This window comes from Impatiens glandulifera, chromosome 1, assembly GCF_907164915.1.
Source record: "Impatiens glandulifera chromosome 1, dImpGla2.1, whole genome shotgun sequence".
In the NCBI taxonomy this organism is placed as follows: domain Eukaryota; kingdom Viridiplantae; phylum Streptophyta; class Magnoliopsida; order Ericales; family Balsaminaceae; genus Impatiens; species Impatiens glandulifera.
The window spans coordinates 84454972-84527060 of record NC_061862.1 but is presented as its reverse complement, the minus strand read 5'-3'; the positions used below and the strand labels follow the sequence as shown (position 1 = coordinate 84527060).

General features: G+C 29.0%; 4 protein-coding genes across 4 annotated transcripts; 1 reads left to right on the top strand and 3 right to left on the bottom strand.

Annotated features, from left to right (window-relative positions):
• Positions 1-33242: 33242 nt before the first annotated feature.
• Positions 33243-34024, top strand: LOC124934750 (peroxygenase-like). The gene is made up of 3 exons (XM_047475262.1): positions 33243-33351; positions 33433-33620; positions 33860-34024. Exons 1-3 carry the CDS (start codon positions 33243-33245, stop codon positions 34022-34024), a joined length of 462 nt encoding a protein of 153 aa, XP_047331218.1.
• Positions 34025-35096: 1072 nt separating this feature from the next.
• LOC124934740 (probable ADP-ribosylation factor GTPase-activating protein AGD13) lies at positions 35097-35689 on the bottom strand. Its single transcript, XM_047475254.1, has 3 exons — positions 35636-35689; positions 35447-35542; positions 35097-35378 (listed from the first exon to the last, which is right to left on the bottom strand). The coding sequence occupies exons 1-3, from the start codon at positions 35687-35689 to the stop codon at positions 35097-35099; spliced, it is 432 nt and encodes a 143-aa protein (XP_047331210.1).
• Positions 35690-48278: 12589 nt separating this feature from the next.
• On the bottom strand, positions 48279-49550 carry LOC124934732 (sesquiterpene synthase 2-like). The gene is made up of 4 exons (XM_047475246.1): positions 49483-49550; positions 49029-49167; positions 48656-48910; positions 48279-48575 (listed from the first exon to the last, which is right to left on the bottom strand). Exons 1-4 carry the CDS (start codon positions 49548-49550, stop codon positions 48279-48281), a joined length of 759 nt encoding a protein of 252 aa, XP_047331202.1.
• Positions 49551-49657: 107 nt separating this feature from the next.
• LOC124934721 (valencene synthase-like) lies at positions 49658-50739 on the bottom strand. Its single transcript, XM_047475236.1, has 4 exons — positions 50656-50739; positions 50280-50562; positions 49819-50172; positions 49658-49701 (listed from the first exon to the last, which is right to left on the bottom strand). Exons 1-4 carry the CDS (start codon positions 50737-50739, stop codon positions 49658-49660), a joined length of 765 nt encoding a protein of 254 aa, XP_047331192.1.
• Positions 50740-72089: the final 21350 nt, after the last annotated feature.

Genomic DNA, 72089 nt, shown 5'->3' with positions numbered 1-72089 from the left:
ATCTAAATATATTGATACAACTAATCTAGTAACTCAAAAAAAGAATAATGTTATTAATATCAATAATTAAGATTTATTGACGTGAATATTTGTTATTTAGCAACAAAATACATTTTCTTTATAAATAAGGATGTGAAGGTTGCAAAATAAAGTATGAAATAAATGTGTTGATTTTGATTATTAAATTTGTGATATATATTCCATTAACACTAATAAATAATCTCTTTTCAACTAATTTTGCAATTCTATTATAAATTATTATTTTAAATTAAATTGCAATAATATTTAATAGTTTTTAAAATATTATTTGAAAATATTCGTAATCTATTAGCAATAAGTTTTGCATTAACAATACTATATAATCTCTTCCCAACTTGTTCGGTAATTTTGAGTATCATATTATTGTAAACTACATGGCATTAATATTTAATAGTTTTAAAATATCGTTCGAAATTATAGTAATTTATTAACAATACATTATTTGCATTAACAATATTAGATAATATCATCGCAACAAGTTCTACAATTTTATGATACTGTTATTCCAAACTACATTACAATAATATTTAATCATTTTGAAAATAACGTTCAAAATTTTAGTAATCTATTGATTATACGTTTTGCATTAACAATAATAGATAATCTATTCATAACTAGTTATGCAATTCTATGATATCATATTATTGTAAACTACATTACAATATTATTTAATAGTTTTGAAAATATTATTTAAAATTTTAATAATTTGTTAACAATATGTTGTGCATTAAACTATATCAATTTGTACTTAATTATATTTTTCTTAAAATATTAATAAATTTTTAATGCAAAATTAGTTACAGTCACATCGATTCATGTTTCAACGTCATTTCCATCAACCAAAGCATTTATTTATTTATTTTTCCATTATTTCCATCTGATCTTCAATCTCTCTTTTCTTATCAAATATTTTCCTAATAGTTTCTACTCATTCTAGATTAAATCGTTTTCCTTCTTTAAGCACTCCTAGCATGTCCATGCCTAGGTTGATACTGAGCAACGAAGAGGACATATCATCCAAAAATAATCAAACACCAATGGAACTGAAAATTGTCAAGGTGTAGCTTATTGCAGCTAGATCCAAAATAAAAACTTTATAAACTCAGATGGAGGCGGTAAATTCTAATACTCCTGTCGTGCATCCTCCTACAACCACCAGAAATCTCAATTCCTATCATGAAATGAATATTCTATGAGAGGATATGTGAATAATCAATCATATAACTATCTGCGTCGTTCAAAAGATGAAAACGAAGGTATTCTATATTTGTAAAACTTTTATTCTTTATACATATTATGAATTATTATATATATATATATATATATATATATTTATCCTGTTTGAGTTTTGATAAATATTTTGTGGTTGTTGTTTACTGATATATGATGTGCTTTTACTTAAGTATAAGTTTATAGAATTTGTGGTGGATGTCTTGACAACGAAAACGAATAAAATTGAGTATGGATAAACCGGAATACTCAGATATAGAAGTAAGAAAAGTAATAACACTAACTAAACATTTTTGGGCTTCTTTAAGTTTTTGAATATTAATGTCTTTAATTATGGTTATTGTAATGTCATTTTCGTACATGTTTTAGTTATAGTTTTATAATATTTATGACTCATGGTTTTGGTTCAAAAGATTTTGCTCTAATATTTATTTAAAGTTATGGTTTTATAAAATTTAATTATGTCTTATATGTGCTTTTTAATAATGTTGAGTGTGTAACAATTATTGCACTAAAACATAGTCATTGTAACAATTATTGCACTAAAACATAGTCATTTTTTCTATGTCAGTTATTGCGAATAATGTTGTTGGTCAGATATATTTTTTGGTAAATAAACTTTAACTCTCAGATAGAAATTTATTGTATAAGAGCGCATTAATTTTTGCAATAATTCTTCTTCAGTGTCATATTGTAGTAATGTTTGTAATTGGTCAAATGTCTATTGTTGCGAGATCTATTGCAAATCGAATGACATGTTTGGTAATAATTTTTAACTCTTGAATAGAAATCTATTGTATGAGTGTGCAATATATTTTACATTATTTCATGTTAATTGACAAATTATTTGTAATTTTGATAATATGTATGATTGCGAAACCCTAAACCTATAATTTTATTTAAGTTTTTTTTTGGTAAAAATAAAACTAATTAGAGTTGGTTTGATATTAGTTTTAAATTTCATTTGAAAAAGAAAAATAGATTGTCTAAAATTATTATAGAATGAATTATTAAATTTTTTTTATATATAATAGAATAATTCTTTTAATTAATGAAGGTATGATTTAATAACTAAAACAATAGGAATACAATAGAATAATTATTTTTTATAAATTTTAAAACAAGTCTTACAACACATGGGCCTAGTTCTTATTTAGGTTTTTAAATAACTCAACAAAATCAATTATCACATTATTCTCTCTCTTACTCATCAAATTAATCAATTTATTAACAAAAATATTAAAATACCTTATATTTTAAATTATTATTATTTATTTTATTTATATATATGAATATCCTTTAAGTCTTTTTACCAAAAAAATATTATTATTTTTTCAAAATCATCAACCATAATCATTAATTTCTTCCTATAAGTTATTTAAATAACCTGAAACAGAGTAATAATTAATTGAGTTAGAGTAATAATTAATTGAGTTAAATGACGGATATATTAATGAAAAGTGATACTTGTTCAATTATTTATGCCTAATTGATTGAATATATATATGTGCATTATAAATACTCCCTATGGCTGCCCGTGACAAATTGAAAGATATCAATAATGAAATGTGACACTGACACTAATAGTACCTCTAAGTACTTTCTTGCAGCTAAATGACTAGATACATGCATTATTGCATGTTTGATATCCTCTAAGTACTTTCTTGCAGCTAAATGACTAGATACATGCATTATTGCATGTTTGATATTTTGTTTTGTCCTATATAAACTTTATTTGAAAAAAAAAATTATTGTAAATTTAATACATATAAAATATATGTATTTTAAGTGAAATTTGAGTGATTTGATAATTAAAAGAATAATAATTTAATAAATAAATAATATTTTAAAAAGTGAATAGAATTTCAAAATATTAAAATATTAAAAATAATCAAATCAAAACAAAAGATCACTATAATTTTTTTTGTATTTAAAATTAATACTATAATGTATAGGTATATTATACTTTGGGATGGAAAACTCTTCATTAGTGATCTTACACCTAATTTATTTATTTTGAGAAGTTAGTTAAAATATTTAATAAAATTTTAAAATCTAAATATGCATGGTCAAATTTTTAAAAGTTAGTTAAAATATTTAATAAAATTTTAAAATCTAAATATACATGGTCAAATTTGTACTAATTGTAAATGTACTATAATTATGATTTTACAGGTTAATAAATAATTTCCATTTATAATTTTATATAATTTTAAAGAACAAAAAGAAAAATGAATTTATGTTAGAAAAATATTTATTATTTATTCATTTAAATTAGTTATGTAAATGAATTTATAATTATAACTTTTTTAGTATTAATTTATTAATTATTATTTTTAAATTAATTTATATTTAATTATACATATATATAGACAGAATAATAATATATAATTATTAATAGTTTTTAAGTAAATTTATATTGACTAGCAATTTTAAATAAACTCTCTATTTTTTACTATCTTTATCTAATAATAAATGTATTCCCTACAAGTAAAAAAATAAAATTATAATTATAATTTTATTAAATAGTAAGTACAAAAACTGGAATAAAAATATATTTGAATATATATGTATATGTTTATAGGTTGATAATTGGAGCTGCCAGCCTGCCATGAAACTCAATTGGTAGTTTCTTTGTCGCTACATGATTTATGCCCGGTGTGTGTTAAATTATTTATAAATTTAATTAGAACTACGTTGTATGTATTTGATTGTGGTGCGCTAATTAGAACGTGGAGACGGGTTCTTAAAGGCGAGCGGGAATGAGTCCTTTGTCACGAATAGAAAGTCAATTATGATAAAGTCACATATTTTAAATGTTTTAAAGCTAGTTAGTTCTTTATGTTTTGTTTGTAAGTTCATGTATGTTGCTTTATTAGAATTGTTTAAACTTTCTAGGTTTATCAGAAAGTTAGAGGAAATTATGTCCGTTTTCTTTCCCGTTTTGGAATTTTAATAAAATGATATTAAGTTGTTTTCCAAAAAAAAATATTTATAAAATTGAGTTTACAACTTACAAGGATATATATTTATAATTATTTAATAATTTAGAATAAAGCTTCTACAATTTGAAAAGCACAATGCTATGCAAAAACATTGATATCAAATAATTTAGACATTAAGACTTAAGAGCTATTTTCATTTGGATTATTTAAAAAATATATTGAGTTTTTATTACAACTTTTTCTGATAGAAAAATAAATTATTTAAGTTTTACTTAGTTAAATAATTATAATATTTTTCTAATTAACTTTATGTAAAGTTTTAGATTTTTTTAATGTGTTTGATTATGTTATAGGTTTATAATTGTCATTTTAAATAATTTTATTTGAATATTTGTATTTCATATTAAATCTAATAATATTAAAAAAATTATATAACTAGTTTTTTTTAATATATATGATAGCCTCCACATTATATTAATGAATTCTACTCTAACTTAAAACCGTCCTTTGTTTTATTAGACATCATTTTTACCTTTTCAGATATCTAACGAATTAAAATATATAATTGTTGATTTATTAAACAATAATATTGTAAATTAAAATAAAAAATCTCAATAAAAAATTTAAAATATCAAAATATCACTTTTAATTTTTTTTAATTACATAAAAAACAATATTCTCAAATATTATGGTCTTGTTCGGATTGAGATTTTTTTAAAACCTAGAGTGAGAAAAAAATAATGATTGGTGATTATTTTGAGAAAGTGATGATTATTTTTGATAAAAAGACTTAAAAAGTATTAATATATATAAATAAAATAAAAAATAATAATTTAAGATAGATGATATTTTAGTATTTTAGTTAATAAAATAAGTGATTTGATTGTTGAGAAGTGATTGATTGGAAAATTAATTTTGATAGAGTTTTTTTTAAAACTAAAGATAACAAGGCCTACATTAAAAACCAGAATTAGAGTAACAACAATATACTTTAAAAAAAAAACTCAAAATATAATCACATGCATCAAAACCCTAACATTCTCTAAAGTTAGGCCTTGTTTGGATTGGGGTTATTCTAATAACCTAGAGAAGGAAAATAAATAATGATTGGTGATGATTTTGAGGTGGTGAGAATATTTTTGGTAAAATTACTTAAAGTGTATTAAAATATTATAATAAAATAATAAATAGTAATTAAAAATATAGGGTATTTTAATATTTGAGGTAATGAATTAAGTGACGTGATTGATAAAAGGGGGAGTGAAAAGATGTTTGAGTGAGTTATGTTATTTAAATAACCTTAATTAGAGAACTAAATTTCATGTACCACCTATAGTTTCATGTACAATTTTGATATGATTCCGTCTATTTTAATAGTTTATTTTTAGCTTAAATCAATATCATTTTCATCCTAATATTGAGTTTATTTTCAATATAAAATAAAGGGTTTTGAGGGTCATTTTTAGATCAATTATCCTTCTAACACCAAGAAGAACTCCTTTATATGAGTTATTTTATTATTTTAAATCAAAATTCATATTTTTATTTATTTATTTAACTATCAAATTAATTATTTAATTCATTAACTCAAATACTCAAACACTTTTACTTTAATTTTATAAATTTTAAATACAAACAAACATTAAAATATTTTAACTAATTAAAAACTCAAATAACTTAATTATTTTTTCATAATATAAAATTCACTTAAGTAAATTTTAAATAACCAACATCAAACCATCTTATATTAACACTAAACATATATTGGTAAAGTCATGCACAGTGAGCATATTCAATTATATATTTAACTAGCTAAAACATCATTCCTTGCATTACTGCCATATTTATAAAGGAGATATAAATTATATATATACATTCAAAATAATTTTGATAAAATATTTCCAAACAATCATTTTACTCGAACATCAATTAAGTTTTACAAAAGTATTTGTGATTTAAAAATAAAATGTGCTCAAATTCATACAGTTCTAACAATAATATGATATATAGTAAAGTCAATATAGACTAATATAAATATGGTTTAAGAGAAATTTTAGTATGAATTTATTTTACATTTTCGTCTAACATATTTTGAATGGTTGAACACTGTTTTCAGACTTGGTAAAAAAAACTTAACAAGATAAAGATATTGTTTAACAAATTTATCAAACATATATATATATATATATATATATATATATATATATATATATATATATATATATATATATATATATATATATAATAAATAATTATTCAAAATTATCTTATTTCATAACCATATATGTTTGATGTTGATGCATTTTCATAATAACTTTTGTTTTTTTATATTGTTTAACAAATTAACCAGACATTATATAAATAATATATATATATATATACATATATATATATATATATATATATATATATATATATATATACATATATATATATATATATATATATATATATTAAACAAATAATTATTCAAAATGATCTATTTCATAACCATGCTTTATGTTGATGTATTTTCATAATCACTTTTGTTTTTGTTTTATTGAAATGAACCGTCTATATGGAAATTAAAGACCAATTCCAAAGGAATTAAGGCTTTATTCTGCTTGGTGTTGTTTTAATAATATATAGGGAGAAAATAAATAATAATTTGTGATGGTTTTGAGAATGTGATAATATTTTTTTGATAAAATGACTTAAAATATATTGATATATAATAATAAAATAATAATTTAAAGTAGAGAATATTTTAATATTTTGGATAATACATTAAATAATGTAATTGATGAGAAAATCAATGAAATGATATGTTGGAATAGTTTGATGAAGATAATTTAAATAACTCAAACAGAACTAGACTTAAATATATATAATATTGGTATATTAGAAATAAAAAAAAGTACTTTATCAAGTAGGCCTTGTTCGGTTGAGGTTATTGAAATAACTTAGAGAGGAAAAAATGATCATTAATGATAATTTTGAGAATTTAAGAATATTTATTTTTAGTAAAAATGCTTAAAAGGTTATTGATATATATAAATAAAATAAAAAATAATAATTTAAAATAAGAGATATTTTAATATTTTGGTTAATGAATGGATTAATTTAATAAATAAGAAGTTAATTTTTCTAATAATATATTTTGTTTGATTATAATAATATTTTATCATAAATATTAATTTAAATTTACCAATGTAAATTTTATATTTATAAAAAAAGAAAATTAAAATGAAATAAAACATGACCGTGTAAAATAAATTAATAAAACAAAAATATATATAAAAATAATAATTGCCTAATTGTTAAAAAAAAATTTAATAATAATAATAATAATATATTATTATTAAATAAGTAAAACAATATTAAAAAAATATTTTATTTGACTAATTTTAATTCAAACCATATTTAATTAAATTTAAATTCAATTCAATTCGACCCATTTGAATCTAAAATAAACAATCTAAAATACTAATTAGTATTTTAGATTCATATTCAATTTTAAATTAATCGGGTACATTGTTCTACTTTTTACCAAGATAAATTATAAACGAATTTAGAAGATTTGAAATATGGTTAATTGTAATTAGAAAGTTCCGAATATTAATTTTGGAATGATTTTATTATTTGAAAATTTGTATTAAACATTCAAATATTTCTCAAATTAATTTTAATTTAAAATAGTTGAAATAAAAATTTGTACCTGCAATGCATGTGTCATCAAGAATCTAATTAATTTTTTATGAATTGTATCTAATTAAAGACATGGAGAGTCTAGGTCAGAGCTTTTATGTCAACAACATAAGCTTCTATTGGGAAGGGTTCAATTTCTTAATAGCCTCAGATCATAATTGCCTTTTTGCTCGGGAAATTATAAGTCCATTAAACACCTCCTTGGGAACTGTCATTTTGCCTTTTTGCTTTGGCACTGAATCTCCGCATCAATGAGCTCCTCAGCTTCCCAAACGAGAGGATCGACATCAAGGACCTCGCCATCATCAAGACCAAGAGTAGCGACTTCAGCTCCAATATCTTCAAGTGTTTTTTCGCCAACATTGTTTATCACATTTGGATACAGTCTGGAACAATACGGATACAGTCTGGAACAATATTATCACTGACGCCAACTCCCTAATCCGAACATGGAGACGTATTCCCACAGACGAGAAGAATTGGTTAATATGTAAAAACTGGAACATCGCTTACGAGAAAGTCACCATGACCACTTATTTAATTGCACTTTAATTCTCAATTCTCATTTGTCATCTTTTATATCTCTATTTTTTACCTCATTCAGTTTGTTTTTACTCTGATTTCCTTTAAACTCATATAACTCCTTTGCTTATTTATGACTTTTATTATATTAACGCTATATCGTCTTTCAAAAAAAAATTGTTTTAGAAAATTTGGAGCTATAAAGACAAAATTATAGTAATCTCTAGTTACTTTTATTATTTTTCAAGATTCAACTCATTATTAACTCTTTTTATTTATTTATTGTGAAATAAGTTGGATAGGATTCTATATCAAAACTTTTTTGATTTTCACACCACCACCAAATTAAAAGCTCATATTGTGTGTTGTTTTTAGACATTGCTTTAGCGAATTTAGAAGTATTGAAATATAGTTGATTTTAATTAAATAATTTTAAATATTAATTTTGGAATAATTTTATAAATAATTTTATTATTTGAAAATTTGTATTTAACATTGAAATATATTTCAAAAATTAATTTTAATTTAAAATAGCTGAAATAAAAATTGTTACAAATTTATTTTAAAATTTAGATTTATATATGACCAAGAGTTACTACATTGCATGTGTCATCAAGAACAAAACAATAACATAATTATGTACCAAGCTATAGTAATATATTATAGTTATTATTATTATTATTACATTTCAAGATTGGACTCATTATTAATAATATACTCACCCTATCACTTTAATTGTAACAACTAGGGATGACAACGGGTACCCTATTCGCCGAGTAGTGAAGTACTCATTCACAAACCAGAATTTTATTTTATTATCCATCCCCAACCCCGAACCCGACGGATATATCTATTTGTATCACCATCCCTGATTCGTCGGGTACCCAATACCCGATTGGCACCCCATTACCCGATTAAAACATGAATTTTTATTTATTATTTTCTAAATATATAAAATACTAAATATTAAAAACACATATGAAAATATTATTTACTTGTATAGTTATATTGTAGAAGTTGAACAATATACATACATGAACTTTAATAAGAATGAGAGAGAAGTTCAACAAAAATTAGAGAAAATGTTGAAACAAAATAAAGATAAAAAATGTTAATCTTGAAAATAATAAATGAATAGAGAGAGAAACTATTTTGTTATTAAATAAATAAAAGATTAAGAGTCACGGAGAATATAAATTAAATTAATGATGGCATAGTGGGGTGGGTGTTGATATAACTAATTAATTAATATATTTAATGTAAAATTGTAATGATGGTATTGATTGAAATTTGAAAAGTCATTTTAATTTTTAATATATATATATATATATATATATATATATTTAATATTAATATCACAGGTATTGGGTATCGAGTTTAGGTTTTGCATCCTTCCCATTCCCGACTCCGAACCCGATCGGGTAATCATTTTCACTCCCTATCCCAGATCCCGATCCCGACCCCGACCCCCACCCCGAACCCACCCCGATCCTTAAAGAGTTGGATCAGACATTGAAGAAGAATACGTATGAGGTTCATATCTCAAATTCAAATTTTTCCAAATTTGAAAAACAACTTTTCAATCGACAATCTAAGATGATGAACATTGAAAGACAAATCAATGTTGACCTTCGACGAGAAGTGATGGAGGGACTTGGTTTGGTGCAAAATCAAATGGTAGAAATTCAAGGCTGCATGAAAAGAAATGATGCTGAAAGATTGGAGTTTGCTGAGACTCTCGCAAGGAAGTTTCAAGCTAAAGAAAATGCTAAGGCGGCCGCTGAGCAAGAACAAAATCGTATTACTCAAGGTGAGCCTAGTAGAGAAAGAAGAGGTGATGGTATTGCAACCGGCACCAGATCCAAATAAAGGTCAATCGACGATGTCAACCCAAGGCCAGTCAAAAGGGGAGGAGGTCGCAGTGTTAGTAATCGAGGAGGCCGAAGCAGTGGTGGTGATCGTGGAGGCCGAAGTGATGGAGCCGCTCGTGGTGGTCGCCCTCTTCCTCCTTATCGCAATCTGCTAACTGGTCTAGATATGACAAGTGAAGGGATGAGCCATGAAGGAACTCGTTTCCCGATCGATCCTCGAGTGAAAAGAGAAGAACAATAATCCCCTTTCTCCTACTATATTAACTCTTGAACTCTGTTTCTTTAACTATGTTTTTGAATACTGGTTTTGAAAAGTGGTTGTGTAAGATGGATGGACATGTTTTACTCTGCATTTTATATGATGAATGTTTAATTTGTTATCTATGCAAATGTTTTAACATCATCAAAAAGGGGGAAATTGTTGGGTTAAATTATTTTGACCAAGTGTCAAAGTAGTTTGACTATTGGAATTTTGATGATGAATGTATATCAAACTCTATTTATGCGTTTAATTGCTTTTGGTGCAGGTGTATCAAAAACAGGTTATATTAGACTTGGTCTTAATGAGGTTCATTAGAACTATTTGGTATTAGATGTAAAGTTAGACGTGCAGTCTAACTGGAGAAAGTTAGACGTGCAGTCTAACTAGCGAAGTTAGACATGTAGTCTAACTAAGCGGTGTTAGACGTGCAGTCTAACTAGTTGTGTTAGACGTGTAGTCTATCTAGTGGAGTTAGACGTGCAGTCTAACACACGAAGTTAGACGTGCAGTCTAACTAGATGAATTAGACGTGGAGTCTAATGGAAAGAGAAAGTTAAACGTGCAGTCTAACTCCTTCAGATTAGTCTGAAGTGAACTGTAATTAGACGTGAAGTCTAATCCCATTAGACTAGGTGGTCTAATGGATCCTGTTATTAGACGGGGACGTCTGATTTCATTAGACGAGGTCGTCTAATTTAAATACGTCTAATACCATGCTTAAGCAGTTGCTTGAAGCTAGCACCCGCCTACCCACGTGCTCTAGCTGTACGCTACTCCTGCTCCACTTTCCAGTGAAGATTAGTACGACAGCCAGCTGCAACCAATCAACCAATGCAACGTAAGCGAATATCATTCACACTGCTTGTTTTGCAGGTACATCTCTGAAGAATATCCGGCGCACTACCAATGGGTACGACCACGATCCTTGTGCTCATAGTCTGCTGTGTACTATGAAGGCGTTCCAATGGAAGCTCGCCACGTGTCATTATGAAGATTCGACCGTTAGTACCTGTTCCTTATTTAAAGAATCTCAAGGACAACGAACGAACTGCTAGAACTTTGAGTGAACAAACCAGACAATTAATAGATCATTCTTTCGAAACTATTAGCTGCTTTCTTGATTTACTGTGTGTTAATCAAGAGAGAGTTAGAATCAAAGCATCGTTTTAGCTGAGTGATATTCTTCATCATATTGTATGTTGAATAGAGTCTGTTCTGTTCAACAGTGAGCTATTCGTGCAAACTGTATTTGATTCAAAGCATATTATAGTAAATCCTTCCGGTGGTTGGAAGAAGGGGTGACGTAGGAGAGTTTGCTCTGAACATCCATAAACAAACTGCTGTGTTGTTTCTTTCTGTCATCTTCTCATTCTTGATCCTAAGCTTCAAACCTAAGTAAACATTTCTACACTTGATTCTGTTTCAAGTGTTTGCAAGGGTTTGTGCAGAATAGAAAGTGATTTAAATCCTTAACGAGATTTCTATCAAACCGTTTTTCCTAAGCCTTCATCAATAGCATTACCCCGCCTCTATTGATTAAGCCGATCCTATCAATGTCCTAAGCACATACACTACGCGTCAGACGGAGGTAAGACTTTCTTCCTCTATTCACTTAATCCTTTTTTATTTAATCAGGGCAGATATCCATTGATTTTTATTTGTCATGCATAATTGATCTGGAAGAGTTATAGGTGGGAATTTGGGGGGGGGGGGGGGAGAATTGAGAAAGAGAATGACGTGTCACTATATCATTTGTTGGAAAAAAGATAGAAAGTGATGAGAGAGAGAAAATAGAGAAATTTTATTATTTTTTCGATTTACGCCATGTCATTCTCTCACATTCTCTCTTCCAAATTCTCCATCTCAATCATGTCTCAATTAATCTACATTTTATTTGAGCAATAGGTAAATATTTTTTTATATAGTCGGTTAGAATATAATATTAATAAGAATTATTATTTAATTTATCCCAAATTTCAATTATTTTGGAATTAACGAATACAAAGTTATTTTTAAAATAATTACTTATTTTGTTTTTATCCAAGATTTTAATTTGGGATTATATAATAAATTTGAGATTAATTAATACAATAAATATCCTAAATAATTATTTATTGTGGCTCTTATTTTATTTTAAATTTATGATTACAATATTTATTCAAAAATAGTTATTTAAAATTTATAAATTGGAGTGTTAGAGTTTTAGTACTTACAGAATGCCTTTCGAACGGAGTGTGAAGAATAATAAACTAGTTTTTTGAAAATGTGGGTTCGAGTTTTGACATATGGACACTATATTTTCTTACCCAATTTATGGTTCTGTTATGAGGGTGATAGAAAGATAGAACTTGGAGGCAGTGGATGTCGGCGTTGACTTCGCATTGTTGTGTGTAACATTTGTTGAGTTTTCCGAGCATTCATCAATCTTTCTTTTATTTTTAGTTATCCTAACAAGGATTAATTCCTGATCAAAGGTTTCTTGGTTTCGATTCCGTTTACGGATCTTAATAAAGTACCCGTATAGGTTAGAGCATGGGATGATGGTATAAGAATGACCATAAATATTGTCGGGAATCAACTTCTATATTGATTTGACGTAAGTATTAACATATTATTTTATGTCAAATAGTATTTTTTAGAACTATCGATCGATAGTATTTGGTTAATGATTGATTTTTATTTTTTTTATTATTTATAGAACGATTATATAAAAATTGTCGTAGTTGATGTCAATATACAATATTTTGTTTAACGTGAATGTCGACAAACTATTCACGTGGATTACTAACAAGTAATGTTAATGGGTGATCATATCTAAACGATTAAAGTACTATCAACAAATATGTTTAAATTTGACATGAATGTTAATAAATTACTCACGAGAGTTACTAACAAGCACCGATTAGGACAATCATGTATAAATTATTCACGCGAGTTACTAACAAATAACATTTAGGGAGATCATTTACAAATGATCGTAGTACTATCAACAAATGTGTTTGATTTGACGTGAATATTGACAAACTATTCACGGGACTTACTAACAAATAATGTTAAGAGCGATCATGAATAAATCGAACTGACTTGTAATAAATTGTTTCAGGTTGTAACTCTCTGTAAATCAAATTTACGACATGTTTTACATAATAGGATGGGATGATATCGTTGTTGGAGTTGAAGGTCGATGATGAATACTCGAAGATGGCATCATACAACCAAATGTTAGAGGTTATCTTATTTTAATTGAACATGTTCATTCACAGTGTTTCTATACAAATGTAGGAATTGATCGATCGATTGGATCTTTGCATGTGTTAATGATATATAATTTGTTTGATTAGGGATTAACATAGCTGGTGGTTACTGTAGATCCAAGCATTCAATCATGCAGACCAATGATTATAAATTAAATACTAATCATTGTTTTTAGAAAAGATTCTTCCACATGTACTAATATCTACCATTGGTAAAAAAGTGTCAAAACCGAGAGTAAAAACTCTTGGTAATGACCCTATATCTATCGTTATATACCTAATACCGAAAGTTTCAGATACTCTCGCTATTCGTCGGTATTGTAATTTTCGGTAAATTTAATTGGGTGTTACCGAAAGATATTGTAAATTTTTCAGTTTAAATACTAGAGAGAAAAACTGAGAGTTAATTGGAAATCTTTCAGTTTTTTTTAAGGGGAAAAACTAAGAGTTTTCCAATTAACTCTCGGTTTTTTTTTTCAAAAAAACCCGAGAGGTATATGGAATACTCTCGATTTTTCCCTTTCAAGAAAAACCAAAAGTTTTCCATATACCTCTCGGTTTTTCATTTTTCAAAAAAATCCGAGAGGTATATGGAAAAATCTCGGTTTTTCCCTTCAAGAAAAATCGAAAACTTTCCAATTAACTCTCGGTCTTTCTTGAAAGTGAAAACTGAGAGTTTTCATTTAACTATTGGTATTACCCATATAAAATGTACAAAATAGGCCGATTGTTTTGTGCGCAACCAAAACCTGTTCAGCCAAACCAATATATATAAAAATAACATTCATAAACCAAATGACCATTATCATTCCAAAATTCTAAACTAAACCAATCATCCAAAAAACCTGTTATCATTCGAATTAAAACATATTCAATCATTCATAAACCTGTTATCAGTCAAAACAAAACAATCAAAACGTACTAGAATTAGCTGGTGGGTGGAGGGGGAGGTGGTTGAAATTGCATCATAAACTGTTCATATTTCTCCATTCTTGTCATCATTTCTATCTTTTCCACATGCATTTCATTAATCGTTAAAGCTCTTTCTACATCCCTCTTTTCCAATTCTTCCATTTTCATCGCCATCGTTTTATGTTCTTCCTTTAATTTTTCATTCTCCTCAAACAACAGATCAGTGGATCGTTGTGAATTGTTGCCACTTCAACGATCCTCTCTAAAGTGTGTGGGTCGGACGCTTGATCCGATACCGATCACTATCCCATGATTTTGGCGTCCAAACACTCTCTTTGTCAAGTCGAAGTTAGATATATCTTGTTCATTGCTTCTTACCTCATCCATCTCTGCCTGCACATTTGAAATGAATTTTCATTTATATAATAATAAGCTAGCTTTATGTAATTTATTTAAATTCAATCAACTTACAATTTTCTCTTTCGCTCGTTCGTCCGGGATGGGGGTTGGGTTTTCTTTCGTAGGTTTTAGGGTACGGGTCCTTTTGAATACTTCAACAATAGAGGGGGTCCGTCCTATTTCAAGCGTCTGTTGAAATAAATGATTTTCAAAATTAATAACATTCTTTATAATAAGTTATTAAAAATAATGTACATACTAACTCTTCTTCCACTTGAGAAATGGTCTACTTCCAGTATGATGTGGAAATTTCAGTTTATTCCTGTTAACAAGATTGAAACGACTATTTTGCTGTATTTGAAATAAAAAATTAAGTTAGAATAATTGATATAATATTTTATTTGAATTATGAAACCGTACCTTAAATTTATCCGTGAAGTAATGGTTCCGACACACGAACTCCCAATCATCTCGATTGTAGTCTCGTGGGGGATTGACGAGTACCGCCGCCTCATTTCCTTGATTAATTCGGATATAATCTTTGTTCAAATTCGAGCGCCACCTATCCCATATTTGTTTGGTGTGTGCCAATCCGGTCGCCTAATATTGATCAATAGAACCATTAGTACACTCGAACGGATCCTGAAAAATAAATCATTCAAATGTTATAAAAAGTATTGAATGATTAATGTATAATTAAGTAATTATTACCTTCATAGCAAGCCAAAGTGAATCCAATTGGTCAGCACTTAATGCCTTCCATTTTAGCAGACGGTATGAGACAGTTGAGGGGTCCCGCACAACCGACCCCAAATGTCTAGACCACAATTTTCATCCATCACCGCCACTGGGCCTCCCATCTACCTCTTTGAATGTCTGAGCAATCTTCGTCCCTGGTGGCCTCCTAGAAAGAGCGATATTCTTGTTCTTCCCTCGTCTCTTGTGGGCAGAATATTCTTCAAAATTATCAAATTCAAAATTAGATGTAAATCAATACAAACAATAAATTAGTGTGAACATGTTACCTGTCGACGATGGGTCGAGAGTGGAATGGTGCTCATGATCCTCCTCGTCATCCTCCTCGTGAGCCTCCTCGTGGTCCTCCTCGTGGTCCTCCTCGTCATCCCCCATTGAGGCAAACGTACTCTCAATAAACTCTTCAGCATCATCCTCGTCATGTGTATAATGTGCTGGGGCAACAGTAGTTAAGGGGTCCACGGCTAATGGTGCGTCTCTAGAAGACTCTCCTCGAATCCTTAGAAAATCTGTCTGTGCAAGTAGGTTATAGTATGGCATAGACAGTTTGTTGGGTGTTTTCCTCATACTTATCCAAGTTTTTTAGGACCTTCAGATATCCTTAATGCATATCATTAATAAATTGTAGAATAATTGAAATAAAGTAGTAATAAGAATGAATATAAAGTAAAAACATAAATCTACCTAATTAATCTGAACTATGTATTCGTAAACTGTGGATTTATTTTTTTCACAATCTTCCAACCGGGTCGTGCTGACATATCAGGAGCGTAGAATACTTGTTTTTCTTGACTCGCCAATATATACAGTTCTGAACATTGGGTTTTCAAATTTCGGTTTACATTTATACTTACAAAGCCATATTTATCCACTTTCACTCCTAGTTCGCCCGAATGTGTATCAAACCACTTACACTTGAATAAGACAATTCGTTTGTGAGAAAAGTATTGTACTTGGATTATATCCGTTAAAACTCTGTAGTATGACATAGTATCTGACTCGTTGTACCCATCAACAACCACTCCACTATTTTGAGTGGTCAAACATTCGTCGTGTTTTTTTGTATAGAATTATATTCGTTTACTTTACACCAAACATACATACACGAGTACATACTTGGACCTTTGCCTAAGATCTTGAGGTCTCTTGATATGTCGTTATTTTCTGCTAATTGAGCGACATATATATATAAATACATTTCCGAAATTTAGTCATTAAAATAAATATAAAGTTATTAGATATGGTTTTGAATCTATTCACTCTATGCTTGAAATAGGTGGCATACGTTTCTCCACGGGACTCATTGTTATTGCAATACTGCATATAATCATTTTAAATAGATCGAATATTAAATAACATACTCTTTAATGCTAATTAATAAGACGTACTATAAAAACAAAATAGTGAATCTTACATGTAAAAAGGTTCTGCTTCGGGACAATTTTTCAAAATGTATGAATGAGCTGTCACTCGATCGCTATAATCCAAGTTGTATATTTTTCCGTTGAATAGGTCTTCCAACGATGAAAATATTGAAATGCCCGAGATTTTAGTTTGTGCATGTTCTTGGTCTTCTTCCTCCATATACTTGGCACATAAACTAATACTCTCATTTACGGGATATCTCTCGCTTATTTTGGATTCGGGGTGATTTTATTCCGCAAATATCTTTTTATTGTACCCATATAATGTTCAAATGGATACATCCATCGATATTGAATAGGTCCCCCAAGAAAATCCTCAAATGATAAGTGAACTGGGAGATGCATCATGATGTCGAAGAGTGATAGTGGAAAAATAATTTTAAATTTGCAAAGTGTCGTTATAATATCTATGTACAATTCTTCGAGGTCCGCTGCAATAAACTCTTTGTAGCACAACAACCGAAAGAACTGGGACAAATTTACCATAGCATCATACACATGATCTGGAAGTATTCTATGGGTTGCTAAAAGAATAAGATATTCCAATAAAATGTGGAAATCATGACTCTTTAATCCCGTAATCTTTTTCTCTTCCAAATATACACAATCTCCAATATTTGAGCAAAAACCATCAGGCAACTTAAGATCTTTCAAGAAATTACAAACATGTTTTTTATGATCAGAGGACATAGTGAAAGGAGCTTCTAGATAATGAACCACTCCTCCATCATTTATAGGATGTAACTATTGTTTTATGCCTAAGAGTTGTAAGTCTATACGGGCTTTAGAACCATCCTTAGTATTCTCTTTCACATTCATTATTGTTCCCAACACGCTATCACAAATATTTTTCTCAATATGCATCAAATCCAAATTATGTCTCAATAATAGTGATTTCCAATAAGGCAAACGGAAGAAAATGCTAAGTTTGTTTCAATTGTCTCCCCGTGTTTCATTATATATCTCTTGGTTTTTTGATCACTTAATTCTAAGAGATTTAGACATATCTCTCGGTTTTGATCATTTTAGATTCTGAAAGATATGTCTAAATCTCTCGGTTTTGAAAAATGCACAATTTATTTTAAATAGATAAAACCGAGAGATTTGTGTATATCTCTCAGTTTTTATGATTATTATAGAAAATTATACCATTAACTTTTGGTACTACCACTTGATAAATTGTTAAATAAATTTGTTTTTCACCTTCTAATGACCTTGAACAACATTAATTTAACACATTTAATATTTTTAAAACATTACCCAAATCATATCATCAAACATCACACACAATCATATGATCATCAAACAAAAACATACATATGTGATATAATCAAACACAGTCATATACATTTTAACATTAAACACAATCTGAATTCTTAAAAAATAACACACACTTGATTAGCTTTTTAGGAGTCTAGATTATAAAGTGAAATTCCAATTAAATCAACAAATTATATAGTGGTAATACCGAAAGTTTTCCAAATAACTTTCGGTTTTGATGATTATTACTGAAAGTTAATGGTATAACTTTCGGTATTACAACTCCATAAATTGTTAAATTTATTGGTTTTTCACCTTCTAATAACCTTGAACAATATTAATTTAACACATTTGATATCCTTAAAATATTACACTAATTCCAATACATCCTTACAATCAAACTTTACACACAATCTTATTAACATCAAACACAAACATACACATTTATATTATCAAACACAATCATATACATTTATAACATTAAACACAATCTTCATTCTTAAAAAATAACACACTTGATGTGATTAAATAGTTTGCACAAAAATTCAAAAAATTAAATAAAATATGGAATGAATACCGAAAGTTAATTGTTTAACTTTCGGTAATTACATTAAAAAACGAGAGTTTTTTAAATATCTCTCGGTCCTGACTTTAACAGAATGTTTTGGGAGGGTCAAAAGCGAATGTTTTCCAATAAACCTTTGCAATTACCCCATTCCCAACACTTAGAATTTTTTTCCAATTTTTTAGAAAGGGTCAAACGCGAAGGTTTTCCAATAAACCTTCGCAATTACCCATTCCAACACTTCGAATTTTTTCCAATTTTTTTAAGAAATATCAAAATCGAAGCTTTTTCAATAAACCTTCGTAATTACCCCTTCCAAATACTTAGAATTTTTTCTAATTTTTTTTAGGAGAGGTCAAAAGAGAAGGTTTTCCAATAAACCTTCGCAATTACTCATTCCCAACACTTAGAATTATTTCCAATTTTTTTGGGAAGACTCAAAAACGAAGGTTTTTCAATAATCATTCGCAATTACCCCCTTCCCAATACTTAGATTTGTTTTCAATGTTTTTTAAGAAAGGTTAAAAGCGAAGGTTTTCCAATAAACCTTCGCAATTACCCTATTCCCTACACTTAAAAAAAATTCCAATTTTTTTGGGAAGGCTCAAAAGCGAAGGTTTTTCAATAAACTTTCGCAATTACCCCCTTCCCAACACTTAGATTTTTTTCAATTTTTTTTAAGAAAGGTCAAAAGCAAAGGTTTTTCCAATAAAATTTCGCAATTACCCCCTTCCCAACACTTGGATTTATTTTCAATTTTTTTTAGGAAATATCAAAAGCGCATGTTTTCCAACAAACCTTCGCACTTACCCTACACTTAGAATTTGATAGAAAAATTAAGTAAGTTAATTTTCAAACCGGCCACTCATTACAAGTTTTGAATATTTATTCTAAATAATCAAAAAGGGAGAAATTGATAGAAAAATTAAGTAAGTTAATTTTGTGGAACCGGCCAGATAAACTAAACAGTTGTTAACGTTCATATGCATGTACAGATCAAAACCGTATGAACCGGTTGGGGTATCAAAACCGGTTGCTGCTATACTTCAAAGAAACCAATTCCAAGTGATCAAATTAAAAGATCAGAGGAACCGGTTTTCACTTTCTCAAGCAACCGGTTAGCCAAGATAAAAACTTACATATCAGCCGGATCATACTGCACAAGACACAAAACCGGAAAATTCAAACTTCAAGAGTGACGTACCATGACAAAAGAAACGTGTCTTGAAAGAATAAAAGAAGATCGGATCCGATCGGAAGCATGCGAGGAAAGCAATGATGCTTTATTGATCCGAAGTTGACAACCTGAGGTGGATGCCCAGCACGTGTCCAAATCTGAAAACCGATTATGTCATCTTTTGCTCAGAGCTACCTGCATGAATGCCAGGTGTTGAGGAAGGTGAAGCGTGCAAGCAACCTCTCTGCACCGGCGTGATAATGATCAACCAATTCAGAGGAGAGAGAAGAAAAGTGACCGTTAGCTCTTCTCAGCTATAAAAGGAAGACGAATCGTCTTCATTAAATGCAGAAGTGGTAAGTGACGGATTACGAAAAACAAATCATCTAAGCATTAATCTAGAGAGATAAACTTCTATATTCCAACCGGTGTGTCTAAAATCGGAAGCTTTCTGTATTGTGTTGTGTTGAGTTGTTGTATTACATCAAAGTGTGAGTTTGTAGTAACCGGCGAGTAGCGAAGTTGGGCTCGACCGGAGATACTGTTGTTAACTATAAAAGTTAGTGGAGATTCTTCTCATAACCTGAGAAGAAGGGGTGACGTAGGAGGGTTTGCTCCGAACATCCATAAACAAATTCTTGTCTCGTGTTCTTTCCTATGTTTTTATTATTTAGCCTAACCTCAAACTAATCATACTCCTAAAACCGGTCACTCATATCCATAAAACCGTCTCCTTCTAAAAACATCATCTAAAGTCGCATTCGTTGCTTCAACCTGAAACAGACATTTCCGCCATTGAACCCGGTTCAAGAGTCTGTGACAGTTTGCGCAGTGCTGAGAACGGTTTTAGTCTCTAACCGGACTATCACCAAAGTGTTGTAAGCGGCCACCCTTCCTAGAAACCGGAAACACACTGGTCCTCCAAGGGCGTCCCCGATCCTAACAGAATTTTTTATATTTTTTTACAAGGCTAAAAATCGAAAACATTCATAAACCACATTCATAAAACAAAAGATAATTATAATTCACAATTCTAAACCAAAGTCAAAACACACCAAAACATGTTATCAGTCGAACGAAAACGTTTACAAATAATTATTCAAAAGCTTTAATCTACTTAGTAGTTGGGGGGAGGACGGGGGGTTGATTCTGCCTAATGAAGAATTCAACTTGTTGTTCAAGATTCTCCAATTTTTGCGTCATTTGCTCCATGTACGCTTTAATTTCAATAAGAAATTGAGCTCTTTCTGCATCCCTCAATTGAATTTGCTCCAATGCCAATGCTATGTTTCTCGCATCCTTCTCTTGTTTAACATCAGCAGTAGTCATTGGGTTCGCCGCGACAGACACTGGTCATAACTTGATTGTGCTAGCAAATTCTGAAATGGCAGGGGTAGTTTCTCTGGTGTTTTCCGAATACGCTTTCATTCACTCATCCTGAATGCATTTCATTAATAAATTTATGAATCTAACCACAATATATATAAAATTAATAAACCTAATCTAACATTAATACAAATATAATATATATCAAAAAAAATTTAACATAAATCAATCTAATCAAACATAAATCAAACGAAATAACCTTAATCCAAATGTAATATAACTTAAATCAAACACAATAACCTAATCCAAAATATATCAAACAAATTATAACATAATCCAAACATATATCAAACAAAATCTAACAAAATTATACACATATTTAACAAAATCTAACATAATCATACATATATCAAACAAAATATAATCTAACCTAAATAAAACCTAAAACTAACCCATAACAAACCTAAATCTAATCATATAACCAAACGAAGAATCTAACCTAACCAAATAAAACAACATAGCTAAATATATACCTAATCTAATATGAATCTAACAAAAATCAACCTAAATATATATAACATATCACATAATCTAAGATTAATTAACCTTAAATATATAAAATCTAACAAACACTTAAAATTTACCTTGAAATAGGCGGATGCGCGGCGGTGGGAGTCTTCCAAGCGGCAGCGGCGTCTTGGCGGATGTAGATTTTCAAGCGGCGGCGGCGCGGGCGAAAGGAAGTTGGGAGAGAGAGAAAGGGAAAGAAAGCGAGCGGAAAGAAGAAAAGAAAAATATGTTTTTTTTATTTATATAGGTCATTACCGAATGTTTTCATAAACTTTTCGGAATTACCAATTTGGGGAAAAGTTAAAACCGAAGGTTTTCTAATAAACCTTCGCAATTACCACTTCCCAACACTTAGAATTATTTTTGATTTTTTTGGGAAGGAATAATTGCGATGGTTTATTAGACAATCTTTGCAATTACCAATTTGGGAAAAGTTAAAACCGAAGGTTTTCTAATAAACTTTATAAATTACCCAATTCTCAGCACATAGAATTATTTTAAAATTTTTGGGAAGGGTCAAAACCAAAGGTTTAGTCGCAATTACCAATTTAGGAAAGTTAAAACCGAAGGTTTTCTAATAAATCTTCGCAATTACCCCATTTCCAACACTTAGAATTTTCTAGTTTTTTTTGGGAATGTCAAAACTGAAGGTTTATTAGACAACTTTCGGTAAACCCTCATATCACCGAAAGTTCTACACCTCTCAGAATCTATTTTTATTAACGAAAGGTTTCTTCCTCTCGGCACCAATACCGAGAGTTATAGAAAACCCTCGGTAAATTCTGTCGATAAAGATCCCTTTTTTACTAGTGTACTCTGCATTCACACCATTTAAAGCAAGCTAAGGGAATCTCTAACAGGACTGCATACGCAAACAAAATCACTTCCAATTTTTTGGACAACCGGACGGCGGATCTGCTAAATGTGAAGGTATACTACTCTCTTTAGAAAGAAATACGCATATATGCGTATTTCTGGTTCATTTCGCATAATTTTTTATAAAATTTTAATTAAGTTCTTAAAATATATAAACATTTTAATTTAAATATTAAACTTGTTTGAATAAATTATTTGAAACATTTCAACCTTTAATTTTTTTATTTTTTATGTATAATTAAATTATTAAATTATATTATACTTGAAATTTTATCTAATTTATTTTATGTTTATTTTATATTTTTACGTTATATTTTATAATTTGAATTATAAATTTATAATTTTAAACAGTACGAATAAACGAATAAACATAGAAAATACATAAAAAAATCAATTATCTATGAAAATATATATAATTAATTTTTTCTTAATTTTATTAAAGGATTAAGAAAAGATTGGGGTTAAATATATAAAATTGATAAATATATAGATAATATTAATAAAGTTAAATAGTTAATGTAGGAAAGGAATATTTTAAGAATATTCTTTTGAGTTTGGAAATGGGTTGGAGATGAATTAGTGTTTGATATAACGATTACTGTATTTTGGGTTTGAGAATGAGTTTGTGGGTTTGAGATATATATCAGTAAAGAGAAACCCAAAAATTCCATTTGAGAAATGAGTAATTGGTCTTTATTTTGATCATTTAACATTGATGACATCTTTAATCAGGTAAATATTGTTGATGAATTCTTAATAATAAGAATTTGATTATTCAACTTTGGATTGCGACGATGTCGATTAGTTGAAATCAAACTGAATTGTAGTAAGTTGTGATATTCAATCTTATTCAATGCTGCAGGCTGTAATTCTTTGTAAATCAGATTTACGACATTTTTACATTATGGGACGTGATGATGTCTTTGTTGGAGTTGGTGTTGAAAGAAGAATAGTTGAAGATGACATCATAAAACCAAATGCTGTAGGTTATCTTCCATTAATTAAACAGACTCATTCACACTGTTTCTATAGAAATGTAGGAATTGATCGATCGATTGAATCTATGCATACGCTAATGAGAAATAATTTGTTTCATTAGGAGATTAACACAATTGGTTTATTGTAGATATAAGCAAACAATCCTACCAACCAAATATTACAAATTAATACTTATCATGGTTTCTAGAAAATCTTACTTCCACATGTACTCTTTGCTCTGCATTCACACTATTTATAGCAAGGTGATACATGTATACCAAGAGTCTCTAAAGAGAAACCCAATAGTTTGTTTGATAAATGAGTAATTGATCTTTATTTTAATCATTTAACATTGATGACATCATACTATTTAATATGATTTTATTCAATTCTCAAAGAGAAATTATTCGTTTATGAAAACACTACTCAAAATGTTGTGCAAAACAAAATATATGCTTGCCCTATCACTTTACTTCTGAAGGGAAACATTGAACATATTTATGTCATGAGTGATAGTGTTTAGTAAGAATGATTACTGTGATAAGGAAAACTCCTCTAATTCTTCCTGCAATCCCCTGAATATTGCATAGAACCTGGTATTTTTTTTTAAATTGACTTATAGTGCTTTTCTCAAATCTCTTTGATAAGAAATCTAATTCTATTGACCATAATTTTCCTGCAGAATTTGACCTTTCGCCTCACAAAAAAAACATAGACAAAACTATTAGGTAAGTGAACAATAAGATTCTTATGAAATTAAGAATAATTTTATAGATTAATATAATAGTAATGTACGTGTAATTTGTTTTTATTTGAGGTTTCTTATTTTATATTTACTATAAGTCTATATCTAAGATATTATTATGTTTTATTATTGCTAATTGGACAATGAATGTGATCTTATTTATAAGAGGCGCGATATGTAACTTTGATTTGTTAGATATTTATTATTAATAGATTTGTGATTTTAAAATTTGAAATGTATTGTGATTTTATCTTTTATTTTACTCTTTGTACATCTAAAATATAATTTTTGTAATTAATGTTTTGTAAAAAAAAGTATACTCTTGTTTTTTTTTTTGAAACGAACAGGTTAAGGCAATTAACTATAGAAGTTCCAAATTTTAATCCTTCTAACTAATTTATATTTATATTTTATATTTTATATTATATATTTTATATTATATATTTCTTTTAGGAAACAGCCATTAATGACATTCAAAGTGGGAGGATTAAAAGATTTTGAAAAAGGTGAAGGATAGGCAGTGTCGGACCTGAGATTTTAAGGCCTGAGGCGAACACAAAATTTGGTGCCCTTGAAACTTAATATTCATACATATATTTTTTTATCGATTTAAATATAATATTATTTGTAACATGAATTCTAGAAATAAAATATCATCTAAACAATATGTCATAAATAAATACTAAAAAAAAAGAAGATCCAAACAAAATATAAAATTCATGTTCCGAACTAGTACATAGTCAATTAAATATTACTCGTCTCGCATTTTTTGAAGCGAAAGTATTGATCAAGTTTGCATAATCAACCTTCTCAATAATTTTTTTCTCGATAGATAACATAACTAACCCATTTATTCTTTCTTACGACATAGTTGATCGAAGATAAGTTTTAATCAACTTCAATTTGGAAAAACTCCTTTCCGCAGATGCAACAGTAACTGGTATAGTCAGCAAAACTCGATATGCGATATAGGAATTTGGATAACAACCATCCATTGTTTTCAAATAATTCAGCACATCAATCGCTCTTTTTGCTTCTCCAGGTAATGAATGTCTTAACAACTTTAGTTCTATAAATAAATCTGATCCATCAACATTGGAGTGTCCATCATGTGTTAAAGAATTTTGAACATTGACACATGAGATCAAGAGACCATCATCATCAATAGACTTCAACTTCTCCAAACTAAATAAAAACTCAAAGGTTTCTTCGTACTTTTGAAATTGCTCAAACCGAGTTTGAAGTGAAGAAAGAGCTTGATCAATTATAAATAAGAGTAATTAACTCGAAAAGATTCTTTAGAAGATTGAGTTACCTCTTCACTGTTGATATCATCAAATTGTACTAGTAAAAATGATGGCAATAACGACGAATATTAACAACAGTTTAATATGTCCGTCGCTGTTTATAAAAGAAAAAACTGCAGGGACATCAAATATACCTAAATAGCCACGTAATTTTTATTTGGTAGCCAAATTGTATTTTTATCAATAAATTATATTTTAAATAAATGTAAAGAAGAAAACCCTAGCAATATCTTCTTTAAGTTACGATTCTGCTACTTGAAGAAAGAGGAAGCTCTAGATGCTGCAAGGAATGTAGGGCTATGATCCTGAATAAGTGTTACTTATAGTAGTATATATTGCCAGGTTTTGTGTAATCTCTCCTTCTCTGAACTGAAATTCATCCAAGGAAGAAGAGAAGAGGAATAATGCAGACGCCGTCTATATTAATTGCATGTGATTCTGCAGCTGCTACAGATGCTTTTCTTCCCCAGTTATTCAGAATACCTAGATTATTAGCTTAGCTTACCGAATCGCACCAAATCACTGTTATGTTCTTCATTTCTACGGTTTCACAACTAATGCAGACTAGTTCGCACATCGATCAAACTGAACAGTCTGAACTTGTAACTTCAATGTTCAATGCGAGACAATCAGGCCTCCCCTCTCTTTAGGTGCCGCCCAGACGCTTCGGTTTTTCCGGTAACCATAGCGGCAAGAATTTACATCAATCTCATAGCTTCAAGAAGAAGAAGGAGATTGTTGTCACTGTAAATGAGAGAAGCCCTCTACTTAATCCAGATACTGAACTCTCTTCACAGAGTCCTATTTTGGTTAATTTCAAATCTCTTTGGACTAGAGGTGACACTTCCCTTCCTGTCCTGCTTCAAATCTATCAAATTCCATTCTTGTGCATGGTTTAGACAGGGTAATTAAAGAACACATCAAATCGTTTGTAAGTAAGGTAAATGCTTCTCTCATCTTAGTATTATTGAATGTGTGACGAAACTTTAATTGCATCTGCTCCTATAACATCTAGTTCTCCTGTAAGTGAACTAGTTGTGGAATCGGTCTCTCCTGCTTTTTTTGGGAAAAGGGTCTCTCCTGCTTTGCTTTAGTAAACCATCTTTACATTTTTAGACATTTATTTCCATGTAAATGTGACTACACGGAAATACTCAAGATTTGACTTAGGTAATTAAGACCAAATTTTCAAATGGAAAGACAAAGATAAATTTCTATTACAAAATTCAACATAAGTTATATTTGAACTTTGCTGGATTGAGTTGATTTAACTACTAGTTTTAAATTTTTTGAATTATTGAAGGGGTGGAGAAACTTCAGCAGCATCTTCTCCTAGAACATCAAGTTCTCCTGTAAGTGAACAAGTAGTTGTGGAATCTGTCACTCCTGCTTTACGGTGATGAGATATATTTATGTTCTATAATTGCACTAATTAGATATTGGGTAGGAATAAATAAACTGTACAATTGATCTCTCTCACTATTAATAATCTAAAATTGTCAAAACTTTCTTGGAGTAATCACCTTAAATTATTTTATCCTTAAGTTGATGTAATATATTGCTCTAGCTAATTAGAAGAAAACCAATTTATACTGAGTCTTCTATTATGTTTGATATAGGGTTATTTGAATAATCAATTGGTTACTTTTAAATAATATTGTTTGATGTTGTTTATTAAAAATTAAGTTATTTATTTAGACAAAAAAAAATTATATTAGGGGTATAAAAAGAGGGATAGGATATTTTGGTTGAATAATTAGTGGATTGTTGATTGGATAGTGGATTATTGGAAATTAATCACAAATAACCCATATGAAACAAGACCTATGTGTTGATCTTTGGTAGTCTAATTGTTTATGTTTTCTCCAAAATAAATTTATCATTCTAGGAATGTAGACTAGTAGTTTTCCTACTGTCAGCACATTTCATTTGAAAACTCACTTGTTTTATTTGAATTTGAACAGAGCCCCTTCTAGATACTCAAATAGTGCTGAAATTGACTTGTTGGGATCTCTAATTGAAACCTTCTCAACAGATGCATTGACGGTTGTACTAGTCACATTGGTATGTTCCTCTGAGCCGGAGGCCTTTTCAAATCCTGCCATGTTCCTACATTTGCTGCATCTCAATCCCCTCGTACATTCACAAACCAGGTACTCATGGTATATAAGCGCGAATTTCACATTTGCAGACACGAGAGAATCTGAAATTGGATCCATCTTTGCTGGTAAATACATGAAGAAAATAACTAAATTCAATGTCAATTTTACGGTACTTTATATGCATTGTTTTTATTTGTAAATTCAAAAAATCAGATTAAACTTAATATTAGTTGATTCTCATGGGTTTGTGTGCACATTGAATGAATATTCAGGTGCAAATTTCAGCAACACGTTGATGGATCATATGGTATGAAAAACAATGTGGCCTTTCTGTCTATAGTATGATTATTAATTGAAGTCCAATTTGAGGACCGTTTTCTAATGGCTCTGTTTCTTAGAAGTTTGAGAGGTCTTTTATGACATAACTATCAGATTTTGGTTGTTTATATTGAACTTAGTTTGTAGAGTTGGTCTTTTTACAGAAGACATATATGAGAATCATTATTTGTTCATTATCATTGTTCTATTATTTATCATACTAATGTTTTGTTAATACTTTTTATGCTAAGGGGATCGTTTGGCTCTAGTCGAGGCCTCAAAGTGAGTAATCTAATTTGAGTAATGAATACAAATATTTTTTATATATATAAATGATGACTTATCCTTTGAAATTTATATTGAAGACTCATCAATTTCTATGAGATATCCGTTTTTATTATCATTTGCTCCTTTTCTTTTAACTATTGAGTTATTCATTATTAATATTCTTTAAACTACAAACACAATATTTTTATTTTTTATACATTAATCTTATTGATTTGTTGGTCATGATTTAGATTTATCCATGTCTTTAACTACTTATATTGGTTATTTAAAAATTTATGGCACACACTTACTCTAGTAATTATTCTAACTTGAGAGCTCCATCATTACTCTAAGTAGATAGTTGCAGTATAATTAAGAACCTTTTGAAGTGAAATAATTTGAATTTATTGACTATTTTATTATTCAAATGTTAATGTTGTTTGAATTTGGATTTAATCCGACATCACATTTCTCTGATATATGACAGGAAAGATAATGTATTCAAATATGGATAATTTGTCTTCAACCATATGGTAAGAATCACTTACATTTTAAAAGAATTATATTTTTTTCCCCCAAATTCTGTGAGTATCTAGAAAACCTTGAATTTTGATTAATTATAAGAGAAGTGATCAACTTACATATGGGATGGCGGTGGGAAAGAGATGACATGTTGTTGGTACTAATACTGAGTAGTTTGGATGAAATAAGGAATTATTATAAGAGTAATACAGGTTTAGTCATTGATTCAGATCAAAGGTGAAAGTTCAATGCTTGGTATGAAGCCTTTTTTAGTATAATTTTGTTTGTTAGGCATTGAAATTGAATTTGGTTGGACAAATACTGTGCAGATTATATATGAAAATCAATAATGTGGTGGACATTTTTTTTCTTTATTAATTGAAACATTCAAAAAGTATTTGATGGTTTATCTCCCAATTTATTTGATTTATATTTTAATAGTTCATCGTCAATGACTTCTTAAGAGGTACACTACTACTTTTTTGATTAATTAGTTAAAAGAGAAATATATGCTTATTTATTTTATTGTTTATTTTGGTTTGGGTAAACAATATTCAATTATATTAAAAAATCTTATTAGGACAGCATTACTTATCTTTTTTTCTCGTATGTCTTATTTTATTCTTCCCTGGTTTAAAGTAATAATGCATGTGTAATGACTCCTCTAGTCACGCTTTCCCAAGATAATATTGAATTACAATTTGCCACAAATCATTTAGGTTTGTGTCCAACTTACTTGTATTGATTGTAGTTTGTGATTGTGGTTCTATTTATATCCACATCTGAATGAGAAATCTGTTAGAGAATTTCATAACGAATCTTATCTTTTTTGTTTAGGTCATATCTTATTGACAAATGAAATGTTGGAGATCATGAAGAAGACAGAAGACAGTTCGTGAAAGCCAAAGAGAATGAAGAATTATTAATGTCTCCTCTGAAGGTCATATGTTAATGTACAAGAATGGATTCCATTTTGATAATCTCTAAATGATAGAGATCGGAGAACATTGATGCATTGGAGACAGATAAAAGGATTGTTGGATTCCCTGGTTGTGAAGATGGTGAGTTTCCTTAGTTGTTTTGTTATCAAAACTGGACCGTAAGAAAAATAAACTTGATTTAGTGATGATAACATTTTTGCTGTAAACAAAAGATGAGCATAATGTTGTTTAGTTTTGGCTAGTGAAACGAAAGTCACAAAAATTCTAACAGTACTTTGAAGTGAGTCTTTTATTATTCTTCAAATCATTATTTTCAGTAGAAAGTAGTGATCATGGTGATGAATATGATGGGGTGATCTTTTCCCAACTTGTATGTCTAAAAGTCATTTCTAGTCTTGTAATTCGTGTGAACACAAAATTAGATTTAAAATGCATTAGACTCAAAACTCTTTTAACTTAATTTTATTTGCGTTTTAAATTAGATTGAATTGAGTTTTGAATTTGATTTAATATTTTGATTCAAATGATTGAACATGATTATGACTATATTGAGTAAATTATAATATTCTTTCGATGATAGGGTGATAATGGTATCTTCTCACTCATTGTTTAATATTTGACAGGTTTTTGACAAGTGTTTGGGAAGTCAACTAATTTGATGATTATGCAGTGATATTTTTTAGAAATAAATGGAGAGTAGATGTTCAAACTTAACTTATATTTGATGTATTTTATTTTTATTTTATAAATTGAGAAACAATATTTGTATTTTATAGAAATTAGGTAAGTTTGTTTTAGTAATATGAATGATTTAGTTTTACTAATAAAAAATCTTGTTTCAAGATATTTGAAAATTTTTCATTCATGTTAAATTTAGTAAATTATAAAATAAATTAGTAATTATTTTAAATTAATGTAACTACTCTTTAGCGACAGTAAATAAATCCCTTAGTCACTTCTTTAGCCACAGTAATTTTTTACCGTAGCCAGTCAATAGCAACAGTTCTGTTTCCTGTTGCCATATTTTAGCTACGGAAGCAATAGCGTCGGTTGGCGACAAGTATAATTACTGTGGCCATTAACCTTTAGCGACAGTATATTAAGCAATGGCGACAGTATTTAATGTCGTTATTGCTCTATGTTTTACTAGTGTTGTCTCTTTCTCCGAATGATGCGTTTTTTCGGAAAATAGGTTCAATTCTCATTTCACTTGCAATATGTTCGGCTTCAACTAAGGCTTGATCAAATCCAGATTCTCTAAACTCTTAGAGAAAATAAATAAGCCCCTTTAATTGTCCGATAGCAACATCAATATCCATTTTTTCTGATTGGAGAAACTTATTGACAATGTTAATCTCATATAATAACTTGTATCAAATTATCATTCCGGTTAGGAATTCAAAATTCTCAAGTTCAAATGATGCCAAGCCCTCAGCTTCACTCTTTATTTTTGAGTCATAAGAAGTGTTTGTCAAATCAATTAAAGCATCTCGTATTTTTGAAGGCTGGTCTTTTATGGGATTCACACTTTCAACATGGCTTTCCCATCGTGTTTGTGACATTGACCGTAAGACCTTGTACATGATCTTTATGACTTTTTAAAAATAAACCCATGAACATATCATTATAATTTTTTTTTGAAGATTTTGGTGTCCCAAAAATATTTGGGTCTGAAGCAATTGCCTCACTTATTACACAGCAGGTCCGAGCCCGAGGATAGAGCATTTCTAGCCTGTGAAATAAATCAAGACTTATAAACCATCTTTTCACTATAGTAACAAGTTGAAGGAGGCATCAAATTTCTTTATTTAACTTCTTAAATTGCATCAAATTTCTTTATGCAAATTTCTTAAATTAGAAAAGTATTGTGAGATGTAAAGTCTCCTATATTTAAAAATAAAATTATATAAAAAATCACAAAATTTAAAATCTAATTTGGTTACATTTCATATTAAAATCCAACATTCAAATAGTGTCTTCATGTCTTCAATTGTATTAAACAAAGTATTTTCTTTATATAAGTTAATTGTACGTTATAAACATTAATTGTTTTTATTACGAATTCTATTTATTTTATGTTGGTATCTTTATATATTAATTTCTTCTAACATTCAACGTGATATTTATTTACATATTATAATAATTCATTTTAAAAACTAACTATTTTAAATATATATATATATATATATAATATAATGCTTAATTTGAATTTTTTTTAGGTAGAGAGTTGTGGTTAATTTGGATATATATGTTAGAGTAAATGAATATTTGGGTCGGATCGTAGTTTGACCAGTCCATAAACGTGTAACGGTTAAAAATAAAATTAAAAATTCTCTCTATATATTTTTCGAACTTGAAACCTAAAAAAAACAAGTAAAACATTTTAACCAACTAAGTTAATAAGAATTTATATTTTTAATTCTACACAAAATTTAATAAACCTGCGACAATGATAACAATATAATATATATATATATATATATATTATATAATATATATAGTTATTATTCAAAATGTAACTAACAAAAAAAAATATACATACATAAAATTATTAAATATTTTCAACAAATCATTAGTCTAGCGGTTAAAGTAACAAAAGTTTAAAGGGAAATTTGATGAAATGGCCCTCATAAGAGGTCTAATTCTAAAAAAGGCTCACGGTTGATAAAGTTGGCAAAAAGGGCCTTTTTGCCCTGTGAAAAGTCTGTAATACCCTCGCGCGCTTGTTTTATAACTCAATTACGAGAAATGTATTTCTCGTATTTGGTATTTCTCGCATTTTGCTCAATTACGAGAAATATATTTCTCGCATTTGGTATTTCTCGCATTTGGTATATCTGAGTATATATTGAGATTCGGACATTTGTAAAATATAGGAAAACGTCTAAGGTTTCGAATTGGTCGACAATAAACTACGAAAAAACAATCTCCAATGGAGGACGCTATCACGATGCATTCATCTCTAGATATCAGATTAACACACATACATGACGACGACTCAAGACAAGAGCGCCTTATCATCAGAGGCTCCACTTGCCCCCGTCACCGTCGAATGCAATGTTTGTTCCGACCTCGACACCACACTTCCAAAGCCTTGTATGTATTCTCTAGCTAGATCTTGTTCTTTCAAATTATTAGATTTTTGAAATTAAGTCTTTTTTCATCAAATATATACAGACTTGGTTAGAGGGTCGACTGCTCCTGATATGTACCATCAACAAGGAACAATAGGGCACCCTCAATATGGCATGAGTGTCCTCCAGCAACATGCTTCCTTCTTTGATCAAGATGACAATGGAATAGTCATCTTTCGGCGCCAGGGCTTGCGTTGTCTAACAATGACAGCAGGCTCAATTATGAGAAATGTATTTCTCGCATTTGGTAAATATTCTCCGACCACGAATCCTAAATTTAGGGTACTCATATAAATACTCTATAATTTAGATTTTCAAATGAAATTGTCAATTTTGAAATATGGGTTCTTCAGATTTTGATGATATTATTTGAGATGCAGGTTTGCGTTAATTGGGTTTCAATATTAACAATTTCCCGTCAATAACAATATGCTTAAAATACATATGTGGGTTTGGTTGCATTTGTACAGGTGCCTATTGCAATTGGAGGGCCAGGTTTGACGGCTAGTGTGAGGTATAGGAAGGATGTTCCAACTGGAGGACTTGCAAATGTGGCTGCCACAGTGATCAATCTTCATGGATTTGAGGCACTTAGTGACTATGAAAATACCCTAATTGAGGTGGTTGACAACTAAAACCACAAAGCCAAAACAGACCATCTTCGAGAAAGAAGATTTTTGACTTCTATGTTATTTTGCTCATTTTTGTCTGCTGTTTAGCCTGGTTCTTGTTAAGTTAAATATAAATAATGGAACTCATCCTTATTTACCCACCAAAACTTGGTCAAAAAAGAAGGAAGAACTTATTCTTCTTATTATTATGATATTTAATCATTAGTTGAATTAAAACTATTAAATGTTGGAATGAGTTTTTTTCCCTTTCCTTCAACTGTTTTGTTATTATCTGATTTGTTTTTCTTTCATTTCATATTTAGTTTTAACATTAAAAATTACTTAAATGATTTTCATTCATTATGAATTGGATATATAAAGTTAAAAGATAATATTTAGACAATATAAATAAATTTACATTGTAGAAGTTCCAACAGAAATGCAATTGTTTTATTTCATCAATGAGAGATGAAATAGTAAACACATGTCCTCTTATTGGCCCTTTTGTTCATCAAATATCAAAGTAATCATAACTCCATCATTCTTAGCTGACTATTTAAGTTCATCAAAGATTAACTTCATCATTTTCAGATGACGGTTTAAACATGATTGGGTATTGTTTTATCAAATTATTCGGACACTTTAGGCAGTATTGTTGACACAATTGAGAACGATTCATCCATGACTAATTGTATTAATACAAAAAATAAAACTTTATGACAACAAACTTAGTCCGATTAAATAGGACACCATACATAACAAAACACAAACCCAACCCAAAATTTAGAATCTCAGACTGTAATAGAATTTGTAACAAATATAGAAAGTAATTTGTATAAGTCAGTCACATCTATTCCCATGAAACTCTATATATAAATTTAGGTAAAATAATGTGTTACAAAATAATAAAATTTGGCTTCATCAAGAGAGAAAGCTTTTTGGAGAAACAAGTGAAGAATTTTAGGATCTGGAAAAAACTGTAAATGATTTACAAAACTAGAATTCTCTATATAAAATGGCTTCAATGAGAATTGAGAGCTTATTATTATTGATTACAAGTAAGAGAGTTAGTTATATTTAAGATTAACTAAGATGATTATTGCTCAAGAGAAATCCATTCTAGTTCTAGATCAATCTCTCCTGATTCCACATTCTGTAGCTTAAGACTCACTTCCTCCTTCACCCTTCCATCGACTATATTCACAATGGTGTCTTCTACGAGGGCATTATCATCCGCCTTTATCCATTTCCCAATTTGCATGTTTCCAAACATTGCAGCATCCCCATATACCATTGCAGAACTTATCATCCATTGTATATCAATATCTGCCTCACCCATTATGTCATCAGTAGAAAATGTATCATAGTCATACACTTCCTGCATGCATGTATAATTTAATTATCTTCAAAAATTGTTAAAAACACAAAGTAATATTCTTTCTTTACCAATTTCAACGGCCCATAATTCTGGGGCACTAAAAGCATCAGCTCCTCATTCCATATAGGATTAAGATTACTCCTCATAACAGTTGTTTGCGCTTTCTATATAAAGTTGATCATATTAACATTTTCAAAATATACAAAAACCGGGACTAGACTCAACTCACTCACCTACTGCCCGAGAGTAAGAAGAACATAAGGATCACTCGACAACATATCTCTGACAGCTAAATTTGTGCCTTTGACCATTTTTATCTTGAGCATTCCTATAAATTCCACCATTCTTTCTTGTCAGTCAGTCATCCATCAAGAATTCATAATTATTTATTTAGTATGAATAAAATTAACCACATAAAAAAGATGTAGATCTTTGGATAGAGAATGACTACGGAATGAGATTAACTAGACTGCAAATTGTTGTTTGACTTCTTGTTGGAATTTGAAGAAATACGTAAGCTAGGCTTCACAAATTCTTGCAGCTCATACTTAGACCTACAATAGAAACAAACCAAAGAAAGGGTGGGTGAGATTTAAATGATTTGATCAATATATTAACCAAAGATAGTTTAGTTGCACTAATTGATCGATCATAAAACTGGCCTGATAAATTTAGAACGGTCCTCGTGGCTATAATCTAGCCTAGGTTTCGAGAAACTATCTGGAATATAAGTCTGGTAAATAGAATTAGCAGAAGCATTTCCTTCAACATCAATCATCGCCTCAATTTCATCCTTTGTCCATTCGTCTAATGTCATCGATAACACATGTTCTTATTGTTTAAATCACTTATGAGTTATGACATACCATTTTTTTTATCCAATTCATCTATCAATCATTGAGAACCATCACTCATTTCACCTTTAAGATATGTGCTCCAAGGCTTCTGTGCACTCCACAACATTTTAAGCATATGAAAACCCCAATATTAACTGACTTGAAAGTATAAACAACCAACCCTCTTAATTCTTATCACAACTCTATCAATATTTTGAAAATATCGAATACTAAGACGCCCAATTTGGGTCTGTAGAGCCACAATCTGCACAAAAACGATTATCTTTTTGCATCTATAGATCTTTCAATCTTCCTTTACCTACAAAAATCAAGTAGTAGTAAAAGGAATGATATGAATTACTCCTTTGAAACCCTAATTGAATTCAAATAGATACCTGATTTACTCATTTCTCTGTTTCAGATTCAAAATCATCAAAACAAAACGTTTCCTTTTTACCAGTCTGCAAGTTTCCTCTACCGATGTTGAGAGTGTTAAACTATGTCGGATTCTCCTCTTCAATTTCCATATTCGTCGAAACGTTTAATTTCTGCTTCCATAGATCAATTAAGTACAAACCCATGTGTTGTTGATTGTCATCATCTTTACATAGATAAACTTGTAAGATTTCCTTAAAACCCTAGATCCTGCATCCAACATGATATCACTTGGATAATATTCAAAACCTAGAGTACATAAGAATGAATTGAGACAAGAATGTCTTACCTTAGAGGAGCAGAGGGATCGAAGGGGATAGGGTTTGAGAGAGAGTCGGAACCCTAAAAATAGGAGATATAAAATGAGGGTCAAAATTAGGCGCTTTATATAGTATGAAAGACGCATATTACATAATGCGCGTATGTGTAATATGCGTCTTTCAATGTACACATATTACATACTTCGCGTAAGTGTAATTCGCGTAAGTGTAATCCGCATAAGTGTAATTCGCGTAAGTATAATCTGTGTAAGTGTAATCCACGTAAGTGTAATTCACGTAAGTGCAGTCACAAGGGCAAGACAGACATTTCGCAGGGCAAAAAGACCCATTTTGCAAACAATATCAGACGCGGGCCTTTTTTGGAATTAAGGCTATTATTAGGGCCATTTCATTAAATTTCCCAAGTTTAAATCCCTCTAAAAGTAATTATTATATTTGAATGCACGAACATTAGTAGATGAAAAAAAGATAGAAATATAAAAAATATTAACAAAAATAATTATAATAATTTTAAAATATGTATTCAATGTGTCTTTTACTTAATAAATAAAATTAGGATAATAAAATTAATTATTTTTATTATATATAATGTTATATATATCATTATTAATGAAATTATTTTTATTATATTTTTTTATATGAGTATGAAAATTTTATATCATATATATATAAATAGTTATTCAAAATGTAACTTACAAAATATATATATATATATACAAAATTATAAAATTATTTTAACAATCATAAGTGATCTAACGGTTAATTAAATGTTAACATTTATATTTAAGAGCAGGGTTCAAATCCCTCTAAAAGTAATTATTTAAGAACATTGATAGATGAATCGAAAACGAGAATGTCGGCTTAAGTAATACAAATATTGGTGAGGAAAATCTAAGGGTTCGTCCACGGAGGGTTGAGTAAAGCAAACATTGTTGGGAAAATCAAAAAGTTCGTTCATGGAAGGTGAATTAGAGTCTAAGTTTGCCGAAAATTGTAAACGAATGTTGAGAATGTCGGATTGAGTAAATCAAACATTGGTGAGAAAACCTAAATGGTTGTCAATGGATGGTGATTCACGGCCTAATATAATGCCGAAAGTGTAATCGAATATTTAAGAACGTACCCTTAAAGACCGCAAAGTTCTTTCATAGAGGGTGAGTCAAAGTCAAAGTCAAAAGGCATATTCGAATGCTTAAGTATGGTATTGTTGGTTAATTAGATGTTCGCAGCGGAATAATTTATAGATCTAATCTAAACATCTAATCATATGATCATGCATAATTGATAGAATCATGATATATAGTTTATAGAAATATACCTTTGATGCGTGAACCGGATCAGATCTGGTAGTAATGAATAGTTGAGAGCCCCACGTGTTGCTCATCTACTTGGTCCACACGAGCCCGACTAGATCTCTTTACTTTCGACTGCTATGACCAAAAAGACAAAGGGGAAGCAATCCAATTGCTAGATTAAAGATGATTTCTTCCTCTTGGAGTTCTCACCGTAATATAGCAAAAGCCGTTTTAAAAAACGAACAATTCTCTCTCTATTCACTTCCGTTTGTTGCAATTAAGTGAATCCTTTTGTATTAAATAAAATTCCATAATTAACCATTAATTATATATTATTTTATTTCACAAATAAATAATATTTTTTATTATTAATAATATCTAATATGTATTAATTATATATTATTTTATTTCACAATCTTAACTCCATAATTAACCATTAATTATATATTATTTTATTTCACAAATAAATAATATTTCTTATTATTAATAATATCTAATATTATTAATAATTAACCATCTTTCTTGTTTATCTAGTCGGTCAACTCTAAGTGTGTGACCTCATAGGACCCGACTATAATAGTTATACGTTTAACCCCATTAATCGTAGTTGGCTTCTAGCAAAGCACTATGACTCCTAAAATAATCGGATTAAATTATATCTGTTAATTTGTCCTATCCAAGTTTAGTCATTGCACATTAAATTAAAGGACACAATTCCTTCAATCTCTCACTTGTCCTTAAACAAGTGTGCAATATAAGATACTTTTGTCTCTTAATGTCTTATTTGATGATATGGTAACATTCATACCTTTCTATCAAATATGTTTCTTGAACTTTGAGTTTGAACTGTCAATTAAACGGATGATTCATATTAATCCATCCGAGCATGGCCATGCATTTTCAGTTCTCGCTCTTCAAGTGGCCGAGACACCATTCATGTTCAATGTATCACAATATACATGAAGTATGAGGACTTCTCCATTCTTGTATGACTATGGCTCCCACTCAATTTTTAGCAATCCCAACTACTACATTTATAACTCCCTTTTACGGAAAGCATTTAACAGTGTCAAAGAAATATCAATCATCAAGTGAGGCCACAACATACTCATGTCTGAGAAATCTACTAAACATGGTTTAACTTAAAACTCTACAATCTCTTTTGGAGAGTCTTAAGATGGGTCAGTCTTACATGTATCATCCATACACATATATTTAATTGACTAGACATCTCCATGTCCTTATAGCCCATGAAACCTGACGCTATCAGTCAGCTTACAATATAGTAACTTATAAAATCATTTATGTCCATTTGATGATTTCAAACTATAGACTTTTAATGATTCAAAACTTTATTTCACTTAACGGGGTTTCATTCACCAGAACACTTAAGGTGATCCCATTTGTTAATAATGAATTATTTGGACATATTATTCAATATCGATAAAAACAATATAAATAAGGATGAAATATCATATATCATAAAACCATCAAGTCAAACATAAAACTGGTGTCTAACACTCATAAATACATAATATAATACAAAAGCAAACTCAAAGTCATTCTTCAATGTGCTTGAGACCCTTAGCCCTAGTGTGACTCTCATGCTTGGGCCTAGGCATAGGTTTGGTTAATGGATCTGCAATGTTGTCATCAATATGCACCTTACACATCCTAATATCACCCATAGTGATGATGTGTCGAATAAGGTGATACTTTCTCATAACGTGTCTGGATTTGGAGCTCGAACTCGGTTCCTTTGCCTGAGCTATGGCACCATTGTTGTCACAATAGATGTCGATAGGCATTGAAATGCTAGGAACAACACTGAGTTCATCTAGGAACTTCCTCATCCAAACGGCCTCCTTTGCTGCTTCACTATCAGCAATGTACTCAGCCTCTGTTGTAGAATCTGCTATAGTACCTTGCTTGGAGCTCTTCCAGCTCACAGCTACTCCGTTAAGGATAAAGACATAACCCGATTGAGACTCAAAGCCATCTCGGTCAGTCTGAAAGCTTGCATCAGTATAGCCTTGTACGATCAATTTTTCATCTCCCCAATATACTAAGAAATCATCCTTTGTTCTTCTTAAGTACTTCAGGATATTCTTAGCTGCACTCCAATGTGCTTCTCCAGGACTTGATTGGTATCTGCTACACATGCTCAAAGCATATGCAACATCTGGACGTGTACATACCATGGCATACATGATAGATCCTATAGCAGAAGCATATGGGATCTTATTCATCTTCTCAAGCTCGGCAGGTGTTTTTAGGACACTGCGTCTTGCTGAGATATACACCTTGTTGAATGGGTAAAAATCCCTTCTTGGAATCTTTCATCTTGAATCTATTAAGAATCTTATTAATATAAGTTCCTTGACTTAATCCAAGAAGCCTCTTAGATCTATCTCTATAGATCTTAATTCCATGCATGTACTCGGCCTTTCCTAAGTCTTTCATTGAGAAACATTTCTTGAGCCATTCTTTTACGGACTCTAGCATCGGAATATCATTCCCAATAAGTAGTATGTCATCCACATACAAGACTAAGAAGGCTGCCTTACTCCCACTAAACTTCTTGTAAACACAAGGATCCTCTTCGCATCTAATGAATTCAAACTCTTTGATCTTTTCATCAAATCGAAAGTTCCAACTCCTGGATGCTTGCTTAAGTCCATAAATGGACTTCTTAAGAACATCAAGACTTACATTTAAGATGAAATCATCATAACGTCTTGGTTGTACCCTTGGCCTTTCCGATCTACGAGTGGGTTCAACTTGTTCAACAACTAAATCCGAAACATGATCTACAACTGTTTGTAGATCCTCTAGTTCTGGTTCTTGGATGTTCTGAGGCCCTGATCCTTCAGAAGTAATCATCTCTGCATCGACATCATCCATGTCATTTTGTTGTTGAGTTTCTTGCTCTTCATCATCTTGAACTGTTTCAAGATGAATATTTCTCCCACTTGACTTATTGGAAAGGAACTCTCTTTCCAAAAAGACAATATCCCTTACAACAAACACCTTTTGCTGAGTTGGATTGTAGAAGTAATATCCAAAACTTCCTTTTGGATACCCTATAAAAAAACATTTATCTGATTTATGGGCAAGCTTCTCTATTTGTAAACGCTTTACATAAGCTTCACATCCCCATATTTTCAGAAAAAACAACTTTGGAACCTTTCCAGTCCATTTCTCATATGGAGTTTTGTTTACAGTTCTTGACGGAGTCCTATTTAGTTTAAGTACAGCGGTAGTGAGGGCATATCCCTAGAAGGATACCGGAAGATTAACAAAATTCATCATTGATCGGACCATGTCTAACAAAGTCTTGTTTCTCCTTTCAGACACACCATTTAGCTGAGGTGTTCCTGGGGTAGACAACTGTGTGACTATCCCACAATTTTTCAAATGATGATCAAATTCGTGGCTCAAGTACTCACCACCACGATCAGATCGAAGTGCTTTTATTTTCTTGCCACTTTGAGTCTCTACTTCGTTTTGAAATTCCTTGAACTTTTCAAAGGACTCTGATTTATGTGACATAAGGTAAATATACCCATATCTACTCATGTCATTAGTAAATGTGATGAAGTATCTATAACCACCTCTAGCTTCAGTGCTCATTGGACCACATACATCAGTATGTATTACGCCCAGTAGTTCAGTAGCCCTTTCAAATGTTCCTTTAAAAGGTGACCTTGTCATCTTGCCCATCAGACATGATTCACATGTATCAATGGATTCAAAATCCATGTCTTTTAGAAGCCCATCTTTGTGGATCTTCTTCATGCGATTCGCACTAATGTGACCCAATCAACAATGCCATAGGTAGGCCTCACTCAAACTATTTAATTTTTGTCTTTTGTTATTTATGTTATACAATTCTGATTTGAGATCCAATACAAAGAGTCCATTACTCATTGGAGCAGTCGCATAGAAAATATCATTCTTAAAAACAGAAATATTTCCATTTTTAATGCTAAATTCAAAACCTTCAGAATGTAATACAACAACCGAAACAAGGTTCTTAGTAATGCAAGGAACATAATAACAATTATTCAGTTCTAATATTAAACCAGAAGGTAAAGATAGACTTAAATCTCCTACGGTAAGTGCAACAACACTTGCTCCATTTCCAACGCGCAGGTCTATCTCTCCTTTCTTCACTTGTCTTTTATTTCTATGTCCCTGCACATATGAAATAATGTGAGCACCACATGCAGTATCTAATACCCAAGTAGGACCATTATTTAATGTGAGAACATCGGTTGTCATAATCTCAATAACATAAATACCTGAAGTGGAACTCACAGTCCTGTTCTTCTTGTCTTCTAGGTACTTGGGACAATTTCTTTTCTAGTGTCCCTTGGCCTTGCAGTAAAAACAATCATGATCAGCAGCCATCTTTGGCTTCTAACCACCCTTGGGTTTGACAACTTGCTTGCCTTTCCCTTGGTTATTGTTCTTTTTCTTAGCCACCTTCTTAAACCCTTTCCCATTGTTGACATTTAGAACTTCCTTCTTCTTGTCATCGATAATATTGCCTTCAGTATTTTTAAGCATGTTATGGAACTCATTCAGATCATGCTTTAGACCATTCATATGGTATTGCATTCTAAATAGTGCAAAACCATCATGTAAGGATCTAAGAACAATATTAGTGGCCAACTCTTGATCATATGGGGTCCCCAAATTTTCCATCCTCTTGAAAATCCCAGTCAAGCTATATCACATGAGGACTCATTGGTTTTCCCTTCACAATCTTGCTATCAAGTATAGCCTTGTGAGTCTCATATCGCTCTATCCTTGCCTGATCCTAAAACAGCGTTTTCAGTTCAGTTATGATAGTATAAGCATTAGAATGCAAAAACCTCTTTTGCAATTCAGGCTCCATTGCAGTTAGTATGAGGCAAGTAACAGGTAATGCTTCATTTTTCACCCGAGTTGATGTTGCCTTCTCCTCATCTGATGAGGTTCTGGTCACAGTAGGGATAGGGGTAGTTAGGACGTCCTCACGTCCCTCAGACCTTAGAATAATTCTCAGATTCCTTTCCCAATCAAGGAAGTTCGTTTCATTGAGCTTGTTTTTCTCAACAATTGAGCGCAGAGAGAATTTCAAATTATCGTTCGACATATTCTACAGAATATAAATGACATACAAATCAGTTTATGTTTTGAAATTTGCAAAATACTTATAATTGAACAATTTAAAATAAGTGAATGCACATTTTATTCAAGTTTTTATAGTCCCTTATGAATAAAATGATTCCAAGATCCCATTACAGACAATCCCCAACGTACTTTTGCACTGCCTTAGGTCTTGTGTGTTCAAGGTAAGTAACAATTACTAATTATAACTTATTATAATTCTTGGTTGATGATCCACATCCAATGTAGGATTCATCCCCATGCCTCAAGATCCAAAACATTGCCTTTTGGTCTCTTGTTGGGTACAACCGTATCAAGGTTTATGAATCCCCGTATAGATTCATCCTCAGGAGCCTAAGGTTAAGGAAAGACACCCTAGATTTTGCAAAACCTATCCAACCAAAACCATAAACTTCATGGGTCATGACACGGAAAGGCATTGCCCCAACTTTCTTTAAGAACTTAAGTTTTGATTGTCTTTTATTTATTAGTGAAAATTATTATAAATAAAAACACACAATTATTGCCCCAATGAAAGTTGTGATCCTAGTATGGCCCCTAAGATGCAAAAAAATATATATAAAGAACTAAACTTCTTTGGTCTCCATACTTGCACCCTTCATGGATCTCCATCCTTGAACTTCATGATTCTTATTTGTATTACATAATTATTTATAATAATCTAATTATCAAAATAAATTACAAACAAATATTAATCTTTAATAAATGGGATTTCCTAACTTTTAGAAAACAAATATATCATATTTATTTGATCCAAATATTTATATAATCCAATTAAAATAAATATTTCTTTTATTTTCTTAAAGATAGTTTTACATCTTAATTTATGTAAAATTATATCATCGATATAGATCCGCATCAAAATTAACAGTTAATTTATTGATTCTTTCAATATATGCAACATTCCGCTCTGATACCACTGTTGGTTAATTAGATGTTCGCAGCGAAATAATTTATAGATCTAATTTAAACATCTAATCATATGATCATGCATAATTGATAGAATCATGATATATAGTTTATAGAAATATACCTTTGATGCGTGAACCGGATCAGATTTGGTAGTAATGAATAGTCGAGAGCCCCACGTGTTGCTCCTCTACTTGGTCCACACGAGCCCGACTAGATCTCTTACTTTCGACTGCTAGGACGAAAAAGACAAAGGGGAAGCAATCCAATTGCTAGATTAAAGATGATTTCTTCATCTTGGAGTTCTCACCGTAATATAGCAAAAGCCGTTTTAAAAGAGGAACAATTCTCTCTCTATTCACTTCCTTTTCTTGCAAATAAGTGAATCCTTTTGTATTAAATAAAATTTCATAATTAACTATTAATTATATATTATTTTATTTCACAAATAAATAATATTTTTTATTATTAATAATATCTAATATGTATTAATTATATATTATTTTATTTCACAATCTTAACTCCATAATTAACCATTAATTATATATTATTTTATTTCACAAATAAATAATATTTCTTATTATTAATAATATCTAATATGTATTAATAATTAACCATCTTTCTCGTTTATTTAGTCGGTCAACTCTAAGTGTGTGACCACATAGGACCCGACTATAATAGTCATAGGTTTAACCCCATTAATCGTAGTTGGCTTCTAGCAAAGCACTACGACTCCTAAAATAATCAGATTAAATTATATCTGTTAATTTGTTCTATCCAAGTTTAGTCATTGCACATTAAATTAAAAGACACAATTGCTTCAGGTATGATTTGAGAATGGTTAGGATTAATAATGCATCATTAATTAAAAGATAAGTTAGATGATATGCATAAATGCAAGAGATTTTAATAATTCATTTCATTTTAGTATTAAAATTATTATCTATATATATATATATATTATATATATATAGAAAAATCTATAAAATATAATAAATGTTTGTTATTTTAATTTATAATCTTCCTATATATATATAAAAATATATATAGAAAAGAAATTTAAAAATATATATAATTAAATATGTTCGTCCACGAAGGGTGATTCACAACTTAAATTAATGCCGAAAAGTGTAATCAAATGTTGAGAATGTCGGCTTGAGTAAAACAAACATTTGTGATAAACATAAGTGTTCATCAACGGAGGGTGATTCATGGTCTAAGATCATGCCGAATGTGTAATCGAATGTTTAAGAATGCACACTTAAAGACCACACAATTCTTTCACATAGGGCGAGTTAAAACCAAAAAACATAGTTGAATGCTTAAGTATGATATGAATTGAGAATGATTAATAGAGTTAATAATGCATCATTAAAATATAATTTAGATGTATATTTTAAAAAATATATAAATTAGAAAAGAAATTTAATAATATATTAAATTAAATAGGTTAAGATTTTAAAGTGATCGAATTTTTATTTATTTATTATTTGAATTTTTATTTATTATTATTATAAAAAAACAAAATAAGACATTATATTCTTGAATAATATTTTAGAATTAACTAAAATTTATAATGAAAAATATCATTATATATATTTAATATATTATTAATTAAAAAGACTAAAATAAAAGAAATAAAAAAATGTTTGTTAAAATTAAAAATAAAAACTGTACGGAAAATTAATAAAATATTTAAATGAAAAAAAATATATATTTAATTAAATATGTTAAGTTTTTAATTTATTAAAAAGTATATTTGACACTTATTTATTATTATAAGAAAACAAATTAAGATATGTGAAAAAATCATTTTTTTATTATCATGTATTAATTTTTATTTAATTATTTATATATCTATACATATTCATTTTCAATTGTTTTTAATAATTTAATATTATAAAAAAATTAAGACATTGTATGAATAATTTTTATTAGCATATATTTTTTTATTTAATTATTATATTAATTAAATTAAGTTTTAATATTTGTCCAATTATTTATTATAATAATTTGTTATTATAAAAAAAACACAATATACAATAATTTTATTATCACATATGTATATATTAATTTTAAATATTTTTTATATTTATTCAATTATTTAATTATTATATTAATTTAATTGTTTTTAAATAATTTATTATATTTAATTTATTTATTATAATATTTTTTTTTGATAAATATTAATTCTTACTAAATTTGGTTATTAAATAATTAAAATTATTATAAATATAAAAAATATAAAAAAAAACTTATATGAATTAGTTAAATAATTTTTTAATATTTTGTTTTAACATTGCCCAAGTAGATTTTTCTTTTATAAGCATGATCCTCTGTTTTCTTTCCTGTGTTATTTTTCCAGACCTCGTTTACTCTCTAGCTGGAATTGCTCCTGATAGTATAGGTCTTAGAATTATGAGGACTTCATCAGCTCCCTCATTGTTTTAACTGACATGTTTACTATCTTTTCATACTCTTCCTTCTGTAGTAAATTCTAGTCCTTAAGATAGTGTATATTCAATTGGACAGTTGTTTGCTGCATTTTTTCTTTGTTCAGCACAATCTCTCATTTCTTTGCGTGCATCAGAAACTTTGTGATTTGATTTTTCAGTCCAAAGAGATTTGCTCTTTCATTGTAACCAATCTTCCAAATTCTTTCTTTCTTACCCTGTTTTCTTACTACATTTTCTTCAGAATTTTTATCAGCAAGTGATTCTTAACCTTTATTGCATTCCTGTTTTTCCTTAATAATTTCTTTAGAAATTTTATCAATTTCAATTTCAGTTGCCTCCATTAAACCTATCATAAAAAATTCTTTGACTTCCTTATTTTTATTGCTTTTTTTTTCCCATTTTAATGAAGAATAAGAAACAACAACAAAATAGAGCAATTATAGAACAAGATACACTACAAACCCTAGTTATTGAATAACAGGGTAAAACAGAAACCCTAACTTTCCAATCAAGTTTTGCAGCTGAATGAACGACCAAGTTATTAGAGTTACCGTGTCGTTTGTGTCGTTTGTGCCGATCGTGCCGAAAGCGACCCAAAGCGACTAGCAATCACGAACACCACAAACGAACCACGACCTTGATATCTTGTCGATCGTGTCGATCATTCCATTTGTGCCAATGGTGTCGTTCGTGTTGATCGTGTCATTCGTGATGAGAGAATTGACTGCCGAAATTTTCGCGTAATATCGCCTGAAATCTTCAGATCTTTTCTCTCTCTTGAGTTTTTCTTCTCGTTTTCCTTAACTACTTTCTTCTGATATAATAGATGTTAATTTATATGAATGGTCTGAATGCATTATATCTTTCTTTCAGGTGTTTTTCAAACTTTATATATTTGATAAATTTAAAAATATAATTAAACATTAAATTTAGATTGAATTTAATTTTATAAATTAAAACCAATTTAAAGATTTGAATAATAATATTATTTATATATAAATAATTTTTTTTATATTTACCTTTCCACATACACGAAATCCATGCTAATATTATTATTAAATGATTATTATTAAATGGACTGTTATTGTGCTTGTTTATAATATGAGGACTATTAATTTGTCACACCCATAAATGGTTCAAAATAGCAGATTGGATCTTCTGCTGCCCTTCCCTGTGAGAAGTAAACATGTAATGTTTAATAGTAGATGATCCTATTTCTCAAAATAGCCAAAATAGCCACACTATTACTCATATTATTAGCACAAATAAAACAATCCAAATAACAACAATATTATTCGTAAAACACTCCAAATAACAACTCATTAGCACACATAAAACACTTACGATGACAATACCATCACTCATACAAAAAAAAAAATAGCAAGGTTTGCATTATTTAGACACTGACATGTGTCTTAATGTTATAAATTAAGAAATTACGCATCCATATAAGTTTTAAAACAGTGATTCAACACAAAGCAATAAAGCTCACCATATATAGATGAAACAATTATCCGCCAACACGATTAACGAACATAGAAGTGATGATGCCTTTCATTTTACTTTGAGAATGTGTGAACACGTCTTCTTCCTTGTAAAACACATTCATGCATCGTGCTAGATTAACGACACGTGTAAGTAGGGCCAATGGGATCTGATCAATTGGATGAATCAATTCATAATTGATATCTTTCCATTCATCAATCATTTCCTTTCTTAACTCATGTATCGCTATTTCCTCCAACACATCATGCTCTTTCACATAACATTGTATTGCAGATGCCACATGCTTTCTTTGTTGCTCAAACTGTTATCAATTTAACATTTAGAGTTGACCCAAAAAATAATGAGAAATCGCAATAGATATATAAGTTGATTAATGGTTACCTTAAATCCAACAATATCATCGGATAATCTCATAATAAATCCGGTGGCTTTGATGATGGGTGGATTGTTGATCACCCAATCAAAAGCCTCTTTAGTTGCTAAAATTGGATCCATTCCAATAAAGGAAATAATTGTGAGAATCCGACCACAAGACGTAATCAATCCTGCACAATTCATGTATTCTTCTACAGTAGGTATATAACCTTCTTGAACCCATCTTGCCTCTTCGAAGTATGCATTTGCCAAAACCTTTACCTGTTATATAATTAAGAGTTGAAAACCTTAGTTATAATTAGTTTTATGTCTAAGATGTATTTCAAAAGAAAAATTCTAAAAAAAATTCAAAAGATTTAGTGAAATGAATAAATATTACCATTTCTTTTAAATGTTGGACGCCATAGAAAAGTCCTCGTTGGGCACTTTCCTTCTCCAACCAATCAAAATATTCCTCAAATACTTCATACAAATATCTCATGTAATCTGGTAACCGAGTAAAGTCATTTTCAGACCACCTGTCAAATATTTATATGGCTCCTTTTAGAAATGAATGATGTTTTAATTTTATTTTATATATTTTCTATTATACTCAAGTGATTTATTTTTAATGAAAGATTTTACTTAAAAAAAACATTAAAAGAAAGAAGACAATGATTTAATTAAAAGATGTAAAAATAATTGTATGCTTTTAATTCCCATGTCCATATGAGCTTGTTAATTCCCAGTTGTGAGACCATACCAGCTTGCCAACCATCATCCTTTTAATTTAATGTTTTCTAAATTATGAATAAATAAATAAAACATTCATTTATAAAAGAATGCAGAATTACCTATTAATCATGTCAGTGATGAGCACAATTTCGTCCCAATTAGCATAAGCATCATAAATATCATCCATTATCGTCAATAATACAACTAACTTAGTAAATATATTTCTACCAATTATATATTGAGGCTCGAAATACACGGAGCAAGCCCATAAATAACTCTCCACCAACCTATCCCTCATAAAGGGAAATTTCTTTGTGATTTCAGAATGATTCCACCACCTGCAAAACAATAACAATATACAACATACTCAATTTATTTGCTAAGTTTTTAATGATTTTAAATTGACATGATTTCTTCAAACCTAGTGAGCTCAACAATCTCCCTTTGATGCATACTTTGCAAAATATTGAAATCGAGTTTCGCAAACTCGAACAATATCTTGTCATGTGATTCATCGTTTTGAAAGAATGAGAAGTAATTATACGCCTCTATCCTTATAAATCCTTTGTGCAAGGATTGGTTGAGAGCATAAGTTATTTGTTCTATAAGGTTGGATTGATTTATGAGATCATTATCATGCAATATAGCCTCAAATTGACTTGTAGTAAAATTATGTGCTTTCTCCAATATTTCTTCTCCCCTGTGCCTTAAATGTCCAGCCTCATGTAAGCTTAACATCCCCTTGATGTCATTTCTTATTGTTGCATTGAATTCTCCTTTGTTGTCCATGAATTTTTTGAATATTTCCCCTATAAAATAATAGAAAAGTAAACTAAATATTAAACTATTAATTCATTTGGTGGAAACTACATTTGATCATTGTCTTAGAAAGAGCATAGCAAGGAGAATGAAGCACCTGAAATATTATAACCATGTTGTCTAAGTAATCGAAATAGAACCGCGCAAGTACGAAGATTATCGTTGCAAGGATGAGCATCATGAAATGAAATACCATAGATATTTTGAATTGCATCTTCAATATCACTTTCAAAATGATAACCTATTCCCAAGCGTTCGATTGTATCAATAAAGTTTATTTTTTCTGACAGGCCAGTTATTGTAATCAATTTTTTCTTTATTTCCTCCTTAGAGTCACTGTGAATTTTAAGCTCCATCTGATCAGTGATACTTTTGTTTTCCTACAAGAAAATATTTTATGTTTATTTCTAAACTCTTACATTTAACTAAAAGTAAATCTCTAATGCTATCAAATATAATAAAGCAGTTATTACCGTTGAATCATTGGAAGCATGTTTAAGAAAATAATCTCCCCAAACTGTAGCATGAAAGTCTACACTTGGACGAGCAACCTCCATTTCCTCTTTACTCATTTCTCTCTTTTTCACACTTCTGGCTATCTTTGCTAACTATATATATATATATATATATATATATATATATATATATATATATATATATATATATATATATATATATATATATATATATATATATATATATATATATATATATATATATATATATATATATATATATATATATATATATATATATATATATATATATATATATTTATTTATTGGTGTGGGTCATTTATGTTTGGATAGTTCTCTCATCTTCTAAATATTAAACTAAAATATAATATTTGTATCTATACTATATTATTATTTAGATTAAGAAACAATAATCACAAGGTACCTCAAATAGCTCGTGGCATTGTTGGATGGTATTATTTAAATAATTTTAACTTAAACAAATATCATTTCAGCCCAATTTCATTTTATCATATTCATACATTCTTAATCTAATTACAAAAATACTATCTATTTTTAAAAAAATATTTTATTATTATTATATATATATATATATATTTAAAAGATTTATGTATATTAAAAACTATATAAATAGTTTAAACACAACAAAAAAAAAAGTATTACATAAAAATAAATAAGAAATTCGAAAAACATTACTTAATTGGTTATCAAGCTCATAAATTTTCAAGAAAAACGATTAACTCTCCGACGCATTTTATCGACTTTCCGGACTAAATTTCAGAAAGCGTCATAATAATAATATTATGAATGATACGTATCAGATAACTACGATCATTGAAAGTTCGACGATTTTTGTCCAATTAGATAGTCCAACAAAAAATAATTAGGATGGTAACCCAAATATGTAGGCATATAATTCCAGTCACAATAATTCAAACTTTTCAGCAACTCCTTAAAGACCCAGGCATCATCCAATGAATCCTAGTATACTCTACAAAATCTTTAGATATTAGTTACTCATCGATAATGTAAAAGTAAGTGAGTTGTTGATTCAACTTTCTCGTGACACATACGAAAACGGCTAACCATAATATAACATTTTTTTATGCACGTATCATTTGCTAAAATTCCACCGTACAAATAACGCTTTATCCAAAGACGATATCTTGGATGAAATCTTTGACTCCCAAATTTTTTTCCAACAAAAATTATATGGAATCATCTTAATGAACAACTTGTAACAATGCCCCATATTAAAACTATACATGTCTTGCCAACATATAATGTCTTGTTAATTAGACGATGACATTTGCTTGCGTCCTACTAAAAATAAAACTATATTATGTGACGAATTCTCCCTAATGTTTAATATACTTTTATATCTAATTCGGCTAGTGAAAAATATGTCTGACTTATTAAAATTAATTCGTAAATAAGAACATACACCAAATAACTATAAAATATACTAAAACTATAAAATATACTAAAAGTGTTTAAAATTCTTGTAAATAGCATGAACCAGGTAGAGTTTGTCATTAAGGGAAAATAAATATAATATGACAAAAAAATATCTTTATTAAATTTTAATCTTACAAAAAAAAAAGTAAAGAAAAATAAAAAATTATTTTCTCAAAATCACCCCAATCATACATTTTAAAATAACCCACTACCACCCAGGTCTAAGTTAAAGTAATGTGACGACTTTGATAACTCAGTACTAAAACTTTTAATTAAAAAATAGGTAAAAAAATAAATTTATTTTCAAAACAATACTTTTTAAAAACAATTAATCTATTTATATATATATTGTTGTTATCATTTATAATCATACACAAATTCTTAATAATATTAATAAGAAATTTGAGATGTGTCATTTATTATGAGTGAATTTATTAGTAGAGATAATTATTAGATTTGTGATACAATTATAAAATAATTCATTAATTCATCAATTTTCTTGTTAATATTATTCAAGCTTCTAATCATTTCTTTTAATTTATATCATAACATATGCATAATATTTCTCTTATTAATAATTTTTATATTTATATGTATTATATATACAGTCCTGGCCTTAAGGATTGAGTTGTCCCAGTGCTAGAATAGAAAAACATGAAAAAAAATTGTCTGCCTTAATTTTATTTTTAAAATGTTTGTTAAAAAAATTAGTTAAGGTGAAATTTGAATCAATAATTAAATAAAAAATATTATTTTTGTTTCTAAATCATAATTTTACCCACTTTAATGTTAAAACAATTAATAAATTTAACTAATAACTTAATTTTTATTAAAATGACTGCCTTCAATTAGACAAATGAATTTGACTGGCCTCGCTTAACTCAATACTGACCATATATATATATATATATATTTTTTTTATATTATATATATATATATATTTACTTTTTTTTTGTCTATATATATTTATAAAAGTTTATATATATAATAATAATTTAAATATATATATATATATAATACTCTTCCTTCATTTATTAATATATATATAATATAATAATATAAAAAATAAAATAAATAAAAAATATATATATATATATTATTTATTTATTTCAATCTATACATAATAAAAACAAATAAAAAAATTTGACTTTATTTGAAAACGGAATGGAGCCAGTTTTGCATTAAAAAAAACATTTGTAATAATTTATGTATCATATTTAGCTTTAACCCCTCACTCTCACACACGGTTTTATTAGATTGGTTTTGTGTATTTAAAAAAAATATTGGTTTTATGTCATCCTGACAAATAAATATTTTTTTAATAAAAACTTAGTTATTAATATATAATGATAAAATAAAAATATTTTTAAAATAAAAATATTTTAATATTTTAATTAATAAATTTAATGTTACGACTAATTGAAACAAATAAGTTTTATTTTGTAATATTTAGATAATTTTAGAAGACTATATTGAATTGTGCAAGGGTTGAATTCATACGAATCAACAGGATATTGATACGAAATAATACAATACAATCAATACAACAATATTATTTTACTTGGGTTGTGGGCTAGACACGACAAAAACACGAGACAGAACGATCATGACACGCTTATATATTGGCAAGATAATGACACAATAATAAGTCAACATGACACAAACACGAGCATAGACACGACACGAGCACGAATTTACAAATGAAGCAAAATATGTACAACTAATCTCCCGACCTAAGCATGACATGCAGGAACGGATCCAGAAATTTGAGTTGAGGTGGGCTTGAAAAATATTGAGGTGGGTTTAAAAAAATGACGAAAAATTTATGAATAAAACAAGTGAATAAACGTAGATTTTGTCCATTGTTTTAATAATTAGATAAACAAATAAATTGAAAAAAATAATAAAAATAATAGATGTCGTACTAATGTCATTGAGAATATCAACATCTGGGCTAGAAGATGGAATCATTAACCTATTTTATTTATGGGATTAAAGAATGATGAACAAAATAAGTCACTATTAATTATTTAAATGATAGGAGTTAAAAACAAATTTGAATTAAAATTTAAAAATTATAAGTTATTTAAAAATAATCTCATATAATTTACATCAATTAAAGATTAACTCTCTAATTTATAGTACCAATATATAATATTAAAAATAATATATATTATAAATAAAAGTATCTTGTGAAGAAAACAAGTCACACTTCACAAGTGGGTTTTGTCTTGTGCTGAAGATAGATGCAATCTAATTGGAGGCGTGTACCAACTGTAAACAAATAAACAAATAAAATTAAGGCGTGTCCTGCCTTGCATACGTCCCTGACCCTGCCTTGCATACGTCCCTGACCCTAATGACATGTCAACTCTAGATCTAATCATTTTATACTCACCTTTCTCATACCATTTTTCAAATTATTTACTTTTAAATTATCATTCTGAAACTATTCTTATCTTTCTAAATCTATCGACATTAATTTTAAATTAATAAATTATTTAATTTTATAAATATAATATATATACTTAAAATTAAACAATTAAATTAAAAATTAACTTTAATATATAAATTAAATAAATTACATTATATAAATATTAAAAAAAGATTCTAAAAATAAAAATAAAAGAGTTTCCTAAATTTTATTTTCATTTAACATAATTTTACCCGACAAAAATTAAATAATGTATAAAATAATAATAAATAAAAATATATCATTCGATCTTATTCACTGTGAAAAATATTTCACAAATTCAAATTTGATTTTAGTGTGAATTTATATTTCTTTATATTAAATTACATTTTATTTATTTATTCAAATTCTTATTTTCATTTAATTAATTAAATTAGTTTAAAATTCAATAAACAATTTTTCGTTAAAACATTAAGGATAACTTTATTGAAAAATAAAAAAGATTAAGTCAAAGTCTAAATATACAAGTTATGGTGAAATTTTGATTTTTTGAATTTTGTATTGCATAAATTTGAATAAGTGATATGTTTTTATGTATATAGAAGAGTCCTTGATGTATATTAAAAATGAAATTGATAAATCTAGTTTTATGTATGCCAATGCATTTTAAATAGTAATTATAAAATAATAGTAAATAAATAAAAATCATTTGATCTTATTCATTGTAAAAAATATTTCACAAAATCAAATTTGATTTTGGTGTGAATTTATATTTTTTTAGATTAAATTACATTTTATTAAATATTTTTTATAACATATATAATGCCATTGAGAATATCAATATCTGGTTAGAAGATGGAATCCATCTACCTATTTTATTTACAAGATAAATGAATAGAGAAAAAAAATAAATCACTATTAATTAATTATTTAAATAATTTGAGTTAAAAACAATTTTGAATTGAAATTTAAACATTATAAATTATTTTAAAATAATCTCATATAATTTACATCAATTAAAAATTAACTCTCTAATTTATAGTACCAATATATAATATTAAAAATAATATATATTATTAATAAAAGTATCTTGTGAAGAAAACAAGTCACACTTCACAAGTGGGTTTTGACTGTGCTGAAGATAGATGTAATCCAACCGAAGGCTTTACCAATTTAAGACACCTCAGCCCTGCTTTGCATACGTCCCTGATCAGATGTCAACTCTACATCTATTCATTTTATACTCACATTTCTCATGTCATTTTTTAAATTATTCACTTTTATATTATCATTCTCAAACTATTCTCATTTAGGGTTATATAGGGTTGTAAATAAATCAAATACTTTTGATTCGATTCGGTATTCGTATTCGAATTTTGATATTTGTATTCATAATTTTGTGATTCGAATTCGAATAAAAATATTCGATTTGATTAATAAACGAATACGAATACAAAATCAAGATATTCAATTCGGTATTCGCTAATATTCGATTAAATATTCGATTATATATATATATATACCGTTTTATTAATTTTTAATTTTATAAATATTATTTATTATAAAACCCTAGTACATATATAAATTTCTTCGGTTGAAAACTTGAAACCCAAATTTAGTCATTCTGCTACTAATCACTCAAAATCTACCACCGCCTCCATCTCATCTTTTCTCTTCTCCAGTCGACGTTACTTCAGTCGCCGCCGCCGCCTCTTTGTAGTTCTCTTCTCCGCTCGTCGTCTTCTCCACTCGACACTACTCCAGTAATTTTATTGAATATTGTTATATATTATGTAAAAATATTAATTTTCAAATTTTTGAATAAATTGTATAAAATATGTTTTAAAAAAAATCGAATCGAATACTCGAATCGGATCGAATAATACGAATATCAATTTCAAATCGAATACAAATCACATTAATTATTCGAAAAAATTTCGAATACGAATCGAATACAGTAATATTCGCTTCGATTCGATTCGTTTACAACCCTACTCTCATCTTTCTAAATCTGTCAACATTAATTTTAAATTAATAAATTATTTAATTATATAAAAATAATATATATACTTAAAATTAAATAATTAAATTAAAAATTAACTTTAATATATAAATTAAATAAAATATATTATATAAACATTAAAAAAAATTATAAGAAAAAAAATGAAAGAGTTTCCTAAATTTTCTTTTTCATTTAACGTAACTTTACCCGACAAAAATTAAATGATTTATAAAATAATAATAAATAAAAATATATCTTAAATATTATATTTTAATAATTATGGTGTGATATTTATCTTAAATTTTATATTTAACTAACTTAATATATTAATTAATAATTTAAAACAATACCTAACATATTAAACTAACTTAAATTCATTTAGTTTGATTAATAAATTAATAAACACAAATTGTGACGACACCATGATCAACTCTAGTAGACTAAAACAGACACATGAAGATGAACACGACACGAATAAACATATTGACATGAGTTATCATAACACAAATAATGAGCCCGTTGATCATAATATTTTGAGTGGATTAATGCACGATACGACTTAAATGAAAATAAGTTTTAACACGGCATTACACAACTGAAAGTCTAACCTAAATTAATACGGCTATTTATGCAAGATATTCAACTCTAACTTTGACCCTATAAAATAAATTAAATTTAAGTTAAATATTAATAAAAAAAAAAAAGAAGGGAAATTTTGTAAGCTATGATTATTTTTCTTTGTGGATGATTTGAAAAAAAAAATGATTTATTTTTATAAAAAGGTTTATGAAAAAATTGATTATTTTTACAAATTTTACATATTTATTTAGTTAACTAATTAATAATGAATGTCAAAAAATTTAAAATACATTGAAATAAAAATAAAATGTTTGACTTGTAATTTATGACTTATGAAATGAGCAAAAAGTTGAAGTATAAGAACACCAAGAATTGGGTGATGATAAGACAAGGATTGGCCAGGGATGGGATGGGTTGGCTGAAGCTGGAACAACATTGAGGTGACCTATTTGGATAGGTCAAAAGTGTAGCATACCTAACACTCTAACTAGTGTTAGGGTTTGTGCACGATCTAACGTAATATTAGTACGGAATGACATAATATAATATTATCTCACTCAAGTTATTGGTTGGACACGACACAAACATGAGACAACACGATAACGATACAATTGCAAATTGACATGATCACGATTCTGTACGAAACAAACACGAATACAACATGAAAATAGACATGACACGAGCACGATTTAAAACACAAATCTAAATAAGCACAACTGGTCACATGACCTAAGCATGACATGACATCAATCAACTTTAAATCCATTTATTTTTTACCTACATTTCAATTTTCTTTCTCAAATCACCCACTTATACGTTACTTTTTTAAACTAACTATGTCTTTCTAAATCTAGATACATTATCTTTAAAATTAATAAATTATTTAATTTTATAAATATAATATATATTTATAATTAAAATTAAATATATTAAATTAAATAATATAAATTAAATATAAAAATTAACTTAAATAATATAAATTAAAATTTCTTATATAAAAATTAAAAAAAAAAAGTAAATTATATGAATAAAATAAAGAACTTTTAATTCTTATATCTTTTATTTAATATAATTTTATTAATTTAATTTTTTACTTTTAATTTTTTTGACGATTTATGTGAATAATTTATTAATATTCACGTCAATCAAAACCACTCTTAATAATTGTTTACGATCAATTTGTATATGATGGGGCCAAAGACACTGTATGACAATAATCACGACAATTTATAAAGTGATCGACTATAAAATTGTTATTTATTAATAGACCATACAAATAATATTTGTATAGAAAAATACTATATATTGATGGTATACAATTCATAAATGACTAATGTAATTTACAATTTAAACGAGCTTATATAATTAATTGTCCCAAAACTTCTATCTACTCATAATTCACATAAAATATACAAATTGTCCCTATTAATTATTTATTAATGATAATTAATAGGGAGTGAGAATTTAGAAAAGAAAATGAGGATGAAAGATAGAATAACATTGCGCAATCTAATTGGCTGAATAATAATATAATTTATCTATTTTCTTCCTCGCACTTTTTCTTTTTTCCGAGGTGATAACACATCATTCTCTTATTCCCTCTTCATTTGTTAATAGTAAGCATTGATCATGTGTATAATCAAAACAAAACATTATTAATATCCTATATATATCCATATCAATCAAACCACACTATTTGTTAATAGTAAGCGCATATGTGCATGATCAAACAAAAATTAATATATATTACTCACTTCAATAATCTATTGATATTGATAGCACTTACAGAATCATTTACAAAACAATTCACATAAATACACCTAGAAAAAACTAGATGACTCTAGGTAGACTAACATTTGTCATGATAAATCTTATAGAACGTTAACAACCGTCGTATGATCAATGTTTTAAAATTTTCAATGATACTCATACATGGAACATGCAAGAACAACACCAATAATACACTAAATTTTTTTTGTCAAATCGCAACATATAGCTGTAACATTTCGTTTTTTAATGCAAGTTTTGAAGAACTGCAATACACATTGCAATAAAAAATTGAAATATTGTAAATCTTCCAACTATATTTTCACCGAAAATGTATTTTTACGGAAAATATAATATGGAAAGTATTTAATGCAAAATATATTACTAGAAATTGAAAATTTTAATTTTTTTCTAAATTTATATTAATATATCCTTATAACTAAACTAGTAATAATGAAGCCACAAAATAATGTTAATAATAATACTAACATATATTCACGTCACTATTTGCTAAAAAATTTGTAATAAAATTTATTTCCATTAACTATTGTAATAAATACTATATAAATAAGGATGTGATTATTGCAAATTAAAATTGCAAATAATTATAATAATATTGATAAACAAATATGTAATAAACATTGCATTAACACAAATAAATAATATATTCGTAACTGGTACTGCAAATTATATTACAATTTTATATAATAGTTTTGTAAATATTTTTTGAAATATTCGTAATATTATAACATTAATTTATGCATTAATTATTATATACACTCTTCAGAACTAGTTCTACAATGGTATAAAATGTTATTATTGCAAACTACCTTGTATATATATTTATTAGTTTTGAAAATTTTGTTTGACATATTTGTAATATACCAACAATACGTTTCGCAATAAAAATTATATATAATATTTTCGCAAAAAGCTCTGCAATATAACATATTTATTAATTTTTTAAAAATTTGTTAGTAATCTATTACGAGTAGGATTCTTATTAAATATTATAAATAATCTATTAGCATTAAATTGTGCAAATTTTCACATGAAACATAATTTTCAAAATATTAATAAATATTCCATGCAAGATTAGTTGCGAGTCTTAATAAATTAAGTCTCCTCGGGTCTCGTTTTACCATCAATTCGGCTTACCATATCTTTCTTTTCAACTTCACACGCCATCATTAATACTTCTTCATCATTTCATCTTTTACATCTTCATCAAATACTTTGTTCAACCCATTTCTCTCTCTAAACCCTTTTTCTCTACATTTTATCAGGGTTTTCACAAGATTTGCCAGCAAACGTCTTCTTTCAAGAAGGTCAAGCTCATCCATTTTTATGTATGACATAAGCTCCAAAGATGAGAACGAAATTGCATCTAAGAGAGCATCATCTACTGAGGTGGAAACTTTGAAAGCGGAGCTTGCTGCCTCTAAATAAAAAATGGCAAGCTTAGAAGCTAAGATGAAGGCTACAAATGAAGGTATATATAATGTTCTAGTTGATATACAGAAAATCAATAGTACAATTAGGGATGGCAATGGGGCCGGTTCGGGGTGGGGAATGCGTTTACCATTCCCGCACCGTTTTTGTTTTGGAGATTTTTTTAATACCATCCCCGCCCCGTTCGGTTTTCTTCGGTTTAGGGGAATCCCCGCGGGGCACCATTAATAAAACATTTCTTTTTAAAATAATAAAATTGTAAAATAAAATTATATAAACGAATTTTTTAATATAATATATATTGAAATTTTATATTTTATAAATAAATAAACTTACAACTCTTATAAAATATAGTGAATAAATAAATATATTAGTGATTTAATATATTTAATTATATTTATAGTGTTCGGGGAAGAAACGGGGTGAGATCGGGGCGGGTTCGGGGCGGGGGACACAAATACCATCCCTGTCCAATCCCCGTTCGGTTTCGGAGAAAAACAGTCCTAAACGGGGCAATTCGGTTTGGTTTTCACGGGGCAGTTTCAAATTGCCATCCCTAAGTACAATTATCAAGGTTGTCAATGACACGACGGAAAATATATGTCATATTTTCAGGATACTTTATTTTTTATTAAAATGTTACATTTTTCAAGTTTTGAAAGCACTAATTTTGTTGTTTATATTCATTAAATCAAAGAAGTATTGTCGGTGGAAAACAATTTGATTGAATATTTGTTGGGTGCAATGGATACACAAACTTGGAAAGCAATTTAGAAAGCAACAAAAGGAAGAACATCTAATTTCTGCACTTTTACTTCTTTTCAATGGTTTGTATGATCTTTTTGAACAATGGTTTGGTTGTTTTGTTTTATGAATGTTATGAATGGTTTTGGTTATGAATGTTTTGAACAATTTTTTTATGAAGAATTATATTTTGTGGCTTTTGAATGTTTATTAATATTTATGATTTTTTGTTATATAATTATTTATGCTTAACATGTTATGATTTTGATTTTTATAATTTTTGCTTACATAATTTTTGAAAAGTTTATGGTTATAGTTTATTCATATAGTTTAGTCTATAAAAAATTAAAATTTACATATATTTTTATAAATTTTGCACTTTTTTTAGGCATATTTTCTTGGGAAATTATTGTGAATAATATTGCTGATCAATGTCTAGTTCAATAAAAATATTTCAAGTCTCGGTTATAATATTAATCTACAATAATATTTGCATTAATCCACGTTCATCGTCTCATAGCTGTTATTTTTGCAATAACAATATGTTGAAATTATTTAAGAACTATTGCCCTGTTTAAGAGTGCACTAAAATTTACACTAAATTATGTTTAACGCTGAATTGCTTTAATCTTTGCAATATTGATAATACGCCTTATTCCGAAAACTAGTGCATAACAAATGTTATTTATAGTAAATATTTTTCAACTCTTTTTTATATTTCCTCTGTTTGATAGTATAGTAAACTTTGCATTAAGCTGTGTTCAACACTGAATTGCTTTAAACTTTGCAATATTGATAGCATAACTTATTGCGAAAACTAGTGCAGAACGAATGCCATTTATATTAAATATTTTTCAACTCTCTATTATATTTCACTTGTTTGATAATGTAGTAAACTTTGCACTAAACTGTGTTTAATGCTGAATTGTTTTAATCATTGTAATAGTGATAATACACTTTATTGCAAAAACTAGTGCAGAACGAATGATATTTATAGTAAATATTTTCCAACTCTATGTTATATTTCCCCTGTTTAATAGTGTAGTAAACTTTACACTAAATCGTGTTCAACGCCAAATTATTTTAATCCTTGCAATATTGATAATACGTCTTATTACGAAAACTAGTACATAACGAATGACATTTATAGTAAATATTTTTCAACTATTTGTTATATTTTTCTTGCTTGATAGTGCAGTAAACTTTGCACTGAATTGTGTTCAACGCCAAATTGTTTTAATCTTTGTAATATTGATAATAAGACTTATTGCGAAAACTAGTGCAGAACGAATGACATTTATAGTAAGTATTTTTCAACTCTCTGTTATATTTCCCTTGTTTGATAGTGCAATAAATTTTGCACTAAACTATGTTTAACGCCGAATTGCTTAATCATTGCAATATTGATAATATGCCTTATTGCGAAAACTAATGCAGAACGAATGTCATTTATAATAAATATTTTTCACTCTCTATTATATTTCCCTTGTTTGATAGTACAGTAAACTTTGCACTAAACCTTTTTCAACGCCGAATTGCTTTAATCCTTGCAATATTGATAATACACCTTATTACAAAAACTAGTACAAAACGCATGTCATTTATAGTACATATTTTTTAAATCTCTGTTATAATTACCCTATTTGAAAGTACAGTAAACTTTGCACTAAACCGTGTTCAACGCCGAATTGCTTTAATCCTTGCAATATTGATAATACGTATTATTCCGAAAGCTATTGCAGAATGAATGACAATTTTAGTAATATTTTTCAACTCACTATTATAATTCCTTTGTTTGATAGTGCAGTAAAGTTTGCATTAAACCGTGTTCAACGTCGAATTGTTTTAACGTTTGTAATATTGATTTAATATAATATTGCAAAACCTATTGTAGATCTTTATTTCACGTTAAAACTAATTACACTAGTAACCATTTTAGCATTAACAAAGTATTTAATATTTCTAACTACCACCAACTACCAATGTACTTGTGTACTTACTTCATTCACTTCATCTTCTACAATTACACACTATAATATCTCTTTCTCTTTATCTCTCTATCTTATATCTTCATCCTTTGATCAAAACCATCAAGTTCTTCAATATATATAATTTCTTTTAACATCAAGGTAAATATATGTCTATATCTTCTATCTTCATCATATATATATATATATATATATATATATATAAGTAGATAATATTCTCGTTTTAATGTAGGTCTTCATGTTGTATCATATTTTTAGAGAATCTTCACAATTTGATGAACAAAGATTAAGATCTTGAATACATTTTATATATTTAACATGTTATTTTTAACTTTGATTATATATATCACATATTATTCTTATACATGATTTTTATATACAATATCATTTATATATTTGGGTAAATACATTTTAATCTTATATATATATATATATATATATATATATATATATATATATATATATATATATATATATATATATATATATATATATTACAGATTGCAAAATGAGGGAGGATCGGGTTTGGATGTACAATAATAAAACTGAATGCATTGAAATATTTTTAAGAGGTTTAGAAGAGTTCATTTCATTTGTCACAACTCAACCAGCTTATATGGATCGTGAAAAAATCATGTGCCCTTGTAAAAAATTATGTATTCAAAAGTTCATTCCGTCTGAATTATGCCACAATCATTTGCTAAGAAATAGATTCATGAAAAACTATTATACGTGGGCTTCTCATGGTGAACCAATTGAAAACTCAAACGTATAAAACTATCCACGTAAACGTCATTTACTAGGTGACAATAAAAGATCAAATGCGTATAAGTCATTGATATATGACATAGCATCAAGTCACCAACCAAATATGGTGAATGAAGATTCTACCAATTTAAACACACATATTTTATCTCAAAAGTCCTGGATTGCATTGAACGTGGCACATCAACCAGTTTGGACTGGTCATCAAAGCAAGAGTAAACTATTCGCATACGGTAAAATAACTTAACATGAAATCCGAGAACAATTGGTCAGAGCGCGCTATAAATCAAAATCTAGACTACATTAGATCACTATTACCATAAAATAATTGTAAGTCGGGTAGTTTGTATAGCATGAAAAAATTGGTTGAAGATTTGGGTTTTCCCGTGATTAGAATTGATGTATGTAAAGATAGTTGAATGTTTTATTAAGGGTAGATATTGATAAAAAAAATCATGCAGGTGTTTTAATCTCTTTAGATTCAAAGACAATTCTCTTAAGCTGAAGCCCCAAAAAGAACTCTTTTATTTACCACTTGCTCACAGGTTGCAAAGATTGTACGCATTGAATGTGACCGCCGCTCACATAACATAACATGGTGGTCATGTTAACAAACCTGAGATCATGTGTCATCCTTATAATGGAGAGGCTTGGAAAATGTTTGATCATAATTATCCAATATTTGCACTCGAGCATAGAAATGTTCGACTTGGCATTTGTTTAGATGGATTTTCTCCTTTTGGGTAGTTTGGAAAAATCATATTCATACTGGCCAGTAATTCTAACACCCTATAATTTACCACTAGGTATGTGCATGAAGTCACCGTATATGTTTATTTCACTAATTAATCTTGGACCAAAAAGTCCAGAAATAAATATTGATATTTTTTCCATTGATAGAAGAGTTACAAATATTGTGGAATGTTGGTGTTCATAACTATGATGTTTCCCGGGATGAAACATTTAACACGAAGGCAATGTTGTTGTGGACTATTAGTGTTTTTCCTTCTTATGGAATATTGTCGGGTTGGACTACTCAAGGACTTGATGGTTGTCCAATATGGATGAAAAAAACTATATTTTTTCGATTAAAATATTGCCGAAAGGCTTGTTATTTTGATTGTCATAGACAATTTTTGTCGCTAGAGCATCCTTACAGAAATGACACATAATATTTTACAAAAGACCGAGTGGAAACAACTCTTCATCCCCTTATAAAAGATGGCTATGAAATATGGTCTAAAATTTCACATTACAAGCTTGCAAGTGAATCTCCCGATGAGTATCCTCATAGATTTGGTGATCATCACAAGTGGACTAAGATAAGTATCTTCCGGGAGCTTCCGTATTGGTCAAAACTTCTCATTAGACATAACTTGGATTTTATGCATATTAAAAAAAATGTATTTGAAAACATTATAAATACTATTATGAATGTGAAGGCTAAGACGAAGGACAACCTTAACGCTATGAAGGATATATTTCTTGTTTGCAATCGTCTAGAGCTACATGCTGATTCTGATACAATGTCTCGTAAGCCTAAGAAGGCTTCTTATACCTTGACGAGGGAAGAAAATATCATAATTTGTAAATGGCAGAAGACGTTGAAATTCTCAGATGGTTATGTTTCCAATTTGTCAAGATGCGTTGACACAACCGAATCTAGGTTGATGGGATTCAAAAGTCATGATTGTCATGTTTTTTTAGAAAGGTTATTGCCAATTGCATTCAGAAAAATATTATCTAAATTCGTTTGGAGAACCTTGACTAATTTAAGGAATTTCATGCATGACCTTAATTGTTCAACTTTGAGCCAAGACAAAGTGGATAACTTACAAGCTCAAATTCCTGTAATTGTATGCAACCTATAGAAGATTTTTCTACCATCTTTTTTTGATTAAATGGAACATCTTTTGATACATTTACCATATGAAATAAAAATAGGAGGTCTAGTACAATACAAATGGATGTATCCCTTCGAGAGCTATGTACATACATATTTTGTATTATCTTTGTACAAAATAATTAAAGATACTTCATAATTTGTACCATTTTCAATTTAGGTTTCTAAAGAGTGTGAAGAATAAGGTGAAAAACAAGGCTAGAATTGAAGCATCCATATGCAATACCTATATTCTTTAAAAATATCAACATTTGTTTCGTATTATTTTGAATTGAATGTAAATTACAAACATAGACAACCTCAAAAGAACACAGAAGGGTTATTGAACAAAAATCAATAACCAATTTTGATTTTCAATTACCTAGGAAGTGGAAGTGGTGGTTCAAAGAGATTATTGACCATCAAAGAAATATTAGTTGCTCACACATATGTCCTACTAAACTGTCCAGAGGTGGATCCATATTATAGGTATTGAACGATCATATCATAATTCTTTATTTTGAATTCTATAACTTATTTTATTTCATCATTTAAGAATATTTTGTAGTATGAATGCTGAAGTAGATCCTAATGTAACGGATTGTCAATTCTCATCATGGTTCCGGTCAAAGATGATTTCAATTTCATTATGACTAAATATGTCAAGTCTCATTATGGTTCCGATCTAAACATTATAATAATTCACTTTGAAGGTTTTTTTTTAAAAAAGGGATCAACTTGACAAAGAATTAATGTATTTCATATCATTTGGTCCAAAGACTCCAATAACTAGATATTCAACGTACTTCATTAATGGATATGTGCGGAGAGCTTGTGATTTTGAATCTAATAAATCAACCATGAATAGTGGTATTTGTGTTCATACAAATGATTCTAATTACTATAGACTTTTGGAGGAGATTATTGAATTAGAATACCCTAGTCAATGTTTACATGTGGTTATATTTAAATGTTTGTGGTTTGATCCTATTAGAGGTACTAGAGTTAATGAAACATATAGATTGATTGACGTGAACATGAGACATAGATATACTAAGTACGACTCATTTGTTCTTGCTCAACAAGTTATACAAGTTTACTGTTCTAACTATCCACCCACAACGAATGATCGTGATTCTGAATGAATGGTCGTTTGTAAAACAAAAGTAAGAGGAGAGATAGAGGAAATATGGACAAATGAAGTGGTGTATCAACAAGAGTATCCTACCATAGAATTGTAAATTCCCCTTCATATTCCCTTATATGATATGAACGATTTGAGTGATCCTAATGTTATTCATGGTGAGTTAGATGGATTTGATGAAACTGGCTTGATTGGAAGTGCTTCGGAGGAAAGTAAATATATACAAACCGATTCGAATAATAGTACAAATGGAGATGATGAAGATTTAGAAAGGGAAAAACAATAAGGAGATGACATATTTTGATTTTGTATTTTGAAATGTTACTGATGACTTAATTGTAGATGATTTTTCTTAATATGTTTTTGTTAAATTCTGCAATATTCTAATTATATGAAATGAAAACAAGTCTTTGAACATCGCAAGTTTTGTTGCTCGCGAATAAGAAGAATAATTACTAAAAATTACATTGGATCTGCATTAAAAACGGCATTGGCCTTCAATATGCAGTTCAACGCTAAATGAAGATTATTGCATTGATAGTTGCTATCTAAATATGCATTTGTTACCCGAGAGTTAAAAAATAATTACAAAATATGCCATTGAATTTGCATTAAAAATGGCATTGGCCTTATATATATATTATTGTTGTAACTATTGTAGTTCAGCTAAATAAAGATTAATACATTGATAGTTGATATCTAAATATGAATTTGTTACCCGAGAGCTAAAAATAATTACAAAATATGTCATTGGATCTGCATTAAAAACGGCATTGCCTTTAATATATATTATTGTTGTAATTATTGCAGTTTAACGCTAAATGAAGATTAATGCATTGATAGTTGTTATCTAAATATGCATTTGTTACCCGAGAGTTGAAAAATAATTACAAAATATGTCATTGAATCTGCATTAAAAACGGAATTGTCCTTTAATATATATTATTGTTGTAACTATTGCAGTTCAGCATTATATTCTAGTTTAATGCATACGTAGTTGCAAAACTCTTTAGTCCAAAATTAATTCGCGATATGTATTGTTTAATACAAAAATTATTGCAATTACCTTCAGTCGAAATTTTTTAATATACCACGTAAATATTTTATTTGCGTCAAAACTCCCTCCTAAATGCCTAACACTTAGATGATTCTATCATTTCTCCCATTTCTTTCTCTCTCTCCAAACCCGCTCCACCCTCATTCCAAAACCTAATTAGCCTCCCCAAATCCTATCCAAACCCCGCCGCCTCCCATCGCCTCCCATATCGCTGATTCTCTTATACCCCGTCGCCCACATCCTAGACAAACCCTAAACCTTCTCTAACCCGATTCTCTAAAACCCGATTCTATAAAACCCGATTCTTTAATACCCCGCCACCACCCCTAGCCAATCCCAACTTTTGTAGAAGATAATGAATCTATTTGAAGACAACGAATCTATTCGTTATTTGTAGAAGACAAATTCACCTCCTTCTTCGTGGTAATTGTTCTTCTCATTCTTGTCTATTTGATTTCCTTTTGTTGTTATAGTTTTCCAAATGGTTGGTTATTCTTCTTAATCAATAGATCAGCGGAGAAGCTTCTGGAGTAATAACTGTTTTCATCATGAAGTCGAACAACTATAAACCACAAAGTAAGTTCTTTATATTTTGATATTCAATTTAACCCAATTGTTGATGGAACTCTACTTACTGTTTTGATTAATGGTAATGGACTTACATATCAATGTTGTATTCTTTGAACTGTATGATCCTTTGGATTGATAGATTAATAAACCAAGTTAATTAAGATATTAGATATTTGAATTGTATGATTGTCTTGTTGTTTATTGAGGTATCTTAGGAGGCTTGTATTGAGCATGTATTCCAAAATGTGTTTAATTCAATTTCTCTGTTTGCCTTGAAAGTTATTTTGTAAATTTATTATGAGTTCTATATTTCTCTATTGCATTGTGGATTTGCATGAGAAACTTAGAGCTTATTAGCGTTGAGTGGTGGTTTCTTTCCTTTAGTGGTGTTTTCTCTATTGTATTGTGAACTCTACTTACTATATTGATTAATGGTAATGGATTTACTTATCAATGTTGTCTTCTTTGAACGGTATGATCCTTTGGAAAGAAATATTAATAAACCAAGTTAATTAAGATATTAGATATTTGAACTGTATGATTGTCTTGCTGTCTATTGAGGTATCTCATGAGGCTTGAATTGAGCATGCATTCCAAAATGTGTTTAATTTCAATTTCTCTGTTTTCCTTGAAAATTATTTTATAGATTTATTATGAGTTCTATATTTCTCTAATGTATTGTGGATTTGTATGAGAAACTTAGAGCTCATTAGCATTTAGTGGTGTTTTCTTTCGTTTAGTGGTGTTTTTCTCTACTGCATTGTGAACTCTACTTACTGTATTTTGATCCATATATATTAATGTTGTCTTCTTTGAATTTTGTCTAAATTATCTTCAAACATTTTATAAGACAATCTTAATTGTAATAGTTGAGATCATTCTTCTGAAAATACAATTTCAAATAACTGTTATTAGACAAATAAGCAATATTGATGCCATAAATATTCATTTTAGTCTTTCCCCAACTAGATTAGTATGCCTTTACCAAATTCATGATAACTTTTTAGTCTTATTAATAGTAATGCTTACAGGTCAAAACGACTAAGTAGATATTTTAGATTGATCTGGTGAATCTAACAAAATGTTTATTAGAGTTATGACTTGTGTTTATATTTTGATCCATATATTAATGTTGTCTTCTTTAAACTCTACTGAATTCTCTTGCCTTTATTGTAATATGTTGAAGATGATAATTTCTTTATAAGAGATCTATTATGTTTATAGCTAATATGATGCTCTTAGGTGATTTGTTTGTGTTGATAGTTCAAGTCTAATATGATGCTTATAGCAAATATGATGCTCTTATATAATTTTTTTGAGTTCTAATTGGTTTTGTATTTCAAATTGGTTGAACATAGCATCTTACAATATGAGTAGACTGTTGGGTTAATATTTTTAATTGATTTAAAATAACTTAACAATCTTGATTTTAATGATTGATTAAATAGTTTTTATAATAAATGGATGAAATTAAGTTCAATAACTGTTAGTCATAACAAATATATATATATATATATATATATATATATATATATATATATACATTTAGATATTAACATCGTATGTGGTGTAGTGGTAAGTACATTAGCCTATCACACGGGTGACTTATGTTCAAATCTCACCGGGCACAAAATTAATAATTAAAGTTTTTTAATTTGCAGGCCCATCTCACAGTGAACGCGCGTAGTTAGATGTGCAGTCTAACAGGCACGAGTTAGACGTGCAGTCTAACTCCATTAGACTTGGTGGTCTAATGGGATGTAAAGTTAGACTTAACAGTCTAACTCCATTAAACTTGGTGTTCTAATGGGATGTAAGGTTAGACGTGCAAGTCTAACACCTTCAAATTAGTATAAAGTGATATGTAGTTAGACTTGACAATCTAACTCCATTAGACTTGGTGTCTAATAGGATGTAAAGTTAGACTTGGCAGTCTAATTCCTTCAGATTAGTCTGAAGTGATATGTAGTTAGACTTGGCAGTCTAACTCCATTAAACTTGGTGTCTAATGGGATGTATAGTTAGACTTGGCAGTCCAACTCCATTAGACTTGGTAGTCTAATAGGATGTAAAGTTAGACGTGCAAGTCTAACTCCTTCAGATTAGTCTGAAGTGATATGTAGTTAGACTTGGCAGTCTAACTCCATTAGACTTGGTGTCTAATGGGATGTAAAGTTACACTTGGCAGTCTAACTCCTTCAGATTAGTCTGAAGTGATACATAAAGTTAGACTTGGCAGTCTAACTCCATTAGACTTTGTGTCTAATGGGATGTAAAGTTAAACTTGGCAGTCTAAATCCTTCAGATTAGTCTGAAGTGATATGTAGTTAGACTTGGCAGTCTAACTCCATTACACTTGGTGGTCTAATGGGATGTAAAGTTTGACGTGCAAGTCTAACTCCTTCAGATTAGTCTGAAGTGATATATAGTTATACTTGGCAGTCTAACTCCATTAGACTTGGTGGTCTAATGGAACACACTATTAGACGTTGACGTCTAACTCTCATTAAACTTGGCAGTCTAATAGAGCACGTCTAATGCCTCGCTTCAACAGTTGTTTGAAGTTAACATACGTCTAACCATGATCAACTAGATGTCTGCTACTCTGCTCCACTCTCTCCTGTGCAGTCTGACAGTCAGCTAATTGTATCCAATGAATGAATGCCATGTAATTAAATATTCTTCCCACTACTTGTTCTGTGCAGGACAATTACAGAAGAATATTTGGCCACCACCAGATTGGTACGACCACGTTCCATGTGCACAGTGTCTGTTGTACTTGTGTACTATGGGCGACCTTCCAATGGACGCTTGCCACGTGTTCAAAAGAAGGATTCATCCGTTGAAGCTTTTCAAGAATAAATTACTACCTAAAGAAAACGGATATCCAGCAGCAGAAAAATACAAGACAGAAGCTGAAGCTCTCTCTCTCTCTCATTGAATCAATAGATTTCCAGAAGCTTGATTTTTTAATCAACTTACTCTCTCTCTAGATTTTTTATTCTCAAGTGTATTTTGTAAATCACTACGTGAAGTTGAGAGATAAGTTACTTGACTATTTGATAGTCATTAATAGTGTGTTGTAAGTTGAACAAAGATTGTTTTGTTCAATAGAGAGTTAGCTAGATTAGTGAACTGTATTTGATTCAACGAAAGTATAGTGAATCCTTCCGGTGGTTGGAAGAAGGGGTGACATATAAGAGTTTGCTCCGAACATCCATAAACAAACTGCTGTGTTATTTACATTATGTCCTTCATTCTCTCGTTGGTTCATAGCTTCAAACATGAGCAAACGTTTCCGCACTTGAATCGCTTTAAGAGTTTGCAAGGGTTTGTGAAGAATAGAAAGAGATATTAATCTCTAATAGGATTTCTATCAAACCGTTTTTGTACGAAGTTGTCATCAATCGCTAAACCCCTATCTCTATTGATTACGCCGATCTTATCATAGACAATCTCAAAGAAAGCGGGATCTAAGTGAATCTCAATATATAGAATCTGACGAGATATGATTTGGTTGATAGAGTTATAGTTTGGTTAATAATGTTATTTATGTCTTTACAAAGATAATTACTTTTTATAGGATGTACGTGAATATAAAATTGGCGAT

What these genes read in the sequence shown, in the direction of transcription:
- LOC124934750 (XM_047475262.1), top strand. Translation starts at nt 33,243, where the DNA reads ATGACGACGACTCAAGACAAGAGCGCCTTATCATCAGAGGCTCCACTT. An exon ending in CACCACACTTCCAAAGCCTT is followed by an intron (nt 33,352 to 33,432) that starts GTATGTATTCTC and finishes AAATATATACAG; the next exon opens with ACTTGGTTAGAGGGTCGACT. An exon ending in CAGGCTCAATTATGAGAAAT is followed by an intron (nt 33,621 to 33,859) that starts GTATTTCTCGCA and finishes GCATTTGTACAG; the next exon opens with GTGCCTATTGCAATTGGAGG.
- LOC124934740 (XM_047475254.1), bottom strand. Translation starts at nt 35,689, where the DNA reads ATGGTCAAAGGCACAAATTTAGCTGTCAGAGATATGTTGTCGAGTGAT. An exon ending in TGTTGTCGAGTGATCCTTAT is followed by an intron (nt 35,543 to 35,635) that starts GTTCTTCTTACT and finishes AACTTTATATAG; the next exon opens with AAAGCGCAAACAACTGTTAT. An exon ending in ATTATGGGCCGTTGAAATTG is followed by an intron (nt 35,379 to 35,446) that starts GTAAAGAAAGAA and finishes ACATGCATGCAG; the next exon opens with GAAGTGTATGACTATGATAC.
- LOC124934732 (XM_047475246.1), bottom strand. Translation starts at nt 49,550, where the DNA reads ATGGATGATATTTATGATGCTTATGCTAATTGGGACGAAATTGTGCTC. An exon ending in ATCACTGACATGATTAATAG is followed by an intron (nt 49,168 to 49,482) that starts GTAATTCTGCAT and finishes AATATTTGACAG; the next exon opens with GTGGTCTGAAAATGACTTTA. An exon ending in ATGATATTGTTGGATTTAAG is followed by an intron (nt 48,576 to 48,655) that starts GTAACCATTAAT and finishes AATTGATAACAG; the next exon opens with TTTGAGCAACAAAGAAAGCA.
- LOC124934721 (XM_047475236.1), bottom strand. Translation starts at nt 50,739, where the DNA reads ATGGAGGTTGCTCGTCCAAGTGTAGACTTTCATGCTACAGTTTGGGGA. An exon ending in ACATGGTTATAATATTTCAG is followed by an intron (nt 50,173 to 50,279) that starts GTGCTTCATTCT and finishes ATTATTTTATAG; the next exon opens with GGGAAATATTCAAAAAATTC. An exon ending in CGATTTCAATATTTTGCAAA is followed by an intron (nt 49,702 to 49,818) that starts GTATGCATCAAA and finishes ATTGTTTTGCAG; the next exon opens with GTGGTGGAATCATTCTGAAA.